Source organism: Humulus lupulus, chromosome 6 (assembly GCF_963169125.1).
Source record: "Humulus lupulus chromosome 6, drHumLupu1.1, whole genome shotgun sequence".
Lineage (NCBI taxonomy): Eukaryota > Viridiplantae > Streptophyta > Magnoliopsida > Rosales > Cannabaceae > Humulus > Humulus lupulus.
In genome coordinates, this window is record NC_084798.1 from 76506933 (window position 1) to 76579021 (window position 72089).

Genomic DNA, 72089 nt, shown 5'->3' on the forward strand with positions numbered 1-72089 from the left:
CTCAGGCCAATGGGCAGGTTGAAGCAGTGAACAAAACATTGAAGGACACTTTGAAGAAGCGCCTGGAACAAGCTAAGGGTGCTTGGGCAGATGAGTTACCAGAGGTCCTTTGGTCGTATAGGACTACCGCTCGGACGGCAACTGGCCATACCCCATTCTCTTTAGCATATGGGTATGAAGCCATGTTACCTGTGGAGATAGATCCACCCTCTCATAGAAGGACCGTTTACAACCAAGAGGAGAACCATCAGTTGTTGGCAGAATCATTGGACTTCCTCGAAGAGAGAAGAGAGGAGGCAAGCCTCAGAGTAGCAGCTCATCAGCAAAAAGTGGCACGCTACTTCAATTCCAGAGTGCGAGATCGAAAGTTCCAGGTCGGAGATTTAGTCCTAAGGAAGGTGTTTGTTAGAGACCCAGCAGCTGGTGTGCTAGGACCGAACTGGGAAGGACCATATCAAATTGAACAGGTCTTACCGCCCGGCACTTACAAGCTTGCTCGATTGAATGGGGAGCTGATCAGAAACTACTGGAATGGCGAGCACTTGAGAAAATATTATCAATAAATACTACTTGCAGAGTAGTAGCTTTGTATCAAGTGCTTAACTTGTTATTTAAGTTTATTGTTTGTGAACTGGTTATTTGCTACCCAGTCGCATTATTTTGAACAATGTTATTTTGTTTGGAACTCGTTGTTAGACACGTTTTGTCATTTATTATTACGAGTAATAAAAGAGACCACACGCATTGTGGTCGTACCTTGCTAAAAACTTTGCATATGTGTTGATTATTTTTGTTGGGCAGTGTTCAACTGTCATAATAATTTAAACAAAACAGGTCTTTTAAAAACTAAGTGTAAATATATACTGGACAGTGTTCAACTGGTCGGTATCATAATATGGAGGACCAACGTTTAGATAATATTTATGTAGTGGTCAACTACTGATATATTTTCGTATATTTCATGTGTTTCACGAGTAGTAACTACTCGAACAAATCCGATCAAGTAGTAAGTGATCAAGGATTTATCCACCCTCAATCACTTGGGGGGCACATAGGGTATACTGGTATGTATTTCAACACAGGCAATAAGAGCACGAGCAAATATGTTTGTTTTTGGGCTGACTTGTAAGTTTAGGAGTCTAAAATAGCCGTTAAGCTAACTTGTTTTACAAAGCTTAAGTAACTTAGAATTTTTCAAATTCTAAGTTAAAAACTGATATTCGTGTAACAAGACATTTACGCTCATAAAAAGTTAGAGCAATAAGAGCATGAGGAAGTATATTTGGTGTGAACTTATGGAATGGTAAAAATTTCTAAGTTAAAAAACTAAATTCTCATGTGAAATTAAAGGCATCTAAAAACTTTGCTATGCACAATAAAAACTTAAAAGTTTGAAATTGTCAGCAAGGAAAGAGTAAAGTGCTAAATGTCAAAATAGCTCACTAGTTCGAGCAACAAAATACAAAGTAAAGTAGACTGTGATGAACTATGAGAGGGAGTCACAGGCGAGCTCCTCTAGAGGGTTGATCGACTCCCTCCTCTGCATCAGCTGCTCCTCTCGCTCGAAATGATATAGTAGAGCAGGTTGGGGCGAGTGCAGGAGGGTTGGCAGCTTCTTCAGCGGCTCTTGCTTCACATCTGGCAAGATCCTCTGCTTGGGCCTCCTTGGGGAAACAATCAAGATTAAGAGGCTTGTTCAGCTTCCAGACCTTATAGAAGCAGTCAAAACTGGCCTCCTCAAAGCGAATCAAGTCAAGCTCTTTTTCTTGCTTCAGCTCTTCGTTCTCGCTAATCAACCTCTCATTGTCTCGAACTAACTCTTTAATATCAAGGGATTGCTTCTCCAATTGAGTTGTCAAGGAAGCATTGTTTTGAGCCTGCTTTTTGAGAGACTCGTCCCGTTCAGCTATAGTTCTCTCTGCTTGCTCCAGCTTGGACCTGGCCTCCACCAGTTGATCGTCCTGCACCTTGATCAGCTCCTTGTAATCTACGGCTCGAAGCTGAGCATGACCAATGGTGACAAGTGACTGCATGGAAGACAAAAAGTTAATACAAGTAAAAATACTAATAACAAAGTATCTCGAGGAAAAATGCTTACCTTCATCAATTGAGCGAGTCCTCTCTTCAAAACAACTTCGACACTAAGTCGAGGGTAGGAGTCTAGGCTTTGAAGCGTCGATGCATCACGGCCAATATCCTCAAGAAGCCCCTTGCCCAGGTCGCTAACAGCACGAAAAAGCTCACTCGAACTACCCTGGTGAGTAGGAGTTAGGCTCGCAGAAGGAGGAAGGGAAGAGGGGGTCAATGGCGGAAGTGTAGTCGGTCCCCCAGGTTGCCTCCCTTGACTTGGCGGTACTACCTTCTGAATCTTCTGTGGAGGCATAGAGCCACTTCCATCACCAGTTTTCCTCTTTGAAGCAACGCAATCTCTGAACATGTCTGAATCTGCCAAGGATGAAAAAACAAGATTGTTAGAGAAATAAACATAATGAAACATATGCAAGTGTATACTACAATTGTGATACTCTCTAATTACCAATTATCAAAAATATTCCTATTTTCACTAGGCATGTGTTACCTGCGTTGAAGATCTGATCAAGGAACTCATCCTCGTCGTCCGAGGATGAGCTAAGTTCCCCTTCAACCTGGATAGCTTTTCCTTTCCCAGGTTGAGCGGGAATAGTAGATCTACGCTGAGGATCAGGCTCTCTAATGACTAAGTCGCCAGGTCTACGGGAAAGCGGAGAAGGCCCAGGAGAATGCCGATCAGTCATTTGCTCTGTGCCCTCGTTAGACTGACCAGGCGTGTCGTTCTCCCCGGTGGTACTTTCCACCACCAGATCCTGCTCACATGGCACCAGACTCACCATCTGAAGAAGGTCCAGCGTGACCAACTTTTTTACATCCTTCTCTTTAAGACTCATGTTAGCCAATTTCTTGGCCCGCCTAAACATCCCTTCAGTAGGCAATGGTCGCTCAAACGGACCCGAGCGCGTAAAAGCCAAGTTGTTGGCCTCAATATCCAATGTGAGGAAGTATTCCTTATGATACTTCCCGGCGTTTGACTTATGGGAGATGCCATTGAGATATGTAACCCCCCTATGCCTGTGATAGAAATGGAAAAAACCTGAGTTGTTGTGAGAAGGGTTGGTCCGAAGATCAAACAGGTAATGCACCTCATGAGGGGTGGGCTCGTCCCAACCATTCAGAAAATAAAGAATATACAGCGCAGAGAGTGCCTGTATCCCATTCGGCGTGATCTGAAATGGGGAGATGTTGAAGTAGTCTGCTACGGACCGGAAATAGATGTGCAGCGGGAGTGTTGCTCCAGCTTGTACATGGTGCCTGGACCAGGCGCAGTACCTTCCACCGGGCCTATTGGCTCTTTGATGTGAGCCCGGACATGTCACGTTTGCCCCGCTCAAGCCTAAAGCTTCAAGATGTTTCTGGAATAGCGCGGGAGTAAGTTTGGAAGCTTCGGCAACGAACCAGGAGGGTTCTTCTTCTCCCTCATCACGTGGCTTCTGGACAGCCAAATCCTGAATCGCGGTAGCAAGTTTCAGGGACGGCTTTCTTGAAGCTGTGGTAGTGCGGGTTTGATTGCGCTGTACCACCTTCTGTACTGCTCTGCGGGCGACCTGCGGATCGTGTTCCTGAGGGAGCCTGTTAGATTGCTTCACCCTCATCGTCGACTCAGAAGTTTGTCGAAGGAACTGTTCCTCGTGGAGAAGATATAAGGCTGAGCGGGGGAGGATCTGTTTGAAGCGGCGAAGACGATCCTCTGGAGTGTAACCGGTAGACGAGCCTGGTGAGGAATCGCTATTCAAGGGAGTTTCGATTGTCTGCGGGGCAGATGATTCAGAGTCCGTATGATTGTCACCTCCCCTGTAGTCAGAGCGATTCATCTACAAAAATGAATAAAAAATGGGGAGGTGAGTAACCAAACAGAAAAAATTCATCAAAAATAAGATTTATTTTTATACTTGGAAAATTTTGTCTAAGTTATAAAAATATAGCGCATGTGGAAAAAATAATTTTAATGCTCAAAAGTGCCTAAAAGGCACTTAAAGTATTGAACTTATTAAACTTTGTAGAAGGAGGCATTTTTGGGATTTTCCTATAAGGCTAGGTTCCTTATGTACGCAGTTAACATACAGAGGTTGGTTACATGTTTGGAAGGAAAAAAGGCCAAAGCCTAAGAAAAGTATGTATGGTCCGATCGGACCACATTTGAGCTCAGGAGGGAGGTTCTATGCATCCGATCGTACATAGCTTGGCTGGGAGGGCATTCGACCTTACCTCCATGCGAGCCTAACCCCAAAGCGCCTGTAACACGCCCGATCGGACGAGGCATGACCAAAGAGATGTTCAGAGCCTATGGGTCAAAGAGTCGTGCATCCACGCGAGCCCAGAAAAAAAAAAAAAATACAATTGGTCCGATCGGACACATTCCAGCCAGGAGACGTCCTGCCTCGCCACCGCACGAGCCTCGCGCAAGCCTCCAGAACGTTCGATCGGGCGTAGCGTGCCCGAGGAGAGGTGTGCACCCAGGTCCCGAGAGTTCGCCTGGTGTGCCTCGTGCCTCCAAAGCTTCTAGCCAGCAGCAACAAGTTAGGTTCGATCGGGCATTGGTGTCTAGGGAGGTTCGGATTTAACTATTAAAAATCTGGGCACTAAAAAGCAAGGGGAAGAGCGTGTGGTCCGATCGGACCACACACTTATCTGAAGTATTTCAGAGCCCGATCGGAGGTGGTTGTCTCGCCTCGTTCAGAAGGGACGCACACCTCGAGCTCGACCACACTCCAGCGTCCCCGATCGAGCATGGGCTCACGATGAAGACAAAGTGTGGTCCGATCGGACCACACGCTTATGCCCAGAATTTCTGGGCAAAACTAGGTAAAAAATGGTCCCTAAATGGCATACTTTGCCTACCCCGAATCCTAACCAAATAGACAGCCCTAAAAATCCCTAGCCTCAAACACATTCCATCATTTACACAAACAAAAAACAAGATCAAAACATGAAAATGAAAGGTTTTCTTCATGTTCTTAAAAACCCATTACAATATCAAAACCCTTAAAACCCATGTTCATGTTCATGTCAAAATAGCAAAAATGTCTTGAAATTCCTATGAAATTAAGGGAAAATTCGGGTTACCCATGCCACAAACCTCATCAAAACAATAAGCAAACACATTGGGCAAAACATATTCAAGAACTTCAAGAACATTCAAGGCACTCAAGCATTTCGGCCATGATTTTTTTTAGAATTTCTAAAAAAAAAAAATGTAACAATCTAAGAGGCATGGAGAAAGGAGGCTTACCCAAGGTTGGAGAACTTTGAGTTTGCTTGGAGGGTGCTTGAAGATGAAGGACTCCCTTTGAAGCTTGTGAAGTCGGCAAGGTGGGGAATTTCGGCCAAGAGAGAATATGGAGGGTTTTTAGAGTGATTTTGTATATGTGAAGAAGAGAGTGTAGAGTAGGGATATTTAAAGGGAAAAAAGTGGATTTTTCATTTACTTTTGGACCTTTGGTATTCTGGGATTATCTTTCCTCCACGATCATGGTGGATTTTTGCAGTGATCGTGGGTCTGCTGCATGAAGATGAACAGTTATTATTTTTTATAATGACGTCAGCCGGAGAAAAAGTTTATTACGTGAATAAATCATATAATAAACTTGGGGGGCAAATGTTATCCCAAAAATTTGAAAAGAATGACGTGGCGGTGAAATGGACACGTGGCATGAGTTAGTAGGGTGATCTGGCTTAGTAATGGCCTAATACATTAGTTAAGGAATGGGACAGAGGGTCAAGCCAAATACGCCCAATCGAAGAGAGTATTTAGACTGGGGATTGCTTGGCTCAGACCTCAGTTTAAAGACCCATATAATTAAATTGGTGCCAAGACCAAGAAAGTGAAGGGGAGGTATGAATTTTAGTTCAAGATATAAAAACAGTAGGTCCGATCGGACCTAAGCTTAGGAGACCTCTTGTTAAGCTTGGTTCGAATAAGTTCAAAAAGAATAAGGCTCAAGTTTTACTCAAGGGGAAAGCCACATAGTGGCCGATCGGGTATGATATGGAAGAAGTGAACTTGGGCTTGAATGAAGTGAGGAGTAGAAATGGTGGTGTCCGATCGGACATGATGCGTGTGGATACTTTGGACCATTTTGGTCCAAAGGGATGACTATGACCGATCGAACATACACATAGGAGGTACCTTGGACCATTCAGGTCAAGGAGAAGTAGATGGTGGCTCGGACCACCTTGGTCCGAGGAGAAAAGCCTAATGCCCGATCGAGCGTTTGGTTAAGCGAAGAGGTTCGAACCTTGTTGGCCCAAGGAGAAGGATGTGTGCCCGATCGGACGTGGTACTTATGAGTACCTTGGACCATTTTGATCCAAGGAGAGGTGGTGGCTCAGACCACCTAGGTCCGAAGAGAGAGAACCAAGGTCCGATCGGACCTTGGTTAAGCAAAGGAAGCTTGGACCATTTAGGTCCAAGGGGCATTATATCCGATCGCACAAGACCTCCCCCGATCGCACATGACCTCCCCCGATCGCGCAAGACGCCTGCAGGAGCGCTTGGACCATGTTGGTCCGAGGATATGCTAGGAAGAAGATGGCTCGGACCATCTTGGTCCGAGGAGCAAAGTGTAAGGTCATATTGGACCTTGATTGAAGGAGTCAAATAAGATGGTTTGAACCACCTTAAGCCAAAGAAGACAACCATTGTGTCCGATCGGGCACAATGGAGAAGTATACCTCGAGTATAGTTGGCCTTTGGTCCAAGGATAGCCATGCGTATGCCACCTTTGACCTACGTAAAGCTTGAAGAATAGTCAACATGCATGAGAAGCTACGTCAAACTGCCCGAAACTACTTCAGTGAGAATTGGTCCAAGCATCCGGGAATCACTCAATCCTCACTCGAAATTAGGGATCAGTTATATTTTGAATGTTTATTTTGTAATATAAATATTAGGTAAATAATAGAATATCCCTATCAAAAGGGGATATCAGTTGAGAACCCAGGTCTATAAATAGGGACTTGGGAGGATCGTAAAAGGACTTTTGGCAAAATCAAGAGTGAATCTGTATTCTAGAGAGAGAAAGTGTGTTGTTCTTGAGAAAAACCCATTTTTGCGTTCTGGAATATCTCACACTGAAGAAACTCAGTTGACACGGTTCATCTGATCTTGAGTGCGAATACAGTAATAAAATCTCTAAGTGGATTAGGCTATTACCGATCATCGGGGCTGAACCACTATAAAAACCTCGTGTTATTTACTTTCGTTCATAAAAAACTGTCTGTTGTCGTTTATAATTCTCTTGAAGGTTGTCGTAGTTGACGTTCTCACGTTGTTGGCTAAATTCACAGTCAACAGGGAGATTTTAGAAAAAATAGGCAAAGATTCTATCATCTTTATTTTCCTCCAATTATTAAAAATGAAAATAAATAAAAATTAAGAGAAAATAGGAAACTTACCCTTTTATTTTATTAGACCATATATCTAGTACGATGTGTAGAGTCCTAATTAATTCTCGAGCGACTCATTCTTATGTTTCCATGAATGTGATTAATAGACTGAATAAGCCTTATAAGCTATTTGAACATAAATTTAGTACAATGTTTCCATCGGGAGAAATGATGTTGTCAAATAAGTGGTTACCATCAACACTAGTAATGGTAGAGGGCAAGGAGTGCCCAGCAGATTTTATAGAACTAAGTATACCAGATTATGACGTCATAGTTGGCATGGATTGGTTATCCAAACATGGGGCTACGATAAACTGTCGGAAGAAGATCGTAGAGTTCAGGCCAAAAGAAGGAGAGGTCTTTTCCTTTAGAGGCGAAGTAACGGGTTTTCGGACACCCATAATATCTGCACTAGAAGCACGGAATATGATGCAACATGGATGTTCAGTGTTCCTGGCCAGTGTGGTGGATAAGTCCAAGAAGTCAGAACTAAAGCCAGAAAATGTACGTATTGTTTGTGAGTTCCCGGAGGTGTTTCCCAAGGAATTACCAGGATTACACCTGGACAGAGAAATCAAGTTTGTAATCGAACTTGCACCAGAAACAGCACCGATCTCTAAAGCACCCTATCGAATGTTGCTGGTAAAGTTAAAGGAACTTAAGAAATAGCTACAAGAGTTGTTGGACAAAGGGTTCATAAGACCTAGCCATTCGCCATGGGGAGCACCAGTCCTATTTGTGAAAAAGAAGGACGGGAGTATGAGGATGTGCATTGATTATCGAGAACTCAATAAGGTCACCATTAAGAATAAATATCCTTTTCCTAGGATAGATGACCTTTTTGATCAACTGCAAGGGGCAGCAGTATTCTCGAAGATTGATCTGCGATTCGGGTTCTATCAGTTGAAAAGTGAAAGAGGGAGACATTCCGAAAATGACTTTCAGAACTCGCTATGGGCACTATGAATTCTTAGTGATATCTTTTGGACTCACTAATGCCCTAGCAACATTTATGGACATGATGAACAGGGTATTTAAGGATTTCTTGGACAAGTTTGTGGTAGTGGTCATAGATGATATCCTCATTTACTCGAAGACCAAGGAGGAGCACGAGGAGCATTTTAGGTTGACTCTGATTGCGAGGACATCAGTTGTACACCAAGTTCTCTAAATCCGAGATTTGGCTAGAACAGGTAACTTTCCTAGAGCATATAGTGTCCAAGAATGGGATAGCAGTAGACCCATCAAAGATCGAGGCCATTAGAGATTGGCCCCAAGCAAAGAATGCCTCAGAAGTTTGAAGCTTCTTAGGGTTGCCAAGTTACTATAGGAAGTTTGTAGAGGGTTTATCGAAGATCGCCACCCCATTGACCAACTTAATCCACAAACATCAGAAGTTTGCATGAACTGAGAAATGTGAAGAGAGCTTCCAGACCATGAAGGATAAGTTGATTTTTGCGCCTATCCTTTGTGTTCCCACTAAGGGCGGGAAATTTGTGGTGTATTGTGATGCATCAAAGAACGGCTTGGGATGTGTGTTGATGCAAGAGGGGAAGGTGGTGGCTTATGCTTCCCGACAACTCAAGGATTATGAGCAACGGTATCCCACTCATGACCTTGAATTGACAGCAGTAGTGTTCGCACTAAAGATATGGAGACATCACCTATATGGGGACAAGTGCGAGATATACACTGACGACAACAGCCTGAAATACTTTTTCACACAAAAGGAACTAAATATGAGGCAGCAAAGGTGGTTGGAATTAGCACTACAAGAAAAAATGCTTTTAATAACACCGAAAATGTGTTATCAAAACAACCATAACACTTTTTGATGTGTTAAGACCGACTATGTTATCGTAGGTCAGGGTACTTTACATAACACTTTATCATTGTTATACAGATGTGTTATTATACTGTCAACGATAACATAATTTCTATGTTATTTTAATAAATAGATAAGTGTTTAATTATGTTATTTATAGTCGATTATATAACACATTTCAATACTTATAAATTTGTGTTATACTACACTTTAGTATTACACTTTTTTTGTGTTATACTACACTTTAGTATAACACATTTTATGTGTTATACTACACTTTAGTATAACACATTATTTGTGTTATATAATGAAGTTTGCATAACATAATTCTTTGTACCAAAAATGTTATTGTAATAGATATTATAACACAATTTTCTTATTATAACACTAATTTATTCCATTATATTTTAATTTTTTTTATATAATTAAAATTAACTTTCTAATATATACTAGCATCATCAAATGAACTTGATTTTCAAATAACAAAAAGTAAAAACATTCAACATTGTATTAACAATACACAAATTAGTTTAAAACATTCAACACTGTCATCAACAACAAAATGTTCTTTAAGTATTCAAGGAGTCTTAAATATTCAACAGAGTGAAAAGTTACTACTTTCAACACAAAATATTCTACAGCTGCCCAACACAAAGCCTTCAGAATTAAGTATCATTTTCTACTTCGCTTGTCACATCTGCAAAATAAACAAAGAAATATTTTATTGTTATTATCTAGCATCACAAATTACTTCAAGAAAAATTCTATGGAAATTATATCCAAGAAAGGACACCACATACAAAATGATGAATTCACAACTACACCAAAGCAAACAAAGAAACTTGGTCCACATACAATATTCAAAACTTGTGTTTGTCGTGCTGCTTTGGACTGGATCTTCCCCATGATGAAACCATGTTTTGTAAGATTGGTCCATGCCCCACAAAACTAAGTGTTTGACAACTTCATCTGAAAGTTGATGTCTTAGAATGTGACATTTGTTGCATGGACAAAGAATCTTGGCTGGAAATCAAAGATTCGTCATGGCTGTCTTAACAAACTCCCTAGCTTTTTGCTCATATTCCACCGTTGCTCTACAATTTTAGAGCATACGTCAATAATCAAGCACTAACATTTAAACTTATACCCAAAATAAATTATATGATTTTTGTTTACCGAGTTTTTCGGAAACGAATAACTAACAGAATAATAAAAAGATAAGAACTGTAGAAATGCTGAAATGTAACTAAACAAACAGTGTTTTTACGTGGTTCAGGCATTAACAAGCCCTAGTCCACGAGTCGATGTTATTATACTTGGGAAAGGTTACAGTAAGATGGCTGGTGCACAAGAACTTCACACACTCACAGTGTTTCTCTCGGGTTCTCTTGAAGAAGATGAAGCTAGAGAGATTTTAGTAGAGTTTTTGCTATATGATTTCTTCGTCCCTCTTCTTGTAAAATGAAGGGGTCTTTATAGCTAGGGTTTTGGATTAGGGTTTTTCTCTACGTACATGAGTCTTAATTACACCAACCATAAATAGGGATACAATTACTGTAGTAGCATGGCTACAAGACTCTATGTGGGTATATTTACGTGAAAGTATGGGGAACACACAAAGTCAGCCGTCTTTTCCAAGTTGTCAGCGGAACAGTAGGCGAAAAGGTACCCTTAGGCGTGCTGGGATGTGTGCGGCTTTGACCTGACGGGCGTGTCAGGCGGGATCCTGTGTCAGGCGGATATCATTCCAAATATGCCTCCTCCAGGACTCGACCGTTTGGCTTTGTTCCGTGCGAGGCACGGAACTGCTTCCGCGGAGACCACTCGAAGAGCTTCTCCTGGAAGGAGCTTCCCCGAAGGATACCCCTTCAGGAGTCCGGGAGAGTTGACGAGTTTCCGTATTGTGTTTGCTTGGAAGAGTAATCCGGACACTAAATGGGAGAGGCGAAGCCTTTCTGTTCATCCGCGAGCTCTGGTCACCTACCGTGAAAGGCATCGATAATTCTGCTTCCCCGAGGTCATCAATCTAAACGCTATCCGGAAATCTGGATAACATTTACCCCCCAAGGTCACGGAGCTTTGAGAGATCCGGGAGCTTGTACAATCGGTTTCTTAGACTAGGCGAGGGGGCACCTTCTGTGTTCCCGGAAGGGTTCCTTTTTCCCGCCTGAGTGTTAGTATGAAAAAGAAAGGGAATTTCTTCTGTTTGAGATCAAGTACTCAAGTGCGGCAAGGACCACGTGTCATTCTGGGAATGGTTCTGCGACCAAGACGTGTGCGTGAGGCGACTGGTTGAGGATGCGTGCGTCAGTCATCTGACTAATGATTTGACGGTTTTTAATGGTACTCAGGGCCCGAGGTGGTGTAATGATGGGAAATAAATACTTTATTCCCATCCGAGGAGTCATAAATAGGATCGTCGCTTCCTCTCCAGCCGTTGGATCTGATGCACGCGGAATGGGAAGATCGGGACCGTCCACTTGAGGAATTCGAAACGGCTTCTTCCCTGCTATAAAAACGAGGGAAAGGACCTTTCTTCCTCTTTACGCTTTCAGATTCTCCATCTTTAGGATTTTTAGATTTCCAAACCTTCGAACTCTCAGGCTTCCCAGCTTACGTTCCCCCGAACTTGCCATTTCTTTTGGTAAGTATCTGAGAACTTTTCTTTTTGATTTGGCAGTGGGTTTATTCCCCGAAGTTCCTGGTTTGAATCGCCGTTCGTCTTTGCAGCTTTTACTTCTCGCGATCGTGCTGTGCAGTGATCCAGTTACTCCTTCAACCTCCAACTACCCGAATATCAGTAAGTATTTCTACTTTGCTCTTTCCTCCCAGACCTTAGGTTGTTGGTAGTTGTTAGAGTAGAGGTTTCTGCCATTATTGCTTATGTGCATGCGTGAATAGGGCTTTGGTAGGCATGTGATCGATTGTGAGTCGATAAGTAGCCTTTTCTGCATGCTTTGGCGATTTGCGTTTGGAAAGTCGTCCCTTGTTTTGCTGTTTTAGGGCATAAGCATGAACGCCTTTAGGGTGTCTTTCTCTGGAAAAACACTTCTTTTGGTGGGCTTAGGCTCGGGGTCTGAGTCTGGTTCCTTGCTGCCCTTCGGGTGGCATGGTGCCAATCCCTCGGTAAGCTCGGTGGGAGCCTCTCCAAGCAGTTTTCGGGGAGGGTCTCCCCGACGCCTTTGATACCACTAGGGTATGACAAGGGTGCTGACTGCTTAGAGTGTTTTCTTCTTTCTTTTCTTTTGTCCAGTGACGAACATCTCAAAGGAATAACTCCTTGCTGTGGGGGAGGCTGATTCTGCCCAAGAAAAGGGCTCTCCTGTCGCTGGTGGAAAGGGGAAAGGAAAGGCGAAAGTGGTCGCGGCTAGCCCACCAACCTCCAATAGTTCCATCTGGGAGATGGACCAAAAGCCGAACTTTTTCAGGAATTATGGCATGCTGGAGCTGTATTCCTCTGAGGCAGGCCTGAAGAACATCCCAGGTCTGATGTGGCACCGTCTGTCGGTGCTGGGCGAGTCAGCTAGCCAGAGTCACGAGGGCTTCGGTGCCTGGAGCTGGGCACACATAGTGTGTGGGGCACACTTGCCCCTAAGGAGTTACTTCGCCAATTTTTGTGTGAAGGCGGGGATTGCCCCCTTCCAGTTAATTCCTCCCAGCTACAAGCTCTTAGCAGGGTGGTTCATCTTTTGCAAGTCCCGGAGACTGGAAGCTCCTACCCCGGAGGAGGTGCTGTACTTTTACGGGTTGAAGTCTCAGCCTATGAGGGGTCATTCAGACAAGGTGGGGTTTTACAGGCTAGAAAGGCACCCGGACGTGATGTGCCCCACTTGTCATACCGCGAGGGTTCCAGACCTCCGGGAATATTGGTTCCTGACGACTGGCTTCCCGCTGAAGAGGGTGCCAGCCCTATCTTTGGACTTCAAAATCCCTGGTAAGTGCTCCTTCCTCTCCTTTTCAACTTTGTTTCTTTGCGTTTGATTTGCCTTTTGGGAGGATCTCTAACGCTTGTATTTGATTTTTGCAGAAGTCGTTCCGCGGACACCTCGCTGCGCGGAGATGATAAGGAGGTCCAAGTTCTACGAAGGGCTTTCTGAGGAAGAGTTGAAAGTGGAGGGACTTGTGACCTCCGAATCGTTGAGGGAGTATGGGTTACTCGCCTCCTTCCAAAATATCGAGCCAGTGAGTGGCAGGGGGCAGACTCAGGTGTTGGCTGACATCCGGGAGTAGATTGCCCTGGAGCTGTCTAAGGTGATCACCCAAGCAGCCCGGGACGAAAATACTTTATCTCCTAGTTGGGCGGAGAGGTTCCCCGACCCCCAGCCGGAGGAAGAGGAGATCGAGGCTCGCCATGCCGCGGCTTACCCTAACATAGGGGCTCCGGGGGCTAGTACCTCCGGGAGAGGTAAGACTAGTTTTCGGTTGATTCACACCCCCAGCCTGTCTGAGGTTTCCCGGACCTCTCAGATGGGGTTTGATCCCCGTTTCCTTAGGCTAGATCCGCGTAGGATACCTTTCGACAGGTATTGCGATAGGGTAGATGAGCTCCTCTGGTGTCTGAGTGACGGTAGTCTGCCAGAAGGTGTCATCATGGTTGACCCTTCTTCTCTCAGCATGTCATTCCCGGACTTCAAGGAGTACGGGAGTTTCCTGGAGCAGGAAGCGATGTTTTGTTTTGCTCGGGGAAGGCCATCCACGTTTCTCGTGCATGGTCGTCCCTTTCAAACTTTTCTTTTTCTCGTTTCTCGTTCCCTGCTGGCGCGCTTGCTTGTGCTTTTTTGTTGATTGCCGCTTCTTACTTATTTTCTTTCTCATTGCTCGTTGGTTCGTTAACCTTGCTTTGTACGTTTCTTGCAGAGTACCCGGAAGCCAAGATGTTGGGGAGAGTGACTTTGCTCATTAAGAAGGCTGCCACTAGCCAAGACCCGTCCACGGGGAAAGGACGGAAGACCAAGGCTGGTAGGGGAGGTAAAACTGCCTCCCCCAAGAAGACGAGTGGCGAGGCGCAAGTGTCTCCGAGGGTAGAGAAGTCTCCTGCCGACGGGCCTTCCGAGACTATGATGGTCTCGAGTAGCAGCAGCGACGGGGAAGGGCTTGTGTTCCCTGTGAAGACAACTGGGGTGAGCAAGCGTCCCGGAGAAGATGCTGAGGGCGCTAAGAAGAAACGCCTTAGACACTCTTCTCCTGGTCGAAGGCAACAACAACAGCAACGACAGCAAGCACAACTACAACAACAGCAGCAACAAGAACAACAGAGACAATCACCAACGTCGCAGCTGCAGCAACCACAACATCCAAACCAGCAGCAGCAACAAGGGCAATTACTTCCACTGCCGCAGCAGCAAAAGAAACAGACCGGGGCTTTAATACCCCGTCTGCCTCCTCCTCCAGCCCAAAGGGAGTCCACCCTTTCGGGGTCTCCTTCTTCTCAGCCAACAAGCCTTCCTTTGCCTGGCCTGAAATTCCACTTCCCTCGGAAGCCAACCAGTTTCCCCGCTGCCCTCCTGGAGGGTGTAAGACGGGCCGATAGTTTTTTGAAGAGGCGGTTAGAGGCGGAGAAGGCTGTTACTCAGGGAAGGGCAGATAACTTGTCTGCCGTGAAGAGAGCTGAGCTGGCCGAGGGGGTGAGATCCCTTCACCCGGCCGGAGCGGTTTTGGATGGCCCAGCCTTGGACAAGAGGCTGGTGCCTAGGCTCGGACGTGCATTGGCACCGTTCGGAGCTGAGATGATGGAGGACATGGCCCTGAGCTTGTGCGAGCTCAATTCTGAAAAATGGGCCATCAGTAGCAGTAAGGATCCGCTGTTGCTGACACACGCTGTGAAGCAGCAACTGTTCGGGGTAAGCCGTCAGTTGTTGTGTTTTGGGATCATCTGTCTTTTGGTCCGGCTTAACTCATTCTGTTGTCTTTCCTTGCAGGCCTCTATGATCGTGGAACGCTCGTTCCGGGAGGTTGGTGCAGTTCTGGTTCAGCTGGAGGAGAGCCAGCTGGCTCGCCAGGCCTTGGAGGCGGAGAAGCAGAAACTGGCCCAACAGGCCTTGGGGGCCTCGGAGAAGATTGATCAGGCCCGGCGCACGGCTGAGGAAGAGGCGGAGAAGAAATATCTTGCCAAATATCAAGAGTACCGGGCCAAGGCAGAGAATGAGTTTAGACAGCGGTCGGATGGGATGAAGGCCGAAAACTCCAAGCTCCGGGAAGAGCTGTCCCAAGCCAAGGTGGAGAAGGATACCCTGGAAGCCCGCTTGCAATCGAAAAACGATCTCCTCCTTAAGCGGCAAGAGGAATATTCCACTCTTCAGAGTAAGCTGCACGAGGAGGAGCAACTCCATAAGAGGAGCAGGGATCTCGTGTCTATGCTGCAGTTGGGGCTCGCCGAGAAGGATAAAGAGATCGGGGCCTTGCAATTCACTGCCAGGGGGCATGTGACCGAGAAGCAATCCGTGCTGAACCAAAATAGGGAGCAGCGCAAGGAGATTGATTCTCTTAAGGGGGAGCGGGATGCCTCCAAGGCCGAAATGGAAAAATTGAGGGCCCAACTAACTGTTGCGGAAGCACAGCTGGCAACCTCCGAGGCGGAGCGCTTGAAGGAGAAGGAGGATGCTGAGGTGATACTGAACAGGACGATTAATATATCGCATGTGGTCCTCATGCATCAACTCTGGAAAGTGAACCCGGAGGTATTAGGCTATCTGGGAGATGATGCCGAAGCCATGAGGGAGAAGCTACTCGTGTGGGATCAGGGCCCAGAGGCGTACGTCCAAACTTACAACATTGACGAACGTGCTGAAGATCCTGAGGCGGGAGATCCCGGAGAGGCGGGGACCTCTGAACCTTCTCATGACCAAGTTCCTCCTTCCAATGAGCCGACTCCGCTAGCCTCAGTTGAAACCGATGCCCCCGAAGCTGCGGTCGTGGAAGCTGTAGTTACCCCCAATGCTTGAAGAGTTTTATCTTTAATTATTTTTCATTTTGAGTTTTTCATTGCGGACATTTTTGCCATAATCATAGCATTCTCCTTTTTTTTTTCTGCCGAGTTCTTTATTTATCTTTGCGCTTAGGGTAGACATTTATACGGTAGAAACTGTTGTAGGGGCATATGGGGTTTTGGTTCCAACGGCCAAAACTTATGCACTTCCCACTTGAAGCTTTAACGGATGATGTCTTTTCCCCTGTAGTATCTAGGTTACGAAGGTTTCCTGGTTCCAACGGCCAGGCTCCTTTCACCGTACTTTAGCTTTCCTGAGGCAAATAGCCAATCCCGGGACTTGTAGTTATACTGTTCGCTGGGATTGCTAAGGTGAGTCGTTTCATTGTTTGGAACGGGAGTTCTTTTGGTGAGCGTCGCTAGACTTAAGGTTAGATCTTTGCGAAGCAAAACTAACTGTTGTTGCGAACCTCATGGTGGCTGACTTCAGGGACCTGGCATGGAGCCCTGCGAGGCAAGGCTTATTGCTGTCGGGGAAATCGCCACGCCCACCAGGTGTGATCCTGGAGCAGGGTCTTTGCGAAGCAAAGCCGGCTGTGAGTGGGGGGATCGAGCATGTCTGCTTCTGGAGCTGAAACTTGCAATGGCCATGGAGCTTGCCATGCATTATTTTGTGAGATCCGGAGTTGGAGCCTGCGAAGCAAGGCTTACAACGGTCGCGGATCTTGCCATCTTTCGCCTCGCTGGACCCGGAGCTGGAGCTTGCGATGCAGAGCTTTACAGTGCTCGCGGATCTTGCCATCTTTCGCCTTGCGGGACCCGGAGCTGGAGCTTGCGAAGCAAAGCTCTACAGCGCTCGCGGATCTTGCCATCTTTCGCCTTGCGGGATCCGGAGCTGGAGCTTGCGAAGCAAAGCTCTACAGCGCTCGCGGATCTTGCCATCTTTTGCCTTCCGAGACCCGGAGCTGGAGTTTGCGAAGCAAAGATCTACAGCGATCGCGGAGAATTCTGCAAAGGACTTGTCAGGGAGTTGGGGGTGTTGTGGCGTAGCTCTATGAACGTGCCTCAACCCCCAGTCCCGTCCATCGCTGGGCTACACAGGAGATAATTCTCATGATACATAATGGCAGGCATTTCCATGGCAATTTTCACATAAGCACATAATGCACATATGACACGTAATGCAAGCATGTTCATGGCAACAAATAAACCTAAGCTTAACAATTTAAACATTTCAAACAATTTAAAAATTTCAAACACAATGCTAGCACATAAGTGGTGTTCTGTGTACGTTTTGTTCAAGGGGCGTACGGCTATGCCTTAGCCATGTATACCCCCCAAGTGAGCGTGGGGTCCGGACGTCTCCGGACCGCGTGGTCACTTGTTAAAACGCAGCTTTGAACACAGGGATAAAAAGTGCAGTAAAAGCGGAGTGAATCTCTCCGTGTTTCATTAAATTAGCCTGCTAGGCGTGAGTTTTACAACAGGGAGGATTATTTCCACATTTTTCACTTTTGCTATTTTCACCAAGGACTTCCGACTGGATGGTCCGGGGCCTACTGGTAGTAACGGCGGAGGTGCTCCGCGTTCCAGGCGCGCGGGACTTTAGATCCGTCGAGTCTCTTTAAGTGATACGTCCCATGGCCCACTTTTTCTTGGACTTTGTAGGGGCCTTCCCAGTTGGGTCCGAGGACTCCTACTCCCGGATCCTGCGTAGCAGGAAATACTCTCCGTAGGACAAGATCCCCAACTTCGAATGTACGGCTCTGGACTCTCATGTTAAAGTGTCGGGCTATCTTGCCTTGGTACATTTTTAGTTGGACCTGTGACTGCTCCCGGAGCTCTTCGATCATGTCCAAGGACTCCTGGAGGAGGGCATGGTTCCGGGTAGGATCGTAGGTGTCTTGCCTGAGAGAGGGGATCATAGCTTCTACTGGGATGACGGCCTCGCAACCGAAGGTCATGGAATAAGGCTTGTGCCCCGTCGAAGTTCTCTCTGTTGTGCGATAGGCCCAAAGTACTCGCGGAAGTTCTTCCGGCCAGTGAGCCTTGCAGGCTTGGAGTTTTTTCTTCAACGTGGTCTTTAATATTTTGTTTACAGCTTCCACTTGCCCATTAGCCTGGGGTCTGGCGACTGCGGAAAAACTTTTGATAATTCCATGCGAAGCACAGAAGTTCGTGAAGTGTTCACTGTCGAACTGCTTTCCGTTGTCGGACACAATTTTCCGTGGAAGCCCAAAACGACACACTATATTCCTGATGACAAAATCCAGTGCTTTTTTAGATGTGACCGTGTTCATAGGTTCAGCTTCAGCCCATTTGGTGAAGTAGTCTACCGCGACTATGGCGTACTTCACTCCACCCTTTCCAGTTGGGAGGGAACCTACTAGGTCAATGCCCCAAACGGCGAACGGCCAGGGGCTGGTCATTAGGGTAATTTCTGTAGGCGGCGCTCGCGGAACCTTGGCGTACCTCTGGCACTGCTCACACTTCCTGACATAATCCACACAATCCTTCTTCATGGTGGGCCAGAAGTATCCTTGTCGAAGGATCTTTTTGGAGAGGCTCAGCCCGGAGGTATGATCGCCACAGAAGCCTCCGTGAATCTCTTGGATGATGGTGCTGACTTCGGTTCCGGCAACACACCTAAGGAAGGGTATGGACAACCCCCTGCGGTAAAGCTTTCCATCCATAACCACGTATCGGGGAGCTTGATATTGGAGCTTCCTTGCGTCAGCTTTATCAGTGGGGAGCTCTCCGATGGTGAGAAATCTGAGGATGGGTCCTATCCAGGAGTGGGAATGGTCGATGATGGCGTTTATCCTTCGTGTCTCAGTACTGGGGCCTTCTAAGTGCCCGATGGGGACTAAGCCATACTGTTCAATCTCCGGGTCCGTTGCAAGCTTGGCCAGCGTGTCCGCAAGTGAGTTCTGGTCCTGGGGGACCTGGCGGATTTGGTAGCCTTTGAAATGCTGCAGTAGGTCGCGGGAGAGAGACACGTAGGCAGCCATCATTTCGCCTTTCGTCTGGTATTCCCCGGATATTTGGTTTACCACAAGTAGGGAGTCGCTGTATACTTCGATTTTTTGGGCTCCGACTTCTCTGGCCAGTCGTAACCCAGCTAACATGGCTTCGTGTTCTGCCTCGTTGTTGGATGCTGGGAACGCGAAACGGATGGCGCTCTGGAGCTGATGCCCTTGGGGAGATATTAGGATGACCCCCGCTCCAGCTCCTTTTTCATTGGAGGCTCCGTCTACATAGACCTTCCAGGTGGGAATTTCCGGGACAGGATTTTCCGGGAGGTCATTCATTCCCGAGCATTCCACAATAAAGTCCGCGAGAGCTTGACCTTTTATGGAAACACGTGGTTGGTAGTGGACGTCGAACTGGCTCAGTTCCATGGCCCACTTAAGCAATCTGCCAGAAGACTCGGGCTTCTGCAGGACTTGTCGGAGAGGGTGGTTGGTGAGTACTTTGATGGTGTGCACCTGGAAATATGGCCTCAGCTTCCGTGAAGCGATCAGCAAGCAGAGGGAGAGTTTCTCGATCATCGAATATCTGGACTCGGCGTCCAATAACCTCTTGCTTACGTAATACACAGGGAGCTGGATGCGGCCATCTTCCCGGATGAGAGCGGCACTTACTGCGTGCTCAGTCACAGCTAAGTATAAGAACAACGCCTCTCCTTCGACAGGTTTGGACAGAATGGGAGCTCGGGTTATATGTTCTTTGAGGTGTTGGAAGGCTGCTTCGCATTCGGGGGTCCACTCGAACTTCTTGTTTCCTCGCAACACATTGAAGAAGGGGATACACTTGTCAGTGGCCTTGGATACGAAGCGGCTGAGAGCAGCTATCCTTCCGGTAACGCTCTGGACATCCTTATGTTTCCGGGGGGAAGGCATATCTATGAACGCCTTTATTTTCTCAGGGTTGGCTTCCACTCCGCGGGAGCTGACAATGAAACCGAGGAACTTCCCAGACGAGACCCCGAAAGTACATTTCTTTGGATTTAGTTTCATCCCGTACTTTCGGATCACGGAGAAAGCTTCCTCAAGGTCGTCACTGTGGTCCCCGGAGGTCTTGGACTTTACCAACATGTCGTCCACGTACACCTCCATGTTCCTCCCCAGTTGGTCCTTGAACATTCTGTTTACCAGACGCTGGTACGTCGCCCCAGCATTCTTCAAACTGAAAGGCATGACCACGTAACAGTAGACACCCTTGTCCGTGAGGAAGCTGGTGTGTTCCTGGTCCGCGACATGCATCTTGATCTGGTTGTATCCGGAGTACGCATCCATGAAGGATAAGAGTTCGTACCCGGAAGTAGCGTCTACCATCTGATCGATTCGCGGGAGAGGGAAACAATCTTTCGGGCAGGCCTTGTTTAGGTCCGTGAAGTCAATGCACATTCTCCAGGACCCATCGGGTTTCGGGACCAGAACTGGGTTGGCCAACCACACGGGATAGTGCGACTCCTGGAGAAAGCCTATGGACATCAATTTGTCCACTTCAGCTTTGACGGCTTCGGATCTCACTGGGTCCAGCGGCCTCCTCTTTTGGCGAATTGGAGTTGCAGATGGGTCTATGTTGAGTGCGTGGCACGCAACATTGGGATTAATCCCCGTCATATCAGCGTGGCACCATGCCAGGATATCCTGATTATCCTTCACAGTGGCTACGATCTTATCTCGAACGGCCGACGGCAGGTTTTTCCCCACCTGAATGACCTTGGTGGGTTCTCCCGGGTTGAGGATCACCTCTTCGACTTCCTCCATCGGCTCTATTGCTTTCTCGATTCCCACTCTGGGGTCGAGTTCGTCAAAGTATGCCTCCTGAGCACCCCCAGTTTCTGGCAATTCTTCCGCCAAAGGAATGGCAGCAAACGTCTCTTGGACCGTGTAGACGGATCGGACGGAGACGTTATAACAGCTCCGTGCACTTCTTTGGTCTCCTCGGAGGGTGCCAATACGCCCATCGTCGCATGGAAACTTCAAACATAAGTGGCGTATCGAGGTTATGGCCCCACAATCGATCAGGACCGGTCGGCCTAAGATGGCATTATACGCTGTGGGGCAGTCGACCACCACGAATGTGCTATGCTTGAAGGCACAAGCGTCGCTTTCTCCTCTGAGGGTGACTGGCAGTTGAATTTTCCCTAATGGCATGAGTACGTCCCCATTGAAACCTTGAAGCTGGATGGGGCATGGGGCCAGGTCTGTCTCGGTCAATCCGATCGCGTGGAAGGCCGCTTTGAAGAGGATGTTCACGGAGCTTCCGTTATCGACCAAGATCCGTGAGACCTTCTTATTGGCAATCTGGGCTTCCACCACGAGGGGATCGTTGTGGGGGAAGTGCACATGTCGAGCATCGTCCTCCGTGAAGGTGATGGGAAGATCCATCATTCGGGGACGTTGAGCAGGTGATTGAACCAAGGCGCACATCTCCTCGGCGTGCTCTAACTCCCTCAAGTACCTCTTCTGGGAGTTGCGGGTGCTTCCGGCAAGGTGTGGTCCTCCGGAAATGGTGGCGACGTGTCCGTCAACGGGTGGCGGAGCAAGGCCGGGCGGATATGGGTTGCCTGGTCCTGGAGCCAACAAGGCAATGGGCGCCGGAGCGGGTGGAGCAGGAAGTGCGGGGAACTGAGACCCGGGAGTTTGGGGGTGACCGGCTCCAGGAGCGCTAGCGGCCCCCCTCTGTCCCGGGGAATATGCAGCTCCGTGAACTATCCCCTGTCCGGGATAGATAATGGGTATCCTTACCCACTGACCGAGGTGTCCCGCTCTTGCCAGGGACTCGATCTCATCCTTCAGCTGAAGGCACTTGTTCGTGGTGTGCCCCATGTCTCCGTGGAACTCACACCTCTTATTGGAGTCTCGCGGACGCCTTCCTCCGTGAGACACTTTCGGGGGCTTCCTGTAGTTGACCATATTACAGGTCGCCCGATAGACATTCTCTCGCGAGTCTATCAAACTGGTATATTCCGTGAACTTGGGCTCATAGTCCTTCCGGGGTTTCTTTGAATGGTCTCCCCGGTTGGAGTTTCTTCCGCTTCGTTTGCTCCGCGATTGGCTCAAATTTTGTTCTGGGGCTTCCGCTTGCGGCTGCGGCATGCCAGGAGCGATACTACATCCGGTTTGTACTGCTCCGTACCCAGAGAAATGGGTTTGACTCGGCGTCTGAGCAGACGCGGAAGGCCCATACACACTTGGAGTGAATCGGGCTCCTGGAAGCGTGAGGGCTGGTGCGGGAGCTTGCGAAGCAAAGCTCGGCGCAGTCACGGAAGGCGTTGGAGCCGGGGGAACTCCAAAGGCCTGCTGGTAGGCATCCTCAAGGTTGATGATTCCCTGAGCTTTTGACATGAATTCGGACAGCGTTTCTGCCCGTCTCCTTTGCATTTCCCCCCATAGCAGGGAGCCGACAGTAAGGCCCGATTGAAGGGCGATCAGCTTCATGTCGTCGCTGACCTTGGTTTTTGTAGCAGCTTCCATCATTCTCTGAATGAAAGCTTTGAGGTTCTCAGTGGGTTGCTGCTTGATGTTGGTTAAGGAACCAACCTCCATGTCGTGGTCGCGGGCAGCAATAAACTGCCTCCTAAACGCGGACTGTAGCTCCTTCCAACTGTGGATTGATCCGGGAGCTAATCTTTTCCACCAGTCCTCCGCGGACTTGGTAAGGGTGAGTGAGAAGCACATGCATTTGGCGTCCTCACTGACACGCGCCACTTGCATCATTTTATTTTATTTAGCTAGGTGGGTACGCGGGTCTGTCCTCCCATCATATAATTCTATGTGAGGCATTTTGAAGTTATCCGGGAGGGACGTTTCCGCGATCCTCCTAATACATGGTTCCGGGTCTTCCTCCTCAGAGTCTGACAGGGCCCCACTTTGCTTCCGGACCAGCTTGGTCAAGGCAGCAATCTGTTCCTCGAGCCTCTTCGTATCACTTTCCGGGAGGTCACGTCCCCGGAGCTTGTCATTAATATGATTTCGGAGGTCATCTCCGCGAGGCCGGGCCTTTTCTCCTTTGGCCTTTTCATACTTGGCCTCCAACCTTCTTCTTAGGTCCACCGTGGACCAGCTATCTTCGGAGTGCGAGTTCGCAGCCCGACCGTCCTGATTGACGGAATCACTGGGGCGGTTGTTCCTTCCCCTAGGCCTGGGTGCCTTAGCACCGGGCCCTTTAGGCACAGAGTGCCCCCTTGGGGATGAAGGACGTCTGGGCTTAGGAGCGCCAGAGACCTTTTGCGCGCGGGGGGGGGGGGGGCAGTCGGCCTGGTGATTCACGCCTTTAGGAGGTGCAGGGGCGTCAGCGCGCACAGGCTCTCCAACTTTTTCTTTGCCCTTGTTAGGGGCGGCTTTGGATGGTCCAGCAGCGGCTGGATCCGGCATGGGGGCATCAGCACCACCTAGAACAGAGGCATCCTCGTCCGAGTCGCCTAGATCTCCGAACTTACTTTGGAGGCGTTCCATCATGCGTTGCATTCTTTCGGAGACGCGCTCCTGCTCAGCAAGCTTGGCCTTAGTGGCCACCAGTTCTTCGGCTACTTGGACCAGTTCTGGGTCCTTCTCATAGTAGCAGCCGTCCTTGTAATAACCGTCTTGGACATACTCTTCTTCGTCTTCTAAGTATGTTGTATCTTCGGTACTGACCCGATCCTGGCGGGATGTCGGGTCTTCACCTTGGTAGTCTAAGGGTTCGCTTTGCACCACATCTTCCATCACGGTATCGGGGTTGACCGTAGCATTTTTGTCAACAGCGGATTTTCTCGTAGTCACCATCTCTTTAGCACGAAGTGAATACAAAAAACGTACACAGAAAAAGAGCTGACTAACAACTTCCTACAGCTCTCAATGAAAGCACCAAAATGTTTACCGAGTTTTTCGGAAACGAATAACTAACAGAATAATAAAAAGATAAGAACTGTAGAAATGCTGAAATGTAACTAAACAAACAGTGTTTTTACGTGGTTCAGGCGTTAACAAGCCCTAGTCCACGAGTCGATGTTATTATACTTGGGAAAGGTTACAGTAAGATGGCTGGTGCACAAGAACTTCACACACTCACAGTGTTTCTCTCGGGTTCTCTTGAAGAAGATGAAGCTAGAGAGATTTTAGTAGAGTTTTTGCTATATGATTTCTTCGTCCCTCTTCTTGTAAAATGAAGGGGTCTTTATAGCTAGGGTTTTGGATTAGGATTTTTCTCTACGTACATGAGTCTTAATTACACCAACCATAAATAGGGATACAATTACTGTAGTAGCATGGCTACAAGACTCTATGTGGGTATATTTACGTGAAAGTATGGGGAACACACAAAGTCAGCCGTCTTTTCCAAGTTGTCAGCGGAACAGTAGGCGAAAAGGTACCCTTAGGCGTGCTGGGATGTGTGCGGCTTTGACCTGACGGGCGTGTCAGGCGGATATCATTCCAAATATGCCTCCTCCAGGACTCGACCGTTTGGCTTTGTTCCGTGCGAGGCACGGAACTGCTTCCGCAGAGACCACTCGAAGAGCTTCTCCTGGAAGGAGCTTCCCCGAAGGATACCCCTTCGGGAGTCCGGGAGAGTTGACGAGTTTCCGTATTGTGTTTGCTTGGAAGAGTAATCCGGACACTAAATGGGAGAGGCCAAGCCTTTCTGTTCATCCGCGAGCTCTGGTCACCTACCGTGAAAGGCATCGATAATTCTGCTTCCCCGAGGTCATCAATCTAAACGCTATCCGGAAATCTGGATAACAATTTTGGTTACTAACCTGTTAAGATGGATCCAACTTTTATCCATCTCCAATGAATTTGAATTTGATGTTGTTCTCTTAATAAAATCTTGTTTTTCGTCTGGGTTTAACAACTGTTAGACAAGACAATCACATTATTTGCAGTTGTAATTTCAGGGTCATGACAAGGTCATTAACACACATGCTTTTAAAAGAAAACATGCCTTGGTTGAATATCAGGTCATCTTAAAAGAGAATTTCAAGTCATACCAGTTAAAAAGATCCTTTTCTTCAGTTAAATATCCTATTTTTGCTATTTATCCTATGAATGATTAAAAATGGAAGAATTCCTTTATTTTTGCTGAGTTTAAGAAATTTTTAATATTTTTTCATTTCATTTCCTCTGATAGACATTGCAATAGGTAGTAGGATCATCAGAGTTTAAGGGGGTCTTCTTAGTATCTTTTGAAAATAGCAAGCAGCTTATGTTTTAGATCATCTGTATTGTTTTGGGGTTAGTTGCAGAAGAAGATGAAGAAAAGAAAGGTCATTAAGTCAATGTTGTTTAATAGAGAAGTTGACCATATTGTTATTTTCGACCTCAATTGTTTTGTGGGTTGTAAATATATCAATGAAAAGGCCTAGTGGGCACTGGCCCTTTTAATTTGATTAAGAAAAAAAGGGATATTATGTCTAATTTGATGGTTTAGCAGCAGACTCTACATCATGTGCTCTTAAGAACTTGTTCCTTGAGAGTAGAATATGATTAATTCAGTCTTTTAAATCTGTAAAAACAATTGGTTATATGATCCAAATGGTGGTAACCAACCAAAAGGAAAGAAAAGGAAAAGACATTGATCTCTTTTGTTTTTTTTTTTATTATTTTTTTTCTCAAGATTATTATTATTATTATATTTCTTAGTATTTAGAGTGGTCCCCTCCAAAATCCCATTGCCATGTTAGCAGCTTGTGGAGTGTGGAGTGTGTACTGTGGAGTGTGGATTATTTTTGTATGATAGAATAGATCACATGAAGGATGAGAATGTCAGCCTCATCACCATCTTTTCTTTTATAAACAAAAATATTTAACCTTTCAGTATCATCAATGGTCAGACTTAGATTTTTGTCTTTGTATAATATTCCATCTATGATCTCTGATTTCTCTTCCTAAATTATTAGATCTTAGTTTTCCAGCTCTACAAGTAACTTGGCACTGGTCTATGTTGTGCCTTGACCACAATTTTTTGTTAATTCTGCTGGTTTATTTTCTATCCATTTAATAGTCACTAGTTCAAGAGATTCTAGTGTTGTTTTTAATTTAAAAATCAGATTCTAAAATGGTAGCCACTAACTAATTGGGTTTGGATCAAAGACAAGATTTTAGCTTGGGTTATGGAAATTTTGTTATGGCAATTAAATCTAATTTATACATATGGAAATAATGAAAACAATATGACTAAATGAAAAATCTAATCTATACATATAAAAGCTTACCTAATCATCTATCAATACCAAGTCAAAAAATTCAAACAACACACAATAAGTTTTCTTCCTTATATCACCGCATCACACAAACAAATTTTCCAGAACCTACTTCTCTAATACACACAAGTTCTCAACCTTCTGTTATCACCGTAGTACACAATTTTAATCTCAAAACCTACTTCTCTATGGATGAATATTTAAGATATTCAAACTCTTCTAACATTTTTAAGATATTAATAATAAGAGTTAGAAGAACAAATTCCGTACCTCTTGCAAATTAACTTTGCAATGCTCCTTGCCAATTCAATCCACAACCTAAAGAATATAATCAATACCTAAAAGATTAATACAAAATTAAAATTTGTCAATATATATTAAAACAGCCTTTGAAATCCAAAATTTATCTAATTCGATCTTAAAATTTGGGGATAAAATATATACACACATTTACTTTAAAGGCATTTTAAGTATGACTTAGTAAATTTGGACAAAATGGATAGATGAGTGTAAAGAGAAATTGAAAGGGTAAAGGCTGAACTGGAAAAAGAATTTGAGATGAAAGATTTTGGTGTTGCAAAACTAATTTTGGGTATAGATTTCTGGTTTATGGTGGAGCTGGAAACGAATATAGGACAGCTGCTATAAAATTTTTTGTTGACTCATATTTTGCAGGCTGTCTAGAAATTAGAAAATGACTTACAGGTTATGTTTTGGCAGTTTTCGATACAGCTGTTAGCTGGAAAGCCAGTTTGCAAAAGATGGTTGCTTTATCTACTACAGGAATGACAAACAATATAAAAGACAAATAAGTCTCACATCTTGATTTCAACAATAATTATCACTTTTTTCTTCATATTATCAAAACTTCCTTTTAGGAGGCACATTCTTAGTTGTCATTAAAACACAACAAAATTATGTGAAAAATACTTTCATCCACTCTGATTCCAGGAAACAATTGTGAGAAGCATAGTACATAATGAAGAGAAAAATGATACAAAATCAAGCAAGAGAAGCTCGAAAAACATTTCGTGTAGAAAATTGGATCGTCGATAAAATGCAGTTTCTGTCAAGAGAAGTACATAATGTATTTTCAACGAGTTTCATAAATTAAACTAAAGGGTAAAGAATTTTTTTTTTTTCTCTCATGGTGTACAAACTATGGTATGGATGCAAAGGTCATTGCAAACACTAACAGAGATCTCCATGATTTCAAAGAAAAGCATATATAATTGAGCCCTGGCTATACCTTAGGCCAGCATTTAAGCTTCTTCTTACTTGACAATCTTGATCTCTCAAGAAAATCTTGTAAAAAAATATAAATTTTTTTTCGAAGGATGAAAGAAATAAGAACCTTGTTGCCAATTACGACACTAAAGTTTACGACCCTCTCTAAAAGCAATGCTGAAGGAATTTTGTTTAAATGCAATGCCGCGAACAAATGATCTTCTCTCTCAATTTTGTTTAAATGCAAAGTGGCTGCTACAAACTCTCCATAATCAATTGTTCCACTGTTATCTACATCTGCCTGCAAATCAGTAAATAAGTTAAACTAAGAATATCTAATGTATTATTCTCCAAACAATTTATGAATTAGTTCTCTATCATATCCTTGAGTGATCACCATAACTGAAGAAGAGAATAACATATTAAAAGGTGAGTAATCTCATTGCTTATGATGAAAGAATAAAATGACGCTTTTAAAAGGCTTAGAGATCAATACTAAATATTAAGTTCTGTATGAAATTACAGCTATGCCCATAAATTAAATCTAACAACATGTGTGTTCAGGGGCTAAAGTGGAAAAGTTTTAAAGACAAAAACAATATATTCTGACGTTTAGGGTACCAAAAGGAGAGCTTCTCAATAGTTTAGGTGTTTAGAATCATCTTTTAATATATACTTAGCTCTGGGAGAAGCACAGTTTTTTCAGCCTCTTCATTTGGAATCTTAATAAAAAGAACAAGAATATCCCATTTATAATAGTTTAGGTGCATAGAATCATCTTTAAACATATATGAACTTACTGCTTGCATTAAATCATAAATTTCATATTCCTTAAGATTAGCTCCAAATCTTTTCAAACTAGCCTTAAGTTCTTCAAAAGTGATTTGACCACTACTGTCAGTGTCTATCATTTTGAACATTTCTTTTAGGCCAGCAATTTCTTCTTCAGATAAGCTCTCTGCAATTACCTGCCAAAAAAAGGGGAAAGAAATGAGTTGAATAACTACAAGTCATCTATTAATTTAATTTATGTATATGACTATCAATTATTTGGCTTCAAACCATTCACTTATTTAATACATAAAGTGACTTACTCTAATACCCATTTTCTTGAGCTTGTTCATTGCAGAGAATTGCTTCAATCGACTTAATATTGCAGAATCGGGAGGCTTGCAGGAGCCACACCACCAGCTTGAACCCAGGGATGGCCTGCGAGACATATAAACAAAAGGTCATCAGTGCAAACAGAATGCTGTGCCTAAGAACACCTTGACATAGAATTATACATAAGCAAAAAATTATGACAATTGTTGAACAAAAATGATGAGAATAATTATTTATAAAGCAGCTAAAATGAATAACAGATGCTTTTCCAAAAAGCTTTGCTCAACAATAATTGCAACCCTTTAATTTCAGTAGCAACACAGGTCAAACACAAAAATTGTAATTATGAAAGAAAACCAGTGACAGAAACTCACACAAAACATCATGTGCAGATATCTGCCTTTTGGGATCTCAAATAAGCATTTTCCTTACAAAATATTTGGCACCTTCAGAAATACTAGGCCATGGGTCTGTTGAAAAGTCTAGGTCACCATGTAATACTTCTTCAAATATCCCTCACTCGCTCTCTATTAAAACCAAGGGGAAGGAAAAAAGGTCACAAAATACACATACAGAGACACAAATAGAAACATAGATACTAAATACAACAATGACTAACAATAAGCATCTTTAAAAATCCTACCAGCCCAAAATGGAGGCACTCCACTTAACAAAATGTAAAGAATCACTCCAGCACTCCAAACATTTGCTTCTGGACCATACCGCTTGCGTAAGACTTCTGGTGCAACGTAATATGGGCTACCAACCACATCATTAAATCTCTCTCCTGCAAATGGAAATTGAAAAATAAAAACAGATTTTTTATTAGCTTCTCATACAAATTATGGATCAGATCTAGTTCTATGTTGTGTTAAACATGCACAACAATGCATCATATAGCCGGAGAATAGCTTTCCATTAATAGTTGCATTCATTAAATAACCCTTGCAAGCTGCATACAGAACAAGGAAAAAAGAAAGTGTTATTAAGGCCTATTTAATAATGTTATGTTATGAAGACAGATCTTCGAAGGAAATCAATGACATCACTTTTAACACTGAGTTCCCTTTCCTTTAAGACAAGAATATCCTTCTCAGCCTACAATCTCCAATGACAACATTATTTTTAGCATCAGAATGACATCTTAGCAAAAAATGGCAGATAAAAGGCATAAATAAACTACCGACCAGTTGCAACCTGAAGTTTCTCATACAAAGCCTGATACTCAATAACTTCAGATTTTGATTTTTCAATTTGATCTCTCACTAAGAGGTAGGCTTGGGAAGAGGAAATACATGCTACATTCTTCATTTTTCTCTGTCCATTTGCGAGAAGAGTTAGCATTAGTGAAATGATATTTTAAAGTAATAAAACCAGCACACACAAAAGACTAGTTATACATTAAAGTGACCTGCAAGTTAGATAACTGATGCAATATATGTACTCTCTCTTCATGAAGGCCTTTTATTTCTTTAAGCCAGCAAGAAGCTTGATCCTGCAGAGCTCAAATCAGTTACAAAGGTAAGTGTTCGAAAGAAAGGTAATTACACTACCATTAATTCTTTAAGAGCAGTCTCCATATCTTGTATATCTTTTACTTTATCTCTGACTTTGTCACTACTAACATGCTTGCTCCCTAAATTTAAGACAAGAAAGCCTGCCACTTTTGCAGCATCTGTCCGAGCTTTGAGAATCGCTAGTTTGCAATTACTCTCTTCTAGTTCAGCAACTCTATTTTGTAACTCCCCTTCATAAAACCAATGCACTTAACATTAGCTTCACAGAACATTCAGTTATCCTCCAAGACAATGAAAACTAAACAAAAATTCTCCATATTTCGGCAAGAGAAAACCAACCCTTCAACTTATTCCATTGTATCCATTTATGAAGAACTTCAAAATACAACAATGTTCACTTAAAATTACCTTTTGTTTCAAACTTCAGTTACATCAACTTATCAAGTGACCACAAGACTCCCTAAATTGCTATAAATTATGATCATTCGAAAGTTCTAATGTATTACATGAAGGATTTGAAAAAGTTGAGGTTCCTATGAGTACCAATATGGATGCATATTCATTAAAAAGAAAAGGTGAGGCGTGCACCTTGCTTAGCAAAGGTGAGGCGTACACCTCACTGTAGTGAGGCACTGAGTTGGGGCTGCTGAGGCAGAAATTGAGAGAGGTGTAAGCCTCAGAGGTGTATTTTTGTAATAGGTTTTTTTATGCCCAAAAATGCCCAAAATCAAATTTAAACACAGCTGATCTAAATAGGCCCAAAAAACTAATAAGAAGTTTGTTTTAGGATAGTAGAATCTAGGATTCTAGTACTAGAAACAAAAGTTAACTTTATTTTACAAATTTAGATAATTTATGAGATATTTATGTTTGAATTTTACAAATTTCGATAATTTATGAGATATTTATGTTTGAGTTTAATCATACATTTTATGGTATGTTTAAGTTTAATGACATTTCTTATTATATGTTTGATTTTTATAAGACACGTTCATCTTACTTAATATCTTTAGGTGTTCTAAACATAAATCTATACATATATACTATAATAAAATGAGAAAACCTAAGGACTCATTGAGATGAGTTGAGTGATTCACCAAGCAACCTAATAAACTTTCTTTCCAAATCAAGAAAGTGAAAATTATTGTTGCTTTGTGTCTTTCCTATTCATTACTTTGGCCAAGTCCTGCAAAAAAATTCACTCATAATGAACAGTTGAGATAATTATCCTATGTAACCCCACCACTAGATAAAGAAAAATAAATCTTGAATTGAAGAGATAAACCAAGAAATTTTCTAAGAAAAGGAAATTTATTAGCTATTGGGATCTGACAATGAGGTTTAGTTTTAGTCAACTTTCTCAAAGTAGTAGAGACAGAAATGCATACACAGCACACACACATACTTTCATTGTATGGATGAAAATTTATTGAACCAATTCTCTTTTGAATTTATATCTCTCTCTTTATTTCTTATGTTTTTATTCTCTTTCCAATATCTATTATCTTTTCTCTCTTTTATTCTTTTTTTATTTTTCTTGCTAATTTCTATTTGCACCAATAACTTGATTCTTAACAAAGTATCTCTGTTTAGTTTAGAGTAGTTCCCCCCCTCTTCTCTAGTTGATGCAGAGCACATGAATATATTTGAAAATAAAAAAATATTTTTGTTTTCCTTTACAGGTGTATTATTTGTTCCATTGAACCAAGAGTCATGATATTGAACAAAAAAAAAGTACCTATTCTAATTATGATCATAATTACCATTATTTTCAATAATTTTGGGGTTGTACTTCAGAAGAAAGAAATTAGCACATGAGAGTATGGCTTAATAAAAAAATTGACTACATTTTAGGTATCCTGTTCCTGAAGCTGTCACTGTCTTATGGACATGCTCTGTCTAATGATATGCCTCTTCCCTAAAATTGTTGTCCCTCAAAAATCCAAAATCCAAGTTTCGAACAAGGTCAAATGAAACTAGGACAATATTTGTTATATCTCTCTATTGAAGTTTTCTAAGATGTCGTGACAAACTCTTCTTCCTGTTCCTAAAAGTTTAACCATGCCTAAAATTATGTTAGAGCAGACAACCTCAACATCCTTAGCTCTTACATTATAGGGATAATGTTAGGCAGTCAACTTAGTTAGTCTACGATTTCATCAATTTGTCCCTGTGGTACATTCTCTAACAAGTATTTGGTCTCGAGTTTTCATCAATGTGCGGTCTGTAAGATTTTGAACTCATCTTCACTAACATAAGAAGGTCTTATTCGAAATTCTGGTACCGGGATCTACAAAAAAAATCCTCTTAAGTAAAAGGAGGCGAGTTCAAACCATAGGGACATCACCTTGCTAGAAATCCAAGGCCAAAGATTGTGTGGGAAAATTCCAGCATGCAGAACTATTTCTCATGAAACCTTAGGGTACTGCATTTTCATTTTCTATAATATTACTTCTAAGAAATATCATTCCCATCAAACAACAAATCATAAGTTTGGAAAGTTTTTTGCTATGTCAATTAATAATCTTTATGTTATTATGAAGTAACATTTTTTTTCTTTATTTATCAAAACTAAAAAACCAAATACACAAGACCGAGTTTCATCTGGATGTTGACTTTATCACTACATTACATCATTCATTCTATTTCACACATAGAACTATGACATAACTAATCTTATTCAAAATAAATTTAACACATCGTCTAATTAACCACAAAGCCTAAGACTGATGAGCAAAATACCCTCTCCAATTCCAGTAAAACCAAACAGTGTATCACTAGGCAGAAAATTTATCCAAGTAATCTACCTCCAACCCGGCAACTTTCGACTCCATGCGAATGCCTGAACCAGTCAATCTCATTTCACAAAAATGAGAAACAGAGCAATGCATTACCCAAACTGCAAAGAGAAATCTAAAAAATAAAATGCATGAGATTTTTAATATCTAGGGGAAACATAAACCAATTCGAGAGTCAATTTTGGGGCTTTCAGAACTCAAAAAAGAAAACAAAACTACATACCAATAATAGTAGCTCAATCATGAAAGAGAAAAACCCTCTCAAAATCGATTACTCTTTGGGTTCTTTCAAGCCTCTGAATAAATGGAGAAACAAGAAAGAAGAAGAGAGAGAAGAAAGGGAGCTAGAGAGAGAGAGCAAGGGAAAGCATTTGGTGATGGTGACGAGAACATTACCTGATTTCAAACCAAAGCCTCCAGGGAAGATCGTGCCTCCTAGCCTCAGAAGGGACTGGTTGATTCTAATGGTGTGTATTGCGTAAATGGAAGATTCGATGCAGGGAGAGGCACAGATGGGTGCGAAGAAGAAAATAGGGGAGTTATAGGCGGGCTAGGAAAAAAGGAATTTGCTTGGGAAAAAATATAACTTTTACAATATTATCGCCATTTTTTTTTTCTTTTACCACATATATGTGTATAATAATACTTTTTCATTAGTATTATATTCTTGTGTTATGATAAGGGGTATTTGGTGTAGTGTAGTGAAAGACTACGATTGTGAGATTTTATACCACACAGGCAAGGTCAATGTGGTTGCAGATGCTTTGAGTAGGTGGGGACATGGGAATGTCTCAACACTACGTACAATAGAGATGCCTCTGTAGAAAGAGATCATAAATGTCGGCATCGAAATTGTGATGGGAAGTTTAGTGAGCCTCGCATTGCAATCCTCCCTACTAGAACAAATTCGAGAAGGACAGAAAGTGGATAAAGCCTTAGTGAAACAAGAGGCTTTGGTACAAGAAGGTGGCAGCAGTGATTTCGCAATATCTAATGGTGGATTATAGAGAAATAAGGATAGGATTTGTGTGCCCGTCAATGCTGAGATTAAGGAAAGTATTATGAAAGAAGCGCACACAACACTTTATTCCTTACACCCAAGGTCCATGAAAATGTACCAAGACCTTATGGCGCTATATTGGTGGCATGGAATGAAGAGAGATATTGCTGAGTTTGTTGCTAGATGTTGGACATGCCAGCAAGTCAAAGTCGAACACTAAAGGCCAGCGGGGTTGCTTCAACCGCTCTACATTCCTGAATGGAAATGGGAGGATAAAGCAATGGATTTTGTTGTATGGTTACCCAGAACCACTACGCAGCATAACTCTATATGGGTAATATTAGATGGACTAACTATGTCTACCCATTTTCTGCCAGTCAAGACCATATTCTCGGCAGATCAATATACTGATTTGTATGTTAGTGAGATAGTGAGACTTCATGGGTGCCAAAGTCATTAATTTCTTATTGAGGGTCAGTTTTCACATCGAACTTTTGGAAAGGGTTACAGAGTGCTATGGGATTAAGACTAAAGTTTAGCATTGCGTTTCATCCTCAGACCGATGGCTAGTTTGAGAGGACTGTACATATTTTAGAGGACATGTTGAGGTGTTATGCTTTGGACTTTTCAGAGTCTTGGAACCGATATTTACCCCTAATGGAGTTCTCTTATAATAAAAGTTACCAATTTACTATTGGGATGGCTCCATATGAGATGCTATATGGGCGTAACTGTAGATCTCCTTTCCACTGGGATTAAGTTGGGGAGAAACAGATTTTAGGCCTTGAAGCAGTTAGGGAAGCCAGTGAGATGATCGAGAAGATTCGCCAAAGGATGCTTACAGCGCAGAGTTGGGAAAAGAGCTACGCTGACCTTAAGAGAAGGGACATCGAGTTTTCAGTGGGCGAGTTTGTTTTCTTGAAAGTCTCACCGATGAAAGGTGTTATGCGCTGCGGAAAGAAAAGGGAAGTTAAGCCCTAGATATATAGGTCCATTTGAGATTTTGGACAGAGTTAGGAAATTTGCTTACCGTTTGGCACTGCCCGCAGCATTAGCTGAAACGCATAACGTTTTTCACATCTCGATGTTGCGTAAGTATGTGTCAGACCCCTCTCATGTTTTGAGTTATGAATCGTTATAGCTGAAGCAGGACCTGAGTTATGATGAATAGCCTGAGCGCGTTATTGAAAAGGGAATCAAGGCACTGAGATCCAAAAGGATTCCACTAGTTAAGATCCTGTGGAAGAATAGTATGGAACAAGAAGCAACATGAGAGTTGGAGGAAGACATGAAAGAAAGATACCCTGAATTATTTCGTAAGAAAGAATTTCGGGACAAAATTCCTTTTAAGGAGGGTATATTGTAGTGGACCAAAAAAAAAATTTAGTTATTAAAATTTTTGTGTTTTATTTTATTTTATTGTTAAGTGTTGTGAATTATTTTATTTAATTGTTTGTTTGTTGAAATTAATTGTTAGAATTGTTTGGTAGAATATTGTGAATTTATTTGTTAAATGTTATTTATTAATTTATTTTTAAAATGTGATTATGTGAGTTTTGGTTGAATGCACTAAGGTGCATGATAGGTAGTGATGCACCCTAGTTATTGAGTGTGTGCAAGTGCATGGTAGCATAGTGCACACGTGTAGAATTTTCAACACAGTTGTGGTTTCCTTTTTATTAGATTTAATTATTTAAAAAAAAAAAAGAAATGGGAAAGAGAGTCTTGGACATGTAGCATAGTGGGAAAGGAGGAGAGAATTTACCATTTTCTTTATTGCGAGATTTTAGATAAAATAGGCAAGGATGCTATCATCTTTATTTCCTCCAATTAAGAAAAATCAAAATAAATAAAAATTAAGAGAAAATAAATAGAAAATAGGAAACTTACCCTTTTATTTTATTAGACCATTATGAGAGAATTAGGATAAAGGGGGACGAAAATTGGAGAAGAGAGCAATACGCTCTTGGGCTGCTGAATTCTAGAGAGAGAGAGAGGAAGTGGTTTGAGCTAGGGAGATAGAAGGGCGAAGAAGAGAAAGAAGAAGGTCTTGAGAAAACTCTAGGTTGGTGTTCTTGATCCTATTTGTAATTTGATTCTCTACCCCTTCTTGTTTTCTTTTCTTGATGACTAAAACCTTGTTTTCTTCTCTTGGATGGTTGTTGTTTTTCCTCTCTTCATGGGGTTTCGAAAACCCTAAGCTTGAGCAAGGGGTGATTATAGTTGTGGGTATTGGTCATCTTGTGTGTTCTTGATTTTACAATGAAGAGAGGTAATGGATCTCTAACCCTAGTGTTTGTTGTGTTTCTTTGGTTATGGATTGATGGTTATTTTTTTTATGTTGATGCATGAGGGAGTTAACCTAGGCATGGGCATGGGTGTTCATATTTTTTTGGTTTGAATCTTATGATTGAAATTCTTATAGGTATATTCATAGTATGTCCATGAAGCTTATTATTATGTGGTGTTGATAATATGATGTTTATAATTTTCTATGATTTGATGATGGGTATGTTTGGCTTAAAGACTCTATGTGAAATTATGCAAAGGTTTTAAGATCTATACAAGTGTTGATGAATATTTTTTTTTATAACATGAAAAGATTTGAGTATTTTGGGCTAAGTGGATTTCGACCTAATGGTGATAAACAAAACATAATGGTTATATTTTTTTATATTTTATGTCAATTTAAATCTTAGAAACATGATAGGTTATTGTAAGCTCTTAAATGGATATATGTTGGTTTTGTTTCTTTTGGAATACTTGCATGATAATAATATGTCAAGTGTATATTTAAGATAACATCAAAAATGATTATTTTTTTATGACTTGTGAGAATGTTTCAAGGTGTTTGATGAATTATTATATGCTAATGGTAACATTAAAACGAGTAAAGAGGTGTAGAAACATACTAGGGTTTGTGTTGGTATATTGTTAAATAAACATGTATGAATTTTGTGAAATATTTGAAAAGGGAGAATTTTATGAATTGTTGTACTTGCTGATTTTGTGTAGAAATAATGTTGTATGTGATGGAAAATGTTTTTGAATGTTTAAATAAATTTTTGCAAGTGTTTTGATGTTTCAAGAAATTAAATAGAGGATTTTAAGATGCCTTGAAATAATATTTTGCATAATTAATTACTTACAGATTTTTTCTTTATTTTTGAAAAAATGGGAGTTTTAAACACAAAAATGGTTATTTTGAGTACATAGTTAGTTGGTGGAATTTTAATAAAAACATGAAGTTGTGTTTTAAATAAATGGAGTTTTGTGTATATGGTCAAATAAATCAACACCCTAACCCATAAAAATATTAAAGATGGTATTTCTATTAGGACTATGAGAGTTTATATTAAAATTTATGATTTTCTTTATTTTTAATTAAGAAAAATTGTGAATTTATTTTACTTGTGATTTTTAAATAAATTAAATCATGGTTGAAGATAGTTTAGCTAAATATTTATAAAAATAATCATTTGATTTTTACATATGAATTTATTTTATTTTAAAAATTTGATCTTAAAAATAACACGAGTAAAAATATATTTTTCCACATCTAAATTAGATTTTTCTCAAATTAAATTTATAAATTTGTTAATTGGATTACAATGTTATTTTTCTAAATAAACATGTTAAATTATGAGTATTTTTCATAATTTTTAGTCTTGGTGATTTTATGGAATTTAAAAGTAAGTAATGGAGCAATTATATTTTAAATGATTAAATAAATTATTTTATGAAATAAAATAATGTCTTGAGAGATTTAATCACCCTAGTAATTTTAAGAGGACAAACAATGGTAATCAAGTGTGTTACAATTTCATTATTTTAAAAAACGATAGAAATAAGCGTGTAGGAATTATCGTTTTTAATGCCGTTTTTAAACAACGTTCCCACGTAAGCATGTCGCATGCAAATTCACTTTTACGTTAAAAAATATGTCTATTATGCAACCATATATTTTTTATAGCAAGACCATGCATGCAATATAGGTAGAATATGGATTTTTCTTTTATGACCTTATGTGGAAATATGCCTTGTTTGGATGTTGTGAATAACTTTCACCATGTGTGCATGACCCATGCACACATGGATTATATGAGTGGAAAAAATAGAGTTTAATGTGATGCTAAGGAAGGTTATTTTGATTATGGTATAGGCTCGCTGTGAAGTTGTCATTTTACCTTGCTTGGACCTGAGGTAAGGAAGTTGGATAGAATTTTGTTTATTTATGCAGTGAATAGTAAGATCATTTGTATGAATGAGAATGTTATGATTGATAATACTTTTGCGTTATGAATTATGAAATGCTTTATTATGATGATGTGACTGGATTGTATGTCATTTTGAATGCTGTATGATATGAATGGATGTTAGCGTGGTGAGCGTGACACATCAAAAAGGGGTTGCTAAGGATATGGAGACGTAACTCGAGTTACTAAGTATATGAAGATGTAGTTTAAAAGGCGGATGCACCGAGGTTATTCAAGGACCAGAGATCCTGTTTACCTCAAAGGGTGACATGGAAAAGTTAGCGAGCCATGTTCACAGGGATATGATGTTTATGTGATGATGTTATGATGATGATGATTTTGCATATGATGCCAATGTTGTTATGATTATGTTTATGATTATGATGTTGATGCTATTACGATGATGATGCTATGATGTGTGACGATGTATGATGCGATTATGATTTTGTTTGATTAACTTGTGTGTTGTTTGTACTTCCTTACTGGGCTTTTAGCTCACCCCCTTACTTTCCCTTCCAGGTAGCAAATATGTTTCTCTATGGCACGCGTGGTGATGTGGGGAGTTCTATCGTCGTGGTGTGTATGGCGTGGGGGCATCCTATGGACGAGAAATGATCAATTTAAACACCATTTTCTTTTAATAATGTTATGTTAATTTGGAATTTCTAAACTTATCAGTGGGACTTGAAATTTGGTTGTTTTAAGAACTTTGCATGAAAACTTCTATTTTTCTTTTTTAAACTATTGGGCACAACTTGCATGTTTTTAGCAAGACCCCACTGGGATTTTTATAATAAGTGGCTTTTCTCTTATGACCCTATGAATATGTGAATGCTTTATAAAGTACTAGAATAGGGCATTTTACAGTCGCAGCGCGCCTCTACGAAAAAGAATCCCCTAGGCCCTGGGTGCACTCGGTTAGCATTGCCCCAAGAACAAGGTCGCGGCGCAACCCTACGAACCCAGTTTTGCCCATCTTTTCCTCAGCCAAATCTTACCAAAATCCAACCCAAACTCAGAATTCGATCCCCAGACATCATTAGCACTTTAACACAAACAAAACCCACCGCTAAACTCACACAAAATTCGTCCAAGGCTCAAAATCACTACCTTGAGCCATATGCTCAAAAGCACTAGAAAAACCACAATAGAACTCAGTCAAAACAGGGATTGATGATTACCTTAGCCGTGTTTAATGACCTCCTAACTGAAACCAATCCAACCCTAAACTCAAGCCTTCAATTTTCTTGAATTCCCTGATTTTTCCTCAAGAAATCCTCACCAAAATATGTGAGAGAGAGTGAGGGAAAGGTTGGGAGAGAGAGAGAGTTGATGAGAGTTCTAATTTGTTTGTACTTTCTGTGTTTTCTGTTTTGTGAAATGATCAAAGGGTAAAATGGTCAAAATCTCCAAAATTCCCTCCTAATCTCACTAACTCCAAATATATCCTCAAATATTTAGTCCCATTATTCGATATCCTGAAAATGTAATAAATACCCAAAATACCCCTTGACTCGCCTGTTGTGACTTTCCCGCTAACTTGGTCCCTAGGATCGCCTCGTGCTAAGTAACCCAAATATATCCACATAATAAAGTTCTCTCACACATATATCACATATATGCACATGTATTCCAAATATACCCGTAACGAGCAAAATTTCCTTTCTAATAAGAAACGGGCCCACATGCATATTTAATATACCTAAACATGCATATCTAGTCATATTATAATATAACTCACGTAATCATATAACGATACACGTATATATCACATAAACACATATTCCATAATTATATCACATATATGCAAATAATTTTCCTAATCAAGGCCCTAAGCCTTAGTAGATAATTTGGGACATTATAGGGGTATTATTAAACAAACCAGTATCGCATATTCTACAATGTAACCTAAGTACATAGCGACTTGTGAAGTAGTTAAGGAGTCTGTGTGGCTAAAGAAGTTCCATTCTAATTTAGAAATTTTTCCAGATATTAAAAGGAAATACCACTTGATCAGGGATATTGTTCACAGAGGAGATGTAGCAATTATCAAGGTACCTTCGTAACATAACCTTGCTGATCCTTTTACTAAGACTTTGTCTATCAAGTATTTTAAAGATCATGTTAACAATATGGGTTTGAGGAAGATGCCTCATTTACTTTAGGGCAAGTGGGATATTTTTGGGATTAGTGCCCTTTAAAGCATATGTTTTGAACAATGTTTTATGAAATAAATAATTGAAATGGATTTTTGCATATATTGTTTGTTTATTCTTATTATTAGAATAATATTATATGATATTAGAAAATTCTCATATTCGTTACTATGACTGCAATCTTGTATTGGTATGAGAGGATAATGTAGAGTCCCAGAATGTTTACTTAGTTAGCTAGCTAGTAGTAGTTGTAGTATTTTTAATTTTCGTGGATTTTGGTTCAAACCGGGACTTAGTTGGAAACTCCTAGCAATAGTAATGGATTTTATAAGTTTAACCTATAGTTTAAGAATATTAATTATAACATAAGGTTTGATTAATTTTTCTGGTTATAAATATGATAATTATTATAACCTAAGGTTTAGATAGACCCAATAGGATTATAAAACTTGTCATAAGCATGATTAATAAGGAATTATTAGTTTAATGATAAAATAAGGGAATATAAGACTTAGTCTTCACCAGAAACTATTAGGGTCGTAGTTTGACTCAGTCAAAGTAGTTATCCGAACGTAATTATGCTAAAAAAGTGCAATTACGTGTTTAAAATAATCACGTATGCTGATTTATCGCAACATTAGAGCCGATATATCGCTTGACGGTGAATATGGAAAACACATTGACATTGCACGATCGTACGAATGGAGGCTCGGGATTAGGGCCCAGGCGATATATCGCCACATAGGGGCAATATATCGCCCTATTTCGGTATTAGAGTTAGGCCAATCCATAAGGTCAACAAAGGTACCCTTATTCTTAAGTTCAATTCTGTTTGATTCCTTAGTTTCTTTTGTTTTCATTCAGGTTCTAACGTTTGTTATGGTTTGTGGTTAGGTTTTTAAGTTCTTTGAACTTAAGGTGTCTTTTCGGTAAGTTTTCTCTTGGTGGTTTAGTTCTTTTCTTTTCAACTCTTTCCTTTAGAAATACTCAATGTTCTATTGCTGGTTTTAAGAGTATTCCACGTCCCGCATTTGTTCTCATATCCCTGTTTTGGTAAAGAAAATAGGCTACATCTTGTATGTTTTTATGATATGTTATGCTTTTATGTTATGATATGTATAATATGTTATGATAAGTTTATGTTTTAATATGTTATGTTATGATTTACCCTACCTCAAATATTAGACAGGGGGCCTAGATGAGTTATCATACACTATATGTGATCTAACCTACCTCAAATATTAGACACGGGACGTAGATTTTTTATCACATGTCATAATTTCCATTATTAGTATAGTCTTATATGGTGTACGTTTTTATAGTAATTTGTTTATAGTATATGTATGATATGTTTATAGTATATGTTATGTTATAATTTTATGTATATGTTTTATGTTGTTAGTAGTTTTTCCTTGCTGGGCATTAGGCTCACTCCTTTTCTTTTAGTGTGATGTAGGAAAATAGATGCAAAGACAGAAGGATTCTTGGAAGCTTGGTGTGTGTATGGAGGTGAATGGAGTAGATGGGCTGCTTGTCGATTCGAGGACAACGTTTTTTTTAGTCACTTTAAATTACATTTTTATGTATTTTTCTGCATTTAGCTTTGTAAACAATTTATTTAAAGTTATGTTTTATTTTAAAACAATGAGCTCATTTATGTATTACAAATATTATTTTTAAAGTTTTTAATAAAGTTATGAATTTTCTTATGTATGTTTTCTCTAAAGTTGTAGTTAGGTCTAGTAGGTTTAATGACCTAAGTCTCATAGATAGTTGGGTCGCTAATGTTGGTATCAGAGCAACGATCCATTTTTCATGATATTCTCCTTGATACACATGCTCAAGCTTCGAATCTAACCGCCAATGTAAGTATTTATGTTTTAGTTATTATGTTTATGTGTTATAGCTAACATTTCAGTCTTATGTTTTCAGTTAAGATATAGAACCAATAAATACCATAGGAATATTGGAGAGAATCACTTGGAGATTTCTCTTATTCCATAATCAAATAGTTCATCTCCAAACAACTAAGCAAATAATGATGGGAGTTATTGAGCAATATATTTTAGTAATTAGGCTTTTTAGAGATTTTCCTGTTGTAATTGATGCTTTGGAAGAAATATGGGAGACAATAGATGTTGAGGATGAAGTACCACCGGCTATGAGATATTATTTTATCATAATTAGGTTTACATCTAAGATGAAATTCCAATTCACACAAGAACAAAAGAATAGAATCTTTACAAATCTTCCAAGATGAATTTTTGAGGCTCATGAAAATGATTATTATGAAGAGATAGATGATGATATGTTAGATGAAGGATCTAATGTCGAGGATCCTGATTTTTAGCATAGATTAGTTTATTTATTTATTATTTTGTCTTTATGATTGTACTTAGTGAAAACTGTTTTTCCAAATTAATATCATTGTTATTTTGATGACATGTATGAGTTTGATTTTATTTTTACAATCATAATAAATAATAAATTTAATAAATAATGACTAAGTTCGGTGAGGGTGGATACAAATCAATGAACCAGGTTCTCTATATTGAGAGATAGGGGGCCATAGTAGTAGGAATGATTTTACTGATCCCAGCCCTCCCTCAGTATGGTTAACTTTGGAACAACGGTGAGTTTCGAGCCTGAGAATTAAGTCATATTGGATAATTAGAAACACACTTAGAAAATAATAAAGATGGCTTATTTTTCTAAGTTTAGAAACACACCCTAATTATAAAGAAGGCTTATATAATTCTTTTCATAAGAAGTCATAATTAATAGGTCCGAGTTATGTTTGCTTAGATTAAGTTTTTGCCTTAGAGCCTATTAAGGTAAGTTCTAACATGTTTTTCTCAACTATTAGAACTCTTCTGAAGACGTCGCTTCGAAGATCTGCTCGCACCAATGGCAATGTCCCCAATATCGCCCCTAAGATGAATGAAGCCCCTCCAGTTTGAAGAAGGGGAAGGCGTGCAAATGCCAACCGAAATGCACCACTACCGCCGCCACCGGTTGACAACACTACGGAATTTGCCAGACTACGATGACAAGTTGAGGAATTATTACAGCAACAATGGCAGCAGGCTCAGGCTCAGCCTCCGTCTCCTCCGTAACCACGACCTCAACAAATGGCCCCAGCACCCCATCAAGTTGGTCCATATTGGGGATGGCCAATGGCGAACTATGCGCCATACCTGTGCCATCCCCAGCTCAACATATGGAGCCTATCTATGAGTGGTTTCGTAAGCAACACGCTCCAAATTTTGAAGGGACAACCTACCCCTTCCTGACGGAAGAGTGGCTCAGAAATATGGAGCCAATCCTATCACACATGAATCTCGGCAACGCGGACCGCGTATCCTGCATTTCGTCTCTACTCAAGAAGGATGCAAGAATATGGTGGGACCTAGTATAGTAGACTCACGATGTCGCCACCATGACTTGGACCAGATTTGTGGAGCTGTTCCACAAAAAGTACTACAATTCAGCTGTCATTGCTTCAAGGGTCGAGGAATGCGCTAGTCTAAAGCAAGGCAACTTGACGGTAGCAGAATATGCTCAACACTTTGACCGATTAGCTAAGTTTGCATCTGAGATGGTTCCAACTGATTTTCTGAGGGTGACCAAGTTCATTAGAGGACTTCGACCAAAGATTGAGCTAGGGGTTAAGCTAGCAAACCCGGGGAATACTACTTATGTCGATGTTATAGAAACGAAAATAGAAGTGGAAAGGCTCCAAGCAACTGTTAGTAAAGAGGAGGCCAGTAAGCCTGAGCCTAAAACGTCAAATCAACCTCAGAATGGTCGGAACAACCACAAAAACAACAACCAGCAGTCGAACAACAATAACGGTTAGAAAAGAAGGCATCCTAACAACAAGCAATCCGACAATGATAAAAGGGCACAGATGAACAATGGAGGAAATATGCCGGGTTATGTAGAGTACCCCCAATGTGCTAAGTGCCAAAAGAAATATCCTAGTGAGTGCCGCGGAAACACCAAGGGATGCTACAACTGTGGTTAGGTAGGGCACCGGAAGAAAGACTGTCCCCAGCTCAAGTCAGAAGGGAAAAAGGATGATAAGATGGTTCTTGCCAGGATTTTTGCTCTCACCCAAGGAGAAGCTGACGCTAGCAATAAAGTAGTTACAGGTCAGGTTTCTATTCTCCATAATATATGTTATGTATTATTTGATTCAGAAGCCACTCATTCGTATATCTCGTTAGGAATGATAGAGAAATTAGACAAACCTTGTGAAAAATTTAGAACTAGGTTTGTAACAGAATTACCTTCGGGTGAAGTAGTCCTATCATCACGGGTAGTACGAGGCATGTCGATCAAGATAGAGTACGTGGAACTAGAAGGAGACCTGATAGAACTAGAGATTAAAGACTTCGACGTAATATTTGGAATGGACTGGCTAGCAAGGCATTGTGCAACAATCGACTGCAAATGTAAGCAAGTGATGATCGAGACTCCTGACGGCCAGAGGCTATGTTTTATGGGAAAGGTTTCAAGTCTACGCACACCGCTTATTTCATCACTTAAAGCTCAAAAGATGATAGAAAAAGGATGTCAAGCATTCTTAACTAGCGTTACGGATGTGGTAAATGAAATACCACTAAAGATCGGAGATGTGCATATTGTAAGCGAATTTCCAGAGGTATTTCTCGGCAACTTGACAGGATTGCCACCGACTCGGGAAATTGACTTCACAATCGAGCTAGTACCGGGCACCGAGCCTATCTCCAAGGCACCATACCGGATGGCACCTACTGAACTCAAGGAGTTAAAGATGCAGCTGCAAGAACAATTAGACTTGGGTTTCATTAGACTGAACCATTCATCGTGGGGAGCACCGGTTCTATTTGTGAAGAAGAAGGATGAGAGTATGCGGATGTGCATAGATTACCGGGAGCTGAATAAGGTAACGATTAAGAACAAGTACCCACTATCTCAGATTGATGATTTGTTTGATCAATTCCAAGGAGCGTCCGTGTTCTCAAAGATTGACTTAAGGTATCATCAGCTCAAGGTACGGGAAGAAGACATTCCTAAGACAGCTTTTAGAACTCGTTATGGGCATTACGAGTTTCTAGTTATGTCTTTTGGTCTTACCAACGCTCCAACCGCGTTTATGGATTTAATGAATAGGGTCTTTAAGGACTACTTGGATAAATTTGTTGTAGTGTTCATTGATGATATCTTGGTGTATTCAAAGGATAAAGTCGAGCATGAGAAACATTAAAGGTTGATCTTGTTGTGACTAAAGGAGCATCAACATTACGCCAAGTTCAAGAAGTGTGAATTTTGGCTTTCACAAGTAGCATTTCTCTGCCACATAGTATCCAAGGACGAAATTGCAGTAGATCCATCTAAAGTAGAGGCTGTGAAGGATTGGCCAACACCAAAGAATGCGTCTGAAGTAAGAAGTTTTCTGGGACTAGCAGGATATTATCAGAGGTTCTTAGAAGGCTTTTCTAAGATAGCCACTTCGCTCACCAACCTGACTCAGAAGCAGCAGAGGTTCAACTGGAATGGTAAGTGTGAAGAGAGTTTCCAGTTGCTAAAGGATAAGTTATGCTCAGCACCAGTACTTTGTGTACCGACACCCAATGACAAGTTTGTAGTCTATTGTGATCTGTCGAAGCAAGGGTTGGGTTGTGTGCTGATGCAAAATGATAAGGTGATAGCCTATGCCTCAAGACAATTGAAGGAGTACGAGCAACGCTATCCAACACACGATATGGAGTTGGCAGCGGTGGTCCTTGCATTGAAAATATGGCCCCACCATCTTTATGGAGAACAGTGTGAGATTTATACGGACCACAAAAGCTTAATGTATTTCTTCACTTAGAAGGAGCTCAACATGAGGCAATGCAGGTCGTTAGAACTAGTAAAGGATTATGACTTCGAAATTTTATACCACCTAGGAAAGGAAAACGTAGTTGCTGATGCACTAAGTAGAAAGAATTATGGAAGTCTAGCAGCGTTAGATGGAATAGAAAAGTCACTACAGCAGGAGCTGATCAATGCTGGAATAGAAGTAGTCATTGGTAAACTGGCTAACTTGTCCATTCAGTCAAGTTTGTTAAAAGATATATGGAATGGGCAAGTGCATGATGACACGTTATAAATACATATGGATGCAGTTAGAGAAGGGAAGGCCATGGCTTTCTCAATATCAAGTCAGGGGTTATTAAGATATAAGGATCGGGTATGTGTGCCAAACGATCAAGGGATTAAGGTAAAGATTTTAGAAGAAGCGCACAATACCCCATACTCAGTTCACCCAGGGTCGACCAAGATGACTCATGACATCAAGGCAATGTATTGGTGGACAGGAATGAAGAAAGATATAGCGAAGTACGTGTCTAAATGTCTAGTATGCCAGCAAGTGAAAGTAGAACATCAGCGGCCTGTAGGCTTATTGCAACCGCTCAGCATTCCATAATGGAAATGGGACGACATAGCAATGGATTTCGTGACGGGTTTGCCTCGAACGAATAAGCAACACGACTTGGCTTGGGTAGTAATAGATAGATTAACCAAGTCAGCTCATTTTCTACTTGTCAAGACATCATACATGGTTGAGCAATACGCAGATATTTATGTTCAAGAGATAGTAAGACTGCATAGAATTCCCAAGACAATAGTTTCCGATAGAGGATTGGTGTTTACATCGAGATTTTGGAGAAGCTTGCAGCAAGCTATGGGTACCAAGTTAAGTCTACAGCTTTTCATCCTCAGACAGACGGTCAGTCCGAGCGTACCATACAAATTTTAGAAGATATGTTGCGCGCTTGTGTACTTGATTTCGGAGGATCATGGAGTAAGTATTTGCCACTGATAGAGTTCTCCTACAAAAATAGCTACCAGTCAACGATCGGGATGGCACCTTACGAGCTACTTTATGGAAGGAGGTGTCGATCGCCGCTAAATTAGGATGAGGTAGGAGAAAGGTAACTACTTTGACCCGAAGTTGTTAGAGAAGCTCAAGATGCAGTAGCGCTGATTAGAAAGCATATGCTCACTGCTCAGTGTCGTCAGAAAAATTATGCGGATGCCAAGCGGCATGATGTGGAATTCAAAGTCAGAGATCAAGTTTTCTTAAGAATATCTCCTATGAAAGGTGTGAAGCGGTTCAAGAAGAATGACAAGCATAGTCCCAGGTTTATAGGTCCTTTTGTGATATTGGACAAAGTTGGAGCAGTTGCATATAGATTAGCCCTACCACCAGCATTAACAGATAGTCACAATGTGTTCCACATCTTGATGTTGCATAGATATGTGTCAGACTCATCTCACGTTCTCAAGTATGATACAATAACACTACAGAAAGACTTGAGTTACGAGGAACAGTCGGTTAGCATCCTAGAGAGAGGGATGAAAGAATTACGGTCTAAGAGTATTCCGATAGTCAAAATCTTATGGAGAAATAGTTCTGAACGGGAGGCAACGTGGGAGTTGGAAGAGGACATGCAAGCTCGGTATCCGAAATTGTTTGGTAAGTAAATTTTGGGGACAAAATTCTTTGTAGCAGGGGAGAATTGTAGAGTCCCAGAATGTTTACTTAGTTAGCTAGCTAGTAGTAGTTGTAGTATTTTAAATTTCGTGGATTTTGGTTCAAACTGGGACTTAGTTGGAAACTCCTAGCAATAGTTATGGATTTTATAAGTTTAACCTATAGTTTAAGAATATTAATTATAACATAAGGTTTGATTAATATTGCTGGTTATAAATATGATAATTATTATAACCTAAGGTTTAGATAGAGCCAATAGGATTATGACACTTGTCATAAGCATGATTATTAAAGAATTATTTTTTTAATGATAAAATAAGGGAATATAAGACTTAGTCTTCACCAGAAACTGTTAGGGTCGTAGTTTGACTCAATCAAAGTAGTCATCCAACCGTAATTATGCTGAAAAAGTGCAACTACGTGTTTAAAATAATCACGTATGCTGATATATCAAATATTAGACAGGGGACGTAGATGGTTTATCACATGTCATAATGGCCATTATTAGTATAGTCTTATATGGTGTACGTTTTTATAGTCATATGTTTATAGTATATGTTATGTTATAATTTTATGTATATGTTTTATGTTGTTAGTAGTTTTTCCTTGCTGGGCATTAGGCTCACTCCTTTTCTTTTTGTGTGATGCAGGAAAATAGATGCAAAGACGGAAGGATTCTTGGAAGCTTGGTGCTTGTATGGAGGTGGATGGAGTGGATGGGTTGCGTGTCGATTCGAGGACAACGTTTTTTTTTAGTTGCTTTAAATTACATTTTTATGTATTTTTCCGCATTTAGCTTTGTAAACAATTTTATTTAAAGTTATGTTTTATTTTAAAACAATGAGCTCATTTATGTATTACAAATATTATTTTTAAAGTTTTCAATAAAGTTATGAATTTTCTTATGTATGTTTTCTCTAAAGTTGTTGTTAGGTCTAGTAGGTTTAATGACCTAAGTCTCATAGATAGTTGGGTCGCTATAAATAAAGATTGTAGGGAACAAATTTAAGCAATTCGAAGTAAACCCAAGTTATATGGAATCTTTGGATTAAATATTGTAAGCACGGTTCACTAGTATTATGAATACATGTAATCTAGATCCAGATTACTAATGTAGAAGGACATCTTAGTGGAGGTACTTTGTATAAAGTGGTTATACAAGAACGGGACTCGATTTGTTATCAATACTTATTAATATCGTTTAATTTATAAGTATTAATTAAATATATCAATAAGATGATCATATACAAATTGATCTTAATCCTGATGTTATTATGAACTCCTGTTTATGTCATATGAGTTCTTTGATTCACTTGTTATGGTTTGTCAAAACGATCAGGCTAAAAACTTTTGTTTTGGGAACATAATATATATATGGAATCTATACCTTTCCAACATGAATTTAATAATGGTTCCCTTAAGGATTTTGTATGCCCTAAAAATCAGCACGTACCTTGTTGAGACAGCTCGGGTACAACGAGCTAATAAAAAGCCATAATCGATGCACCACGAGGACATTCAGTGCCATCCCCTATAAAAATAGCCCGAGCTTATGAGACATTTAGCAACCTATCACCTGGAACCATTTTGTGTAATATGGCATCAAAAGGCACGAGCTAACATTACGTTAAGCTCGTGGTACGCCAAAGGTCTGACGTACCTCAGGGTCTTTATAAAGTTGACCACACAATATAAACGTGCATAAAACAGACGTCATGTGTCTGTTTTATTCTCGAATTCCCGGATATGCAATATAAACTTATGTGATTAGACACCACATGCCTGATTTAGGCCATGTGGCCCATTATCTTTTTTATCTGTTGATTAGGCCACACTTCAATGTAAAATTTAGATATTGTTCATCAATGTCACAGAGATGATGTGAAGGATCAAGAGATCACGGGATGACCCCAATACCTACCCAGAGATCATTCTCCTATAAATACCAAGATCCTGGGTAGTGCAAGGGGTTGGATTCTTTCTGTAATGCAAATACTCTGTACAAATAGAGAGAAATTTATAGCAATAATATTGACTCATGGACTAGGGGGATTTTAACCTCCGAACCACGTAAAAATGAGTGATCATTTTCTTTGCAGCTAATTTCCAACATCCTTGAGTATTATAACTTTCTTAGTACGGTTTATCATTAAGCACTAATCCATCCTAGTTATTCAAATAATTCATTGTTGGTGAAAAACTGTGTCAACAGGTTTACTTTTGGAACTAAAAAGTTATTGAGCTCAAGTTCATAAATAAGTTTATGAATTAACCTTCACTAGTAAAGTTATTGGTAGTTAAGGAAAGAAGATATAATTAAAGAGGATAAACGGTGATTAATTCCTGCTTTAATATGAATCATTCATAGAGAATTGAATTGTATGTAGTGATTAAATTGATGGAAACTTTTTATATGTTTAAAAATACTCAATAAATAAATGTCTATAATTACAAGATTACAATCTCATATGTTTAGTGGAATAGTATTGAGATTAATCAATTAAGGTTATTATATTAAAGAGTTTTAATTAATAATCTAAAATTATTGGAGATGGTCTATCAACACTATTCAAGAAAAGAGTTAAATTGGAAAAAATCAGGAAAATGACATATTTGGAATAAATTTGATCTTCGCGGTCAAATATGTAATTGAGACAAATTAATTCTATTTTTAAAAAATTATTCTGGTACTTTCAAAAATAAAATTTAAATAATTAAGATGATTAATTTTTAATTAATTTTTAATTAATTAGCTTTATTTATTTAAAGAATGTCAAAAAGATTTTTCTAATAATTCAAATTGGATTTGAATTTGAAATGATATTTATTCTTTAATTGATTTGATGAATAAGTTATCCGGTTTAGATATTTATTAATAAACAATTATTAAATAATAATAAAAAGAAAATGGTTGGAACACATTCCTGAAATCAGGGATCTGTCACACGCCAACTACAGTGCATACAATGTAGTTGTCATGTAACAAGGTCCAAGAATGAGTTTTGGATATTTCTTTTATTTATTTAATTATTTAATAATTGGTTTATAATTTGAATTTTGAATTTTGAATTTTAAAATCTAAATAATTCTTTTATAAATTTTTCACATGGAAATAGTTTCATAAGACTTTTGACTGAGAGAAAAATTGATCGGATAATTTTCTATCCCTGAAATCTGTCTCAGACCTAATATTCAAAGATCTCATGTGTTGAGAATATTCAAAGATCATATTACTCTACATGCCCCCGCACGTCTTGAGGTGTAGAGATACATCTTGAGAGATCCCGGTCTGAGTATTTTGAAGAGCTGGTTTTGAGTGGATGTTTGTTGGAGATACAAAAAGATAGCAAAGATTCTTGATGGTTCTTCAACTGGTAAATCCTCATCTTTTCATTTCTCTATGATTAATTTATTGCATGTTAATGGATCGATTATTTAAAGTTTGTTTAAATAATTTTTTTTAATTCCTGGGCCCTACACCTCGTGCTTTCCCTTGCGCACATAGTAAACAAGTTACCTACAATAAGATCTTACAAGATTCATAACATTCAAATAGAAAAATAGAAGCAAATTAATATACGAGAATTGAAGGAATAAAATTCATCAATGCATTCAAGATCTCATATCTAGGGTTTTGAAATAACCTTTAACCTAAAAAAAAAGAAACTACCCCATAATGTCAAACATGATCATAAACATAAAAATGAAGTGAAAATACAAAAGTGTTAGAGAAGAAAGAAAAACTATATTGAAGAATGTAGATGGTGATGTATTTTCTTCTCCTCTGCCACTTTAGACTCTAACATTTGCAATCCTGAAGTTGTATTAAGAGTTAACCCTAATTTCTTTTGTAGTCCCTAGAAAAATACATTTAAAAATCAAAACTTAAATAAAATTTCTATCACCGGTCACGGCCAGTGTTTCTTTGAGGTCGCAGCCATTGGAGTCGATTTTGGTGCATTTATCAGGCTCTAGCATCGACAAGGAATTTATAACGGTCGTGGCCACTGTGTTCTATCCCATAGGCCGCGGCTAGTCACCATTTTGAGCACTCATGCATTTTTCTTCATTTTTTCGTGTTTCTTCAACTGCAGCCACTGAGAGTATTTTAACTATAACTTCCTCGATATAGCGTGGAATTGGACAATTCAAAAAGATATGGAAATTTAAGAAACAGATCTAAAACTTTTAATTCTAGAAAGATTTCCAAAATACTATTGTAAAATTATTAAAATTACGTGTGAAGTTTCAGACTTGTAATTCCGAGCTTAACCATTGCTTGTAAAACATCCCAAATTCCTTATTTTTCACCCAAATGTCTTGGGAGTCCTAAAAGTACAAAATAAACTTATTAAACATATATAAATAAATAATCAAGTGCATAATCATAGAAGAATACTGAATTCAAAATAGACGAATTCGATACTTATCACTAGTACAACCCGTAAAGACCCGACTAATTTAAAGACCTCGAACCGTTAAAACTACTAAGGCATAACTACTATCTATTGGATACAAACATAAAATAAAACAACTTTATTATAGAAAACTCAAAAAGTACGGAATCCCATTTTTTATATATAAAAATAATAAAGAGAACAAAACATTTATTTAAATGTTAAGTACTAAGTGCGAAAATTTTAACAACATAATTCAAAAGACTCAAAGATTAATAACGTCATCCTCGATTGATCCCATCAGTCCATTTCTTTAGTTCCTCGCCCAATACACATGCCAAAGCCACCTCAGATCTGTCCCTCCTTCCATACCCTCCTTCCATATTTATTTACCTGCACAATCTAAATAATAAGGAATGAGCCTAATGCCCTGTAAGGAAAAACTACTAAAACATAAAACATAAGACATAAAACATAAAATGGACTACAATATGAATGGTCATTAACTATTACCATAGTAGCTATAATCCTCTTAACTACTATTTTAGAGGTAGGTCTAGAGACAACTATAGTCTATGATAACGATAAAAATCTTGGGATTTCCTCTCTAAGCAACCATATTTCCCAAGTGACTATAAACATAAAAAAAAAACATACATACAAACATATAGGACATAAAATCTAACTTATTTTCCTCACCAATAGTGGGATATTGGAGACAAGTGCGGGAATGAAAACTCCTAAAACCAAATATTAAAACCATAAGTTTCCTATAGAAAAGAAAATGAAAAGAAGATCTAAACCATTAGAATAAAGACTTACCGAAATTGTTATGTTTAAGAGAAATGTAGCACCTAACCAAAAGCCATCATAACGAATTAGGATTTGAACTGAAATAAAAGAATAACAAGAATAAAAGTTGATTGGATATGAGGATTAAGAGTACCTTAAATAGCTCAAAAACTGAAATCACATGATAGCTTACTTCCCAAGTGTTTAGAAAAGCTTAGATTTGAAAGCTTTAACCCCAAACCCCAGTGTTTCTCTCTGGAACGAAATTAGCAGCTTGGAGGCTTTGAAAAATGTTTGAAAGATGATGAAAATGGTTGAGTGAAGGGACCTATTTATAGAGTTCAAGGAGTGAAACTGGCTCCCATTAAAATGAATAAAGAAATTAATAGAAATGACATTTTGTGCTCAACAAATGTCCAGAACTCAGTCAAAATCCTTCAAGAAAAAGTCCAAGTTGTTGAGGGATTTTTCTAGCTTTGAATTCCGTGGAGTTTCAAAAATGGCTAGTGGAGCTGATATATCGCCCCCTATATGTGATATATCGCCTCACCTAATTTTCTGAGGCTCTGTGGTTTCGTTCATTCAAAGTCGACATGTTTTCCGTATTAGCATAGGCGATATATCGGCTTCTATAGCTGCGATATATTGGCTTATGCTGATGTACTAAACCACGTTTTTGCACATTTTAAGCACACCTAAAGTTATTTAAACTACTTTGACTAAGTAATACGAGATCATAGCATCTAATGGAAGATTCTAGACTTCCTAGGCTTATCTTTGATTATTTTATTCATCTATAATCCTTAATAAACATACTTGTGACATATGTCACATTCTTAATTATTCTATCTAAACTTTAGGTTATAAGAAATAATATCTCTATGACCAACTACATTAATTAAACCTTATCATAAAATTAATATTTCTAAAGTATAGTCTAAATTTATAAGATTCATAACTAGCTCTACGAGTTTCCAAACAATTCCCGGCTTGAACAAAATCATGAAAACTAAAATACTACGACATAAGATAATATTATCTAACTATGTCATATTCTGAGGCACTAAAATTCTCCCCTACTTAAATGAATTTCGTCCTCACAATTAACTTACCATACAATTCCGGATACCGTGCTAGGATGTCTTCCTCAAATTCCCATGTTGCCTCCCATTCTATGCTATTACTCCATAAGACCTTGACTATCGAAATACTCTTCGACCGTAATTCCTTCACCCCCTTCTCCAGGATGTTAACCAGTTGTTACTCATAACTTGAGTCTTTCTAGAGTGCTAACGTATTGTACCTGAGAACGTGGGGCGGCTCTGACACATATCTACGCAGCATCGAGATGTGAATTTGTGGATGTCTGCTAGAGCTGGCGGTAGGGTTAATCTATACGCCTTGTCCCACCTTGTCCAATATCTCTAAAGGACCTATGTACCAGGGACTAAGTTTTCCTTTCTTCCCAAATTTCTTCACTCCTTTCATTGGAGATATCCTTAAGAAGACTTGATGTCCAACCATGAATTCCACATCTCGTCGCTTGGCATCCGCATAACTCTTTTTTTTGACTCTGAGCATTGAGCATATGCTTTCTAATTAGTTCCACTACGTCTTGAGCCTCTGTAACAACATCGGGTCCAAGTAGTTGTCTTTCTCCTACCTCGTCCCAATGTAACAGCAACCGACATTTCCTTCCGTAAAGTAGCTCATAGTGCCTATAAAGCAATTGTAATTGAATTGAATTATTACATATATATAGACTATGTCTGCTATTATATTGATAATTTTATGTAAATATCTAGAAAAAAATCCAAAGTTTATCTATGTGGTCTTAATATCATATTGGTATTAGAGGACCTAGATTAAGATAATTAAGTTAAAATAGTTTGCAGTAAAATAAAGCTATGGAATCTTTAGATTAATTACTGTTAGTACGATCTACTAGTATTATGAATACATGTGACCTAGATCTGGGTTACTAGTGTATTAGGACACTTTAGTGGAGGTACTTTGCATGCTGAGAGTATGTAGAACTAGACCAGATGTGATTTGTTAATACTTGTTTAAACACCATTTCAATGTATTAATCAAACACATCAAACGATGATCATATACATGAAGATCTTAATCCTGAAGTTGTTATGAACTCCTTTATATGTCATCTGATCATTTGATTCATGAGTTAAGGTCAGTCAGAATGATCAGGCTAAGAACAATTGTTTTGGGGACACTATGATGTATTTGGCTGGTGACGTAGTTTACAGATATAGAATTTGTACCTTCTTATTAATTGAATAATGGTTCCCTATTAGGTTGGCTTTTGGAACTGAAAAGGTTATGAGCGCTCACGTCGCAAACTTGTCACACAACCTTCACTAGTAAAGTCAATGGTACTCTAGGAACAAGATATAGCTAAAAGGGTAAAACGACAATTTTATTCCCTTTTAATTATGAGCCATTAATAGAGGATTAACACTATACATAATGATTATATCAATGGACACTTTATTTTTTAATAAAGTACTCAGTATATATATATGTCTGTAATTATCAAGAGTTCAATATCATATTTATAGTGGAGTAATCATGATTAATAAATATAATTATTTAATCAAAGAGCTTTGATTACTAATGAAATATTTATTAATGCATGATATTATAGGTCCATAGGTCCCCAGAGCGGCTCTATCAACACCATATCAAGGTAAGAATTGATACAAGGGTATAATTGTAATTTGGGAATTTGAGAAGAATTTTATTCTTTGGGTCAAGTATACAATTATATGATAATCGAGGTTGAGTAATTAATTTGGAATTAATTATTAATTTTCTGAATTATATTTATTAATTTAAATATGTAAAATTTTGAAATTCATACATATAAATAAATTTTTTAAATTAATTATTTTATTTGAGTGGGAGAAAATAAAACTGGTAAGTCAAAAAATAGTTTTTGATTTATTGAATTTTAAAAGATATTGATAATGATGATCATCAATTTGAATTTTGAATTGTGAATTTAAATTTTAAATTTTGAAATATGGTTGTCATCTTTTCCTTAAAAAGATAAATGCCTTATTTTGTGGAAGATTAATTTTAACTAAATAATTAAATAAAAGAAAAACGCAATATCCCCGAAAAGGATATTGCAGTCCACGCATTACACTATCCAAGGATTGTGCCATGCGTATATGACTACACTGATATTGTATTAGTGTTGTTTTTATTTTATTTATTTAATTATCTAATAATTTGAAAATAGTTTTTTCAAATTTGGTAAGTTAGATATTTACCTAAATCAAATCATATCATCATTATGATATTATTATTATATTACTATTATTATTAGGAATAATAAGGAAATATAAATCTCTATATATATGATGTAGAAGAAGAAGAGAAAACATACAACAACATAACACACAACAATACAACACAATACACAATTCATAATAGTTTTGAGTTTTTGTCAGACAAAACTCGTTCTTCTTCTTCTTTATTCTAGCCATTCTCAGACCATAATCCAAGTTCTCATGTGTTGAGAAATACTTGTGATCCTTAAAATTGTAAACCCATGTTCTCTATGTGCCCACACACATCTTAAGGTGTAGAGAACACTTCAGAAGATCGTGGTTTGAGTGCTCACAGCATTTGATAGGAAGATTGAAAAATATACAAAAAGACTCAAGGACACTTGATACGCTTCAAGAAGTCATTGTTTATGTTCTAGAATTTTTTGTGTTTATGTGATATATATAAATTTATTGTATATTTATATATTTGTTTCATTATTAATAATATTGTATGTTAATGTTTCTGGATTGTTTTCTTGTTCAAATAAACTGCTTATATAAGTGATGAAAATTTTTTATTGTTGTTTTTCCTAAAACAATGGGCCCACTACCCCAATTTCGCTACGTGCTCTGAATGTTTTTTCAACAATCGGTATTAGAGCCAGGTTATTAATCTATACATATTATTAATTGTTGTGTGTTATTATATATATATTTTTATATTATATGTGATATATGTTTGAATGGATGGATGTTTATTTTCATAATGATAGATTCTTCAAGGTCTTTTATACTGATGCTTTTGGGTTTAGGAATTGTTCTTAAAATTTCTAGATGAAATATATAAGTAATTTTGGGGCATAGGAATTTTGTAATTTTTTTTTTTAAATTCTGGGTAAAAAAAATTATGTTGGAGTCGAGCCCGAGCCCGATCCCCAAGCTGCTGTAACGTTCTGCGTTTCGGGTACCTTGAAACGAATCGGGTTGGCATTGTTTTCCCCGAGTTAAGAAAATTATTTTAAATAATATTAGATTTGTTTAGAATTTATTTCCATGAGTTATTGCTAGCCAAATTATGAATTTTGTGTTTAAAAGTCAAGATAAGACTTCCGGTCTTGGACCAACACAAAAACCCTAATCGAATAAAAATCTCAGAAAATAAAATGAAAAACTATGGCAAATATATTTTGGGCATAAAATAAATTCATAAAAATTAAAGTTTGGTAAAAAATAATAACCTATGAGAAAATGGAAATTTTAGGACATTTTACCAAATTGGGGAATTTTATTCCATGAATGGACCTTAGGTTAAATTTTATTGTGTGGTTAATTAAATTAAATGTGTGAGACATTTAATTTAATTATTATGTGTTAAGTTTTGTTTTTAAAACTTAATAAGAGTGAAAAAGGTTATAGAAAGTCAATTTGAATTTTTCTTCTTAGCAAATATTTATTAACCTTTATACATATAAAAAATATATATATAATTACATATATAGAGAAAGTGGTGACCAGCCATGTGAGGATATTAAGTGTGTGGGCCAAATTAATTAAGTTTCGATCATATTTAAATTAGGGATAACGACATAAAGTGATAAAGGTAAAACACTCAAGTGTTTAGCTATTTTTTAGTTGATATGCTCATTCTAAACCTCCCCAAAATCGACCCCCTCTCTCTCACAATCACTCTCATCTTTTTTAAAAAAAAAAACTCTCTCAAGTTTTCAACCTCAAGAACACTAAGAAGGCTTGGAAGCTAAGCTTTGGTCTAGAAAGGGCTTCCCTAAGGTAAAGTTTCAAAAAACTAGACTCTTGTAAAGTTTTAACCATAAATTTTTCAATAGATAATTATGTATGTTGTTGGGGGAGTTGGTTAAGGTTTTGAAATGGTTTTGAAGGAGCCAAAGCTAGTAGAAAGATCCAAACCTTAAGCAAGAACAACAAGAGGTAAAAAGTTTACTTTTTATGATTGTTATTGTATGGTTTTTGTTTTTTTAAGCATTATTGTGTATATTTAATTCTTAAAATTTCTTATTGGTGATGTAATAAGGCTATGGTAGTTTCTTTATAATTTTTATGATACTTGTGCGTTGATTTTTTAAAATAGGAACCAAAATCCCTAATGGTTTTGTTGAAAACCCTAAAATAGAAATACAAGTTTTGAGCTATGACTTCCAAGGGGTCAAACATCCACTGTACATTGAATTTGTAAAATTAAATTGTACTCTGATGTTTTTGAGATCGAGTACATAAAATTTAGCTTTTGAAACACTCAAAAATGTTTAGAAATGAGTGAGTTATGCTATTTCAAAGTTTAGGTAAAAAACTGTTTTTTCATATTCTTAATTTTGGGACCAAGTTTGGACAGCAATTGTATAGGTCAAATGAACCTAGTTTTTTTCTCAAAGTTTGTGGACATATTCTTGGCATAACCTTGTATTCCACTGTAAAATTTGGTAACAAAATACTGAACGGTTTGAAAGTTATTAAGAGCCAATGTTTGGAAAAAATAAGGACTTGAAAATAATGCCATTTTTACCTCATTGTTGGAAACTATTTTCACCAATAAAAAATGCTCATTTTGACCTAATATTTTACAACGACCTAAATGGTATAACAAAAATGGAATTGGGAAATTTTGGTAACAATTGGGTAAGTAAATTTCAAGTTATGACCTAACAAAGTATGTAGTTAAAAATGTGAAAAATGAGGTTTTCACACTTAGTGCAAAAATGAGATTTTGGAACTTAAGGTAAAAAATAACATTTTTCTTATTGAAAGATAAAAACTTGGTAAGTCTTGAAAACATATTTTGACCTAAAATACCACTTTAAGATTTGTGAGAATTATTTTTATTAAAGAATTTTTATTCTTTCTAAAAATAAAAGATTTAATTATTAATAAGTTAATAAATTAAAAGAGAGTTTAAAACCCTATATTTTTCTAGTAAGTAAACTTCATTAATTGACTTCGGAAAATTAACTAGTTAAGATAAGAAATTTTTAACGGTTTTCAAATTAAGTTAAAATTAGGTTATTTCCTTAAACCAGTTTTTAGAGATTAAAACCTGAAGAAAAATACAAGGAAAATTAAGAGATTATTTTATTGAAAAATAATTAAGGAATTTAATTAGTATTTTCTGGATATAATACCGGCTAAAAAATTCTATATAATTAACCGACTGTTGAAAGTACGTGTTAATACCGATACTTTTATAGAATAATATTTTTAGCGAATTGTGGGAAAATAATATTGTGATACCCGAGCCTAGGTGTCGAGACCATAGGATTGGTCTCCCCGAGACATAGGGTTTAGTCTCAAATTTTTGAGTATGAATTTCTTGAATGGGTTTAAAATCAAATAAGGATTATTAATCCTTACAAATGATTTTTTTTAAATTACCAAACTGCCCAAAATAACAATAATGAAGTATGAATTGCCATAATTAATCCGAGTATACTGTATGGATAATTACAGTATTGTCTAAGCATAACTGAATTATACATTGGAGGGTGAAATCTTGTTGAGAGCAAAGGACTCCAAGTAAGTCAACTTCTATTGTATGCCAGCAACATGAAACTTCTATTGTATTGTATGTTAGTATACAGACACATGCACATATATACACAGTCGTAGAAACTTTGCTTAGAGACGTTAGTCTAGTTGGTGCTGATTCAGAAAATATGACTGGTAGATATCCGTCATATTCTAGACGGTTGATCCCCATCACACTGCTTGATTTTGTTTATGTCCGGTTCATTACCGCGACGAGTGGTCAAGAGGTGTGGATTGTTGGTTTAAACCTAGGGTCCCTCATGCATACTTAATCAGTGAATGGTTAGAACCGAGCAAGTGCACTAATAAGTTATTCCCAGATAGTAAACATGAATATTGACCATTCAATGAGAGTGCCTAGAGATACTAGGGGTTGCCAAGTTTGAGTGAGGCTAAACACCCTAGGGGCAATTGCTCACCAGCACCACTGATTAACATAGAAGTCTTTGTAAACCTGTGTAACTTCGATTAAATTCTTGGATAAGTAGTGATGCTCTAGGTAACTTGATGGTTACCCTTGTGAGGGATTTACTCTTGGTTAAGTAACGATGCCCTAGGTAACGCGATAGTTAACCTTGATGGGGATATTTATTGGCTAGATCTTAGTGTTGAGACTCGGTTCTCTCTTACAGATTAGCATTTATGCTGGAGGGCGTGTTATGCCCAAGTTGTTGGAAATTGTCGAGCGTTGTTCTCGAATTATATTGTTATATATTATATATGCTTGCTCTGGGATTTTCTGAGTGCAGGGATTTATAGGTTTATCTGAAATAGTTGGGATATATTATATTTGCTTGCTCTGGGATTTTTTCTGAGTGTAGGGATTTATCTGTTTATAGGAAATAGTTTTCCATTTGTTATCAGGCATGACCATAAGTTTGCCAGGACACTTTTACGCTCTTAAAATTGATTGCGTAAGGTCCGGAACCCTAATTTTTGTGAGCTATTGTTATTTGTGGACAGTAACTTGGTCAGTGACCACCTGTCTTCTTTGCATGCTTTTTTTTTTAAGTTGAACTTACTAAGTGTTTTAGCTTACCTAGTGGTTTCATGTTGTAGGTAAGAACAAGGGCAACGCAGAGCAGTGAGAGCTGGAGTTTACCTTGTGAATGTACATGTGGATCGACCTTTTTGGGAAGCCATTTTGTTTTGGAAATGTTGTGTAATTTTGATAAACTAGGCTCATTTTACAATTCATAAAATATGTTTGTATTAAATGTTAAGTATGGCCATACGAATTTTTTTTAAAAACAAAATTATACAGTTTTTTGAGATATTTTGTTAAATGAAAACATTTATATTTCCACATTATCGAGCCTTGAAAATACGGGTCGTTACAGCTACTGCCTGCGCTCCAGCCACACGCCCAGCCGTGTTGCCCACCCAACGTGCGCCCCAGCCCCTGCTGCACCCCTACCATGCACCCCAACGCACCTTCGTGCCTAGCACCACGCACCTGCGCACCTAGCCAGTTGCACTCCTGCTCCCAGCCACCGCACCCCAGCCGCACCCTACCCCACACCAAGCCGAGCCCCTCGTCAGACCACCCTCTGCCACCGCACCATGGTACACACCTATGTTTTTTTTTTACAAAGCTTAGTGTTGTTACCATAATAATTTTTTAATTATTCATTTAATTAAAAAATTCATAAATTAAATTAAAATTGTTTTAATTTAAAAATTTTGTTAATTGAAATAATGTTGATTATTTTTTTTAATTAAAAATATTTTAATTGTTATCTTCCATAATTAAAATTATTTTAATTAAAATATCCAAAAGTAAATTATCTTGAATTTTAATTTATTAAAATTAAATTGTTTAATTTTATTTTTGAATTAAATTACCCAAATTCAAATTGGGCCTTAGAAACTTTTGGGTGTTAAAATCCCAAAGTTTAATTATTTTAAAAGTTTGTTTAAAATAATTAAAAAGTTGTATAATTCAAAATGGATATGGAAAATGGTGGCATTGGCTCAACAAGCTACATCTCGAGGTTCAAGATCAAAGTATTGTTAATCAAGCTTTAGTTAGTCTAGGTTACAAGTGTTGTCATTTTTCTAGAAATACCCAAAAGTTACCATACCCGCTTTTATTTACTTAATATAAATGTTTGAATGTGATTAAAATGTTTAATAATTTGTCATGCATTTTAACATGTCATTCACAAACCCACACATTATTCAATTAGCATGCATTACATTCATGTAGAAACTTGCTATTATGAACGTCCTATATTTTTTGTTATATGTCTATATTTGATAATTCATATAATAATAAATTTAATCTTAATTAGTTAAGATGGTAAATCAAAATTAAAGTTGCTTAATTTGTTGTTTTAATGAAAAATATTTTATTAAAATAAAAATAATATTATCTTAGTTAAAGCAAAATTAGAATTAAGGGCACAATTTTGTTTTGTTTTGTTTAGTTGGATTAGTAATTAATAGAATATCATTTGGTAAAAATAATTAAATTTATTTTTACAACTAAATTATTAAATATTGATTTTGTGAAAAACACACATTTTTTTTAAATAGTGAGTGGGAGAGGGAGTTATGACAATAAGTCGCATGGTCTCCATTATTGGTTGAATGCCGAGAGGCATAGGAAGTGCCTCATGTCGCCTCCGTTTGTGGCCTCCCTAAGGAAAGACTTCTGAATATGTTTATTTTATCTCAAGGTTGACTTCTCTTATGAGAATATAATTAGTGATGTATTTCAAGTTTGACTGACCCTACGACACACTCTTGAGTTAAGTCATTGATTGAAAATAATGGGTTACACTCCAAAGGTGTATCTAGGCTTTCGAGTACGACTATTGCATCTTGACCAAACTAGCGGTAGTTCATAAGTGAAAAGTGAAAAATGCATTTTTAAGTTTTCACTTATGAAATTGATATTTGTCTCAAAATTAATTTTTTTTAGTCTTACCTACCCTAAGAAGGTCAATTAATTTATCATAGATTTGTATATATTTTTATGTATTTTTATATGTTGCATTCATGCATCATATTTACTTTTCCTAATAAAATATGATATTTATTAAATGTTCTAATTCATTATATTTTATTTATTTATTTCAAGCAACAATGTTTAATTCTCTTAATCCTGATCATGTACTTGAAAACTTGAGAAATCAAACCTACCTCATTGACAAACTCTTGGAAAGGATTCAATTTAATCTTAACCAAATGAGAAGATGGTACGATGGGATTCACATTGTCTTCGGAACACAAAACTTATATGGTGCGATCTATGATCTACCACCAAAGGAACCAAGTTTTTTATCTAGCTTTGATGAACATAAAAAATATGGTGAATGGATGAGATCGACCATGTGTGGCGACATTAAAGAAAGATATATGGTTTAACAAACTGCATACGAGATGTGGTCCATGACAAAGGATGATGCTATTGCACATGCTCAATTTTTTAAATACAAGGTATGTTCGATTTACTCAAAAGCTCTTCTTTAATATTTTTGAATGCTTGATTCAAATTTATGCCACTAATAATATTTTTCATATGTTCTTGTTTTCAAGGATGCAAAAATATTTTGAGAAAAAGAGTAATTGCATTGAAACCAAAGCAAAGAAGAAATGATGAAGACAATGGAATAAATAAAAGATTAGTTTAGACATTTATTTTGTTTGGTTTAAAACAATTTAAAATTTTGTCATTTTGCAATAGTTGATTTTCATTATGAAAGAAATTAATATGTTCTTTTTCTATAAAGTAGTTCTAGAAAGTATGTTTGAGATTCCATTAATTGATTAATAAATAAGTTTAGTATTTCTTTTGAATAATAAATTCAGTTGTTATTTTTGAAATATACTTGTTCCACCTATTTCATCAATGAGTATAAATGATAATTATGAATTATTTACTATTTTGCAAATCATATATTTAATAAGACATCTTATTCCAACCACAATTATGTGAATCATATATGTGAATTATTTTTTATTGGCTTGTAATTAATTAGACACATAAAACAAATAAAAGACAGTCTTTTATTGCAACCACTCAATGGTTCTCTCCCTGTTTATATAGTCTGTTAATTAAAGTTAACCAAAAGATATTTCTCTAATAAAGGCTAAAAAATAACGTAATAGTTTAGCTAATACATAGAGATATATGTTGAACATTTTAATTTTCAAAGCTAAAAGAAATAATAAATAGTAAGTCATTATTGATTGACATTTATTTTAGATATGTTTAACTTTGATTGAATGCATGGAAATTTTCCAGAAATTTCCATACAACATTCACAGTAAAGTCACTTAGAGACTTGCTTGATCTGATCAGAAGGAAGTCTAAACTCGAATTTGGAATTCAAGTAATTTGCATGTGAACTTGGAATTCAAACCCAACTATCACATACAACTAGAATGCTAAGCATAATTAGTATTTTTTAAATGGAATTTAGTCATATTAGATAAGATTATACAGATAATGAGTAATCATTATCGTCTTTATTATTTCTATAATTTTAACACTTGTTATACGTTGTACATGTTTGATTGTACAAGTGGTTATGTGAATAAATTGAAAATTTTCCATGGAGTCATTTAGTGAAACAGTTTAATAATCATAAAAGACGACAAAAGAGTTTTTATCTCTTTAAATGCTACTTTAGTGAAGCGTGATTATTATAATCACTATATTTTCTAGTTAAGTTGTACTAGAAATAATGACTACAAGTCAAGTAATCAAGTTACTGATACTTAACAATGATAAAACTAAAGAATATCACAAATTCTGTAAAGCCTTGTTGTAGTGGGAGCGTCAGTTAGTAACTACTCCATTACAAATGTAAAGATAGTTAAATTGTGTAAACACAATCTAACTATATTTCATTTACATACTAGTATATGAAATGAAAAATATTTTTATGGAAAATAATGGTTGAAACACCATGAATCTAAAATAGAGTCTGGAATTCTATGTCATCTGGATTCTTGAACATCCAACTAAAGTTCATTGAACTTTAGTTTGAAACAAGATAAAGTGGAGAACAGAGGAAAGTACAAACTTTTCAAAGTTAGGTTGTTGACTCACGATTTTGCCAACGACACGGAGTCAAATATACGACAAAAGATAAAACGACAATTAAGAATTCAATCTAATGGAAAAGAAGAAAACACCAAGGATTTATAGTGGTTTGGCCCCAAAGAATGGTAATGACCTACGTCCACTTAGTGCTATTATTAATATTGAATCTCGAAGTCATGATCAAAGAACTAGGGTTCTTGAGTTTCACAAACTTTGAAAGAATTACAATAAAATGATGGATAATAGACTATAACTCTTTTTCTCTCAATACTTCGCAAAAATCATTCAGAGATCAAAAAGTCCCTTCCTTGAGTTATTCCATGCATATTTATAAGCTCAAGGAGGGTTACACGGGCCAATGGGCCTTAACTTTGCTTAATAACCGCGTATCAAAGTAATAAAAAGAAAATATTCAATGCAATTATTACAGGATTACAATCTTAGAAGGAAACAAATCAAATTATACGACCAACCTGGTTGTATCTAAAAGTTGAGCCCTGACGAAGCGATGTACCTCTGGTCGATAATCGAACAACACTTCCGCCACGTTTCAACCACGTGTGAGAAATCCTTGCCACGTCATCAGCAGCCATTTTTTGGGTAAACATTTTCCCCCCAAGTTTATTTATTGCGACCAGCAATAAGTAAACTTAGGAAACTGACCCTTCGCTTATTACTCCACCAAACCTGTCAGAACCGCCCATGCCCTCTCGGAAAAAGCAATCAATCATGTCTAATCAAGCCTTTTTGGTTTCCCAAAAACATGTCTGATGGCTATCACACTTCCCCATACTCAGAAAAAGTAATTCATGATTACCTCTTTTATCGTGTGGCAGTCATTATAAATAATATCTCAAATCCACATTTTTACTTTTTACTTTTCACTTTCCATCTCCTCTCCAAGAACTGCGAAGAACTTCCATCTTCAGATCCCAGAAATCCCAGGAACTCACATCCAGACGTTCAAAAGCTTTCGTGTTCAGACTTTGTTTTTTATCTAAGTAAGTTTCACGAACTCCTTAGACGTTTGAGTTGCCATGAAAAACTATTTCATACTTATTTTTATCTCTGAACCTTTGCATGTTCTTGGCTGAAGTTGTTATGGGGATTGTGTGTATATATCAATAAATGCTTGATAGGGTAGTGAAGTAACATTTCGTAGAGTTAGGAGCAAGTTTGGTAGTCGATATTGTAGACTTAAGGGCGTAAAATCGAAGTAAAAATTCAATTTTTAAGCTAGTTGAGAAGCTGGGTTTTCCCCGCCCCTTCGGAGTCGAAAAAGCCTTTCTCTGAAAAACTTTTTACTTCTGCTTTTTAATCTGTTTCTCAAACTACTCGAATAAAATTTAGTGTTTTTGTGAGAATGTTGCTGGCCGTATAAAAGCTTAACTTTTATACGCGAGCAACGTTATCCCAACTCTCAACACAAATTTTTAGGCTTTACCTTCTCATCTCCCCCTTTCTCTGTTCGCAGCTTTTCATGCAATATCCGTGGGGAGGTGAAAGGCCTATCAATGATGACTTTCTTGCCCAATTGCTTGAAGACGAGGAGCAACCGTCGTTGTTGATACCCGAAATTCCTTTTTCTCGAACCCCACCCACAAGACCTCAGTCTAACCTTCTAGCCATGGGGTAGAGTAAAATTCACTGCCCAGAAAAAGAAATCTTCCAACACTTAAAATCAGCCTGCTCCTCAGGCTAGAATTCCCTCGACCAGTGGTCGAGAAAGAAATATCCCTGACCCTAACATCCAAACTCACGCTCAACCTTGAAACTTCGTTCAATCGGATGTTGAATGGTATGTCGCCCCTCCTAGTCGAGTAACGATTAGGATGATGACTAATTATATCAAAAAATATGAACTTCCTGGGGTGACTCTAGTCCAACCCACCCAAGACCAACGGGGAAACTTGCCTGGAGGCGCTTTCAGCGCCTGGTCGAGATATCATATCGAGGCAGGGGCGATCCTGCCTCTTCATCCTTTCTTCCAAGGAGTGGCCAATTATTTCAGGATCGCTCCTTTTCAAATAACTCCCAACGGATATAGAATGCTCTCTGCACTCTATATCCTCTATAGCCATAAGAAATGGCCCGTCCCCACGCCACACGAGGTCAACTACTTGTTTGACCTTAAATCCAACCCCAATCAGGAAAACATGGGGTTCTTCCACTTCTGTCACCAGGAAACAGGCCGCACTTTCCTAACTGACACCACCTTTATCTCGAACGTGGGGAGGTACCGCCTGGAGTACTTCTTGACGACTGACATGGTCGCGAACAACTTGGCCTTCACACAAGGAGGTAAAGTCTTTGCACCACTGGTCGTTTACTTTTCTTTAATTTTTTGCTGCATTTCCCTTAGAAATTTAGCGCGTTTCAGGTCCATGGTTGCGACCAGCCCTACTCCGGACATGGTGATCCGATCAGCCCTCCTGGCCAGCATGACCGACATAGAGAAAAGTGTCAAACAGCTGGTCACAGAGGCTAATCTGCGACTGGTCGGCCTTTTCGCTCCTCACCAGGATATGAGGGAATCCACTGCGGGGAGTGCCACCGACATTGAAGTCCCCAAACAATAGCCAGATGTGTCACAACCTCCTCCAAGGAGCAACTGGGGTGACCATCAATGAGCCAACTGGTGCCCCTCGACCTGTTGCTCCCCTGCCCCAATTGGAAAGGGAAAAAAGAAAGCCACCGAACCTATCGAGCCCCTTGACGAGTCTTCAGATGAGAACGATGCTGATCTTTCACTCTTAGATAGTTTTCCAATTCCCTATCACACGTTTGACGGGGACGACAATTTTAAGTACGCTCCCATTTTAGGTTCAGACTTCTTCATGCCAGAGAGTGAGTGTAACACTAGTAAAGTATATAATGTAGCGACCAATAAATATAACTCGGGTATTATACTTTCATTTTCTTTGTTTCTTTTCCTGACATAACATACTCAATCATTTGTACTATCTCATTGTTCGTGTATTTGCTTTTGTTACAGACATAGACTCCAAGAATGTGTTCGACATGTAATGTGCTCCCGAGGCTCCTGAAGCTCCTGCGAGCAAGAAGAAATCAAGCAGGTGGTATAAGGGGGAAAGCAGTAAAGCGCCTCCGGCCAAGAAATCCCGTACTGCAGACCCTCCGGCAGACGATCCATCAACAAATGCAACACCACCTCATTCTCCTCTCGAGCAGCAAACTCCTCCTGCTCCATTCGGGTCAACACCTTCTCCACTGGCTCCAACCGACAAGACTCAGGAAGCTGCTCCTGCTTCCACAGGGGGCGACATATCGAGTCGTGCCTTAAGATCAGCCAAAGACAGGATGGCCAGGATTTTGAAGCACGAACGTTGCCAAGAGGTGATGGCAGGGACAGAGAGGATGGATGTCGACCAAATCTTAACCCATGGACTAAACGAGCTTGCCAGTGTAAGTCATTTTTTTCTGTGTAGATAGCCCTTTTATACATTACAATCAGTTTAACTTTCGCTCTGATCGCAGGCAATGCTGACTGTTACTGCCGGCCGAATCCGCTCGGGTGCTATCACCGAGCAGTCTAGGACTTTCGAGCAACGACACGCTGAAGAACTCAAAGCTGCTGAAGCGAAATAAGCTGAACAACTTGAGGCAGCCCAGAAGACAAATGCAGCGCTACTCGAGGATAAGAATAAGCTGGCTGAGGAGTTAAGGGAACAGCAGACCGCTCTAGACAAGGCCATCGAGCAAAGAGACCAGTTCAAGGAGTCTAACCGCGAGGCTAAAAATCTCGAGGAGGACTTGATTGTGAGCAAACAAGAGACCACAAAATTGGAGGGCCGGATCGAGAAGCTTGAAAAAGCCAACGCCAAAAATTTGGAAAGGTACAAGAACGCCACGGTTAAGTGTTTCTATGACTTCTGGAAACACAACCAGGAGGCTAATTTTAGCTATCTTCCTGAGCGCACAAGGCATGCTGAGATAGCCCACTGCGTTGCTCGATTGGCGGAAGAAGAAAGAGCAAGCAAACCTACCTCGCCCGAAATCTCATTGGCGGCCGGCGTAGAAGAGGCGAACAATGACGTTACAACTGTCACCGACCAGGGCACCTCTCAGGATCCTCCAGCCTCGTAGTCTGCTATTTTTCTTTCTCTTTAATCTTTTAAGTACACGGCCTACGGGTCGTGATGTAAAGACTATAATTTTTATTGCTGCGCGGGCAGCTACTTTTTTCTTTTAACAAGCAATTACATCCGAGCAGTTACTGCTCACGGTGTAAAGGGATTCCTTTTGACATTATAATATTTTCTTTTTATTATAACATATGTTCGCGTGACCGAACTTAGCATAGTAATTTGGTTTGATTTAACAAAATTTTTGAAAAATACTCTAAGTACCCTAGCATGCTTTCACTTATTTTGCTCATGTGTTTACATACCTCTCGATATGCTTTGCTCACTAGATACCTTATATGCTCCCCATGTGATCGAGGAGCTTTAGGTCCTTGGTCACTTGCCTTGACAAAAACCTGTTAGAACATTACTGCTCGGAGCAAAACAATTAAAATTATAATACAGCAAAACAACACACGTAATGAGCAAATACTTGTATAAAATAAAATAAATGGCAAGAATGACTGGCTGTGCACAGTCCCTTATATTTCTCGTAATAAATGGAGAAAACGTGTCTGTACGAGTGATCAATAAGATCTTACACTTATAAACGATTAGTCACATAAAATGACCAACCCTTTTTCATAACTTGTAAAAAGTTAAATTAATATAAGCCAATCCTTTAAGAAGGATTGTTCATTGATAGTACTTGAATAGGTGTTCTCCATTCCAATAGCGATGAATCAGATCTCCATTTAAGCGAGCAAGTTTGTAGGTGCCTGGATAGAGGACTTCTTCAATCTGGTAAGGCCCTTCCCAATTAGGTCCGAGTACTTCAGCATCTTGGTCTTAGGTGTTTAGGAAAACTCTTCGAAGTACTAGATCTCCGATATTGAATTTCCTTTCTCGCACTTTAGAATTGAAATACCGGGAAACTTTTTGCTAGTACGCAGCTACTCGGAGTTGGCCTTGTTCACATTTCTCATCGATCAAGTCCAGGGATTCCATCAATAGCTGGCTGTTCGAGCCTTGATCGTATGTTCTTCTGCGATGTGAGGGCGGATCTAACTCCACGGGAAACATAGCCTCATACCCATAAGCCAAAGAGAATGGAGTATGGCCTATTGCTATTCGGTGGGAAGTTCTGTACGACCAAAGGACTTCAGGCAATTGCTCTGGCCAAGCACCCTTAGCTTCTTCTAGTCTTTTCATCAGAGTATCCTTTAGCGTTTTGTTGACTGCTTCGACTTGTCCATTTTCTTGGGGATGAGCGACTAAAGAAAAGCTCTTGATAATACCATGTTGTTTGCAAAAGTCCGTGAATAAATCACTATCAAACTGCATATCGTTGTCCGAGACGATTTTCCTTGGCAATCCATAGCGACAAACGATGTTTTTGATCATGAAATCCAACACCTTTATGGTCATTATGGTTGCGAGTGGCTCAGCATTGACCCATTTAGTGAAATAATCGACGGCAGCTATGGCGTACTTGATGCCGCCCTTCCCGGTGGGCAAAGAGTCGATCAAGTCTATTCCCCAAACTGCAAACGGCCACAGACTTTGCATCTGTTTAAGCTCATTTGGGGCTGCTCGTGGCATTTTGGAGAACCTCTGGCACTTGTCGCATCTTCGTACAAACTCCATCGAGTCTTCATTCATCGTGGACCAGAAGTATCCTTGCCTCCGGATCTTTTTTGACAAGCTTTGCCCTCCAGCGTGGTCCCCACAGAAGCCTTCATGTACCTCTTTCATAAATTCTTTGGCTTTCTCTTTCGAAACACATCTGAGGAATGGCATTGAGTATCCCCTCCGATACAAGATTCCATCTACCAGGACATACCTAGCAACCTGTCGCTGAAGGGTCCTAGCTCTGTTTCTGTCCGTCCGCAACAAGCCTTGCGTCAGATACTCTACATATGGTGCCATCCATGTATCCTCCATCTGGATCACCAAAGTGGTCTCCTCTGCTTGGATGCTTGGCGTAGATAGTCGTTCAACTGGTACTGTGTTCAGAGTATCAGCATCCTTCGCGCTTGCTAACTTGGCTAAAGCATCTACATTGGAATTCTGGTCGCGAGGTACTTGCTGAAGGGTGTACTTGTTGAACTGAGCTAATAGATCTTTTTTTTCATTTAAATAGGCAACCATCTTTAAGCCTCGTGCCTGGTACTCTTCCATGACTTGATTCACCACCAGCTGAGAATCATTGTAGATGTCGAGCACCTTTATATTCATATCCCTGGCTAATCGTAACCCAACGAGTAACGCTTCATACGCAGCCTTATTGTTAGAAGCAGTGAAGTCAAACCTGATTGCACAGTGAAAATGATGCCCTTCAGGTGTGATCAGGATCACCCTTGCCCCTGCATGATGCTCATTAGAAGAGCCATCTGTAAATAACTTCCATGAGGGAGGTTGGTTTTGCGATCCAGGCTCTTTCGGCTCTTTGTTCTGCTCGCTATCTGTAAGTTCGGTGAACCCTGAAATGAAGTCAGCCAAGGCTTGCCCTTTTATCGCTGCTCACGGCATGTAAGAGATATCGAATTGTCCAAGTTTGACTGCCCATTTTAACAATCTACTCGCAGCCTTTGGTTTTTGCAGAACTTGTCGTAGGGGCAGGTCGGTCAAAATCGTGATTGGGTGAGCTGGAAAGTAAGGTCGCAGCTTCCTAGAGGCCAAAATTAAGCAATAGGCTAACTTTTCAATAGGTGGGTACCACAGTTCTTCTCCAATTAGCCTCTTGCTTACATAGTAAACAGCCTTCTGCACGCCTTCTTCCTCCTTTACTAAAACGGCACTAGCAGCATATTTCGTGATCACCAGGTAGATGAATAAAGTTTCCTTATCGACCAGCTTTGACAGGATGGGTGGTTGCGCCATGTGAGTCTTCAATGCTTG

The 72089-nt window shown here is 39.1% G+C and overlaps 3 protein-coding genes across 3 annotated transcripts; all 3 read right to left on the minus strand.

Annotated features, from left to right (window-relative positions):
* Positions 1 to 1614: 1614 nt before the first annotated feature.
* LOC133784084 (protein rad9-like) lies at positions 1615 to 3025 on the minus strand. Its single transcript, XM_062223598.1, has 2 exons — positions 2579 to 3025; positions 1615 to 2445 (listed from the first exon to the last, which is right to left on the minus strand). Exons 1-2 carry the CDS (start codon positions 2952 to 2954, stop codon positions 1988 to 1990), a joined length of 834 nt encoding a protein of 277 aa, XP_062079582.1. The 5' UTR covers positions 2955 to 3025; the 3' UTR covers positions 1615 to 1987.
* A 24423-nt stretch (positions 3026 to 27448) lies between these two features.
* On the minus strand, positions 27449 to 29087 carry LOC133782294 (calcium-dependent protein kinase 10-like). Its single transcript, XM_062221544.1, has 2 exons — positions 28449 to 29087; positions 27449 to 27949 (listed from the first exon to the last, which is right to left on the minus strand). The coding sequence occupies exons 1-2, from the start codon at positions 28566 to 28568 to the stop codon at positions 27665 to 27667; spliced, it is 405 nt and encodes a 134-aa protein (XP_062077528.1). The 5' UTR covers positions 28569 to 29087; the 3' UTR covers positions 27449 to 27664.
* Positions 28613 to 34454, minus strand: LOC133785231 (E3 ubiquitin-protein ligase BRE1-like 1). The gene is made up of 9 exons (XM_062224483.1): positions 34370 to 34454; positions 30306 to 30499; positions 30164 to 30247; positions 29950 to 30069; positions 29802 to 29850; positions 29654 to 29704; positions 29372 to 29539; positions 28751 to 28916; positions 28613 to 28616 (listed from the first exon to the last, which is right to left on the minus strand). Exons 1-9 carry the CDS (start codon positions 34452 to 34454, stop codon positions 28613 to 28615), a joined length of 921 nt encoding a protein of 306 aa, XP_062080467.1.
* Positions 34455 to 72089: the final 37635 nt, after the last annotated feature.

Coding starts and splice junctions, on each gene's coding strand:
- LOC133784084 (XM_062223598.1), bottom strand. CDS start 2,954: ATGTTTAGGCGGGCCAAGAAATTGGCTAACATGAGTCTTAAAGAGAAG. Junction 2,446..2,578: donor TGATCAGATCTTCAACGCAG/GTAACACATGCC, acceptor CATCCTTGGCAG/ATTCAGACATGTTCAGAGAT.
- LOC133785231 (XM_062224483.1), bottom strand. CDS start 34,454: ATGGTCTTGACTGGCAGAAAATGGGTAGACATAGTTAGTCCATCTAAT. Junction 30,070..30,163: donor ATCAGTTATCTAACTTGCAG/GTCACTTTAATG, acceptor GCAAATGGACAG/AGAAAAATGAAGAATGTAGC. Junction 29,851..29,949: donor CTTTGTATGAGAAACTTCAG/GTTGCAACTGGT, acceptor TGGAGATTGTAG/GCTGAGAAGGATATTCTTGT.
- LOC133782294 (XM_062221544.1), bottom strand. CDS start 28,568: ATGTTCAAAATGATAGACACTGACAGTAGTGGTCAAATCACTTTTGAA. Junction 27,950..28,448: donor TTTATGATTTAATGCAAGCA/GTAAGTTCATAT, acceptor ACTGATTTGCAG/GCAGATGTAGATAACAGTGG.